General features: G+C 31.3%; 1 protein-coding gene across 1 annotated transcript; it reads left to right on the plus strand.

Moving 5' to 3' along the window:
- The first annotated feature begins 6284 nt into the window (after positions 1-6284).
- Positions 6285-49880, plus strand: LOC129222026 (solute carrier organic anion transporter family member 5A1-like). Its single transcript, XM_054856442.1, has 15 exons — positions 6285-6573; positions 10341-10482; positions 14790-14938; positions 17742-17901; positions 22351-22544; positions 24362-24546; positions 25329-25548; positions 26956-27120; positions 27898-27978; positions 28143-28260; positions 29399-29567; positions 32236-32423; positions 38982-39046; positions 47714-47837; positions 49442-49880. The coding sequence occupies exons 1-15, from the start codon at positions 6285-6287 to the stop codon at positions 49767-49769; spliced, it is 2577 nt and encodes an 858-aa protein (XP_054712417.1). The 3' UTR covers positions 49770-49880.
- The last annotated feature ends 22209 nt before the right edge of the window (positions 49881-72089 follow it).

A 72089-nucleotide genomic window follows, 5' to 3' on the forward strand; every position in this document is an offset into this window, starting at 1 on the left:
GGCGAAGAGGCATTGCTACTACAGATGGTGCTGCAAGGCACTTTTTTTTGTGATTGCAAGCAAAACTAAATGAGAGGGAACCACGTGTCCACTCACTGTCCAGTGGCACAGCCAGAAAATTCGTTTGGTGTTGGTATGATTAGTTCTAGTTTTTTTCTGTGTTCAAAAAAGGAAAACTTCTCTGTTTTAGAGGGGAATATGTGATAAAATCCTCCTCCAGGATATGCTACTGCATGTGTTGTATATGTTTACTGCTTGATGCAATCTTGTTCTTAGTACCTCGTAATCTAAAAGCAATGGAAAATGTGACCATGTGGAGTTATCATGTAAACTTTGTTCAAACTACAGAGGGAACAGTTTTTTTTTTTTTTTTTTGAACCTCAAATACCAAACCAAACTAATTCAAGAGGTAGTTGAATTGATAACCATCTTTTAAACTTGACCTCTTTCTACATGAAATATCAAAATGTTTGTTCTCCTCCCTGAGAACAATTAAATATTTCCTGCACACTGCCTAATTCATGTCTATAAACAAGAATCAAAGCAAAACTGAACCTGAAAACTGGAGTAAATATTTCATCATGCCATGTACTTTTCATAGAAAGCAATTTTTTCATAAATGAGAGTTAGTGATATTAAATGTAAGATGTTACCCCACCTAGATATAATTTTAGCAGGGTTCGTGATTTTTTTTTTAATTAAAAAAAAGGTTGGATTTTTTTTATTTAAATCGATTTTTTTTTATTTAAATCAGATTTTTTTTTAAAATCTTGAAAAATTTGTAGATATAAATTACTTTACATTTATGAACATTAATGTATTTCATACAATACATGAATTGGTTAAGCTTACTTTTAAAATTAATATAAGTTCTCTAACTATTCAATAAATATTTAAGATTTATAAATACGTTATAATGCTTAGATAAGATGTGATTTTGTTTTATGCTCTGCTTACAGATAATTTTTCTGCCATCATGTACATCTTTAGTGTAAAATAATATGTCAGGGTTTAAGCTGGGTTCAAAAGTTCTTTAGCATAAAAGCTAAAATTGAGGAAAAAATGTTAGCAAAATGCTAAAATGTTACACATTCTCATATATTTATGTATGCCTCAGTGTGTTTCATCTAAAGTTGAAAATAAAAATCACATTTCATCTGTGATATCTTTGAAAAAATAAGTACAACAGCGATTTTTTTAAAACATAAAAAAAGAAAACACGATTTTTGTTTAGAACGTTGTTGTCCCCTCCTCCTAATAAAGCAGTTATTGGGGGGAAATAGACTAACAGTTATTGAACTTAATTGTAGTTTAAACATCTTAGCTTAGATTTAAAAAAGATTAAGTTGATTATCGCCATGCATGCTTCCTCTCTAGGATAGTACATTTCTCCTTTTTTTTAAAAAAAAATAATTTATTTTTTATTTGAGCAAAAAAGCGAAAATGCATTGCTTTATTTTCGCAATTGATATAGTGTTTTCGCATTATGCGAAAAATGCAACCGTAGCGGAAACCCTGTAATATGTTGAACAATTATTTTTCTTAACTATACCAGTCATAGTGTGTAAGAAAAACAGCAAATTTTTATTTTGTTCTAAACTAATTTTGAAGTAAAAGCAATAATGCAAGAGTGAAAATCTGTTACACACACAAAAAGAGGGATCTATGTAGTTTTGCCTGTTGAAGTTTAGCTAGTATAATGCAGTGTAGTTAAATTTAGAGCAGCAATATATTCTAAAAATGCAAAATTAATTTATAAAAATAAAATTAACCAATTTTAATTGAAGGTTTTGTTAAAAAGATCACTTCATTTAAATCATAATTTTTATTATGATTTAAATTAATGAACCAGGAATTTTGGTAACTTAAAAGTTGAATTTAAGATATTAATCACACAAAAATGACTTAGTAGTACTTAAGATTTAAAAACTTTCACTTTATCTTTTGCACTGAAAATACCTTTTAAAATTTAATTTCAAGGTTTATTTGGTTTGTATATTTTCTTACTTATTTTTTCATTACTCCAAAAACAAGCTAGACTATTTTGTTTGCATGACATGTGAATATGATTCTTACCAATATTTTCTTCATTAAAATATAGTATATTACTTTTAATGTTATAGGGATTTTCAATTACACCCATTCTTTATTATAGAGAATTGTACCTGTGGCATTAACTTATGGTACCTATAACAAAAAAGTTAATGCTTCCATGAAGAAGTGCTATAGTTAGGAGTGGGGGGGGGGGGGGGGAGGGGGCAAGGGTGTTGCTCCAAAAATATTTTGTTTTTACTGTAAAAATAGGCCATATGTAATGTAAATTGGTTCCAAACCATCTTCTCTTGCTGATATCAAACACATGCAATTGTTTCTAACATTTTTTAATATTTTGTTTGCGTTCTAACCCTTTTGGTGTTTTAATTATTCTAACATTTTTAATGTTTGTTGTTAATGTTTCATGTTTGCTTAATGTAATTTTTGTCTTATAGGTTTTTGAATTTCTGCATGACTTGACTAATTAAGCATTCCCATCACCTAACATCATGTCATTTTTGCATGCAATTGAGATTGTAGCCGAAGAGATATCAATGGTATTCATTTTCTTTTATTTAAAATAACAATATGTTTATATGTAGTCCTTGTTTTCCTAATCTCTGTAACCAATAACCATTGACAAATAATTAAAACCTAACTGAAATTAGAAAATATTTGTTTTGTTTATTCCAGAACATCTTTTTAAGTTTAAATTCAATGTCATGCACGAGTTTCAAAACTAAGAATTGTATTAAATTTTGCAAGAAAATTTTCAAAATTCTGCAAATTGTAACTGAACATTTTCTTTCCTTCATTTTTCTTTAATAATTTTTTCTCATGAGCTCAAGAGAGGCAAATTTTGCCTTTAGGTGGCAGAAACTGATCAGGCTATGCTATCTTGATCAGATTCTTTAATTTATGTTGACTTAAATTAAGCTTTGGAATTAAACTTGACAGTAATAATCTTTGGCACGAAAAACCTGCCCTTAGATTTTCATTTCTTGCATTAGATTTTGCTGTGCACTGTGTGTTTTATATTATAATATGCAAAGGGATTTTAAACTAATTGCAAACAAATGAAAATAAGCTTTTTTTATGCATTTATTTATTCCTAATGCAATTTAATTTATTGATTTATGTGTTTTTTTTTTGGTGAGTACAGGGTTCGTACGCCCTTGAAAAACCTTGAAAAGTGCTTGAAAAAAAAAAGTTCATTTTCAAGTGCTTGAAAACCTTGAAAAAGTTTTAAAACCTTGAAAAAGTTTCTTAGTGCTTAAATTCTCTCAAAAATCAACGAATTATGCTTAGAATTTTTAAAAAAGTATTTCACCAATGCAATTTTCTGAACATGTGTTCAGTATGCAACGTCGCGAAAAATTGCTTCCGTGTTTGGGATTTCAATCCTTTTGCATCTTGTAAATATTTTGATGTTTTTTACAACCGAAAGATATTTTGACATATGGTACCTTAGATTAGTTTATTTTTTGTTTAATTTCATTAATTAACAAAGTAATTAATTTGGAAACCATGACAACATTGAACTTACTCGGGTTTCGTGGAAAATTGCTGTTGTGTTTGAAATTTCAATCTTTTTGCATCATGCAAATATTTACATATTTTGGCTAATCAAATGTTAGTTTCGCATATGCTACCTTAGATTAGTATATTTTTTGTTTAATTTTAATCAAAAACAAATAAATTTATTTCATGGGAAACATGCCACGTCGAACGAACTCAGACTTTGCGAAAAATTGCTTCTCGTGTTTGAAATTTCAATCTTTTTGCATCTTGCAAATATTTAAACATATTCACTAACCGGATGTTATTTTCATATTTGCTACCGAAGATTAGCATATTTTATGTTTAATTTCAGTAAAATATAAGTTTATTTTATGGGAAACATGACAACATTAAACTTAATTCGCGAAAATTTGCTTCCCTTGTTTGAGATCTCAATCCTTTTGCATTTTGTAAATATTTTTATATTTTTGGCAATTAGTAGTTATTTTGATACTGCTACATCAGATTAGCTTATTTTATTTTTTATTTTAATAACTAAAGAGTTAAAGAATTTATTATCTTAGTCTTGTTTAATTATTTGCTTATTTATTTTTGCAATTTTGAATGATTATCTTTACCTAATTTTTGGTCATAACAGATTTTTTTTAAAAAAATTTAAATTTCAGCAGTTGAGCATCTAACAAATTAACTTAAAGTTTGTATTTTAAATATAAAGTTGATTTATATAATTTTATTTATAAGTACATCATTTTTTTATGTCCGCTAAAATAAATAAGGTGTATAACAGGGGTGGTTGTGTTATGATTATTCACTTGAAATTCAATAGTGTTCGTTTTTATGCTTTTACCTCCCTATATCTCCAATTTTCCCCTTTTCCTCAAATGTTCAAAGTTACTACTTTATTAAGGTTGTGGGTACTTGGAGCTTACTGAAAGAGGCTTTAATCAGCAAAGGGGTAGATTGCTTAAGGAGGGTCATTCATCTTCATTTGGATCTAATAAATTGACCAGTACCAGCCTAGCTAGGCCCAGTGCCTGTTGCTGGTTATCAACAGGCCCTGGGCATGGTATTTCTATGCAGAATATTTTGACTTAATAAACTATTTTATGAATTGTATGCATAGCAAAAGTTATTGTTGTACATATGTATATTCAAGTAATAGGGGTCTTAGTTTTAAAAATTATTCCCCCCCCCCTCGCTCCATTTTGCTCTTTGAAACTTTCAGGTGATTTTTTATGAATTCACAAATCACAATTACACCTGAATATTATTGCCTTTCTAAATTTAAATTCTAATTTCAACAATAACCCTTTTTTTCCCCAACTACTTTTGTCATAATATATGTCAACTTCTTGTGAATCTTTTCAATTTCGAAATATGGCTCTATAAATCTCAACTTGCACATTTATTGTCTATTGCAAGCAAGGCCGGATTAAGGATTCGGAAGCCCATAGGCATTAGAAGTGATGGGGCCCCCTAGAGCCATGGCAAGGTCATAAAACGGGGGGAGAGGTATGGGGGGGATCTGCAGTGTCTAAATTTTTCACTCGCAAACGTGCACACGCATATACTTTTATTGCATAGAAACAGGGAAGGGGGAGGGGCCTTTTTTGAGGAAAATTTAACTTTTTTTAACGTATTTTCAACTAATATATTTCTCCGGGGCTCCTCAGAACCTCGGGGCCCCTAGGCTACTGCCTACTTTGCCTATTTAGTAATCCGGCCCTGATTGCAAGTTAATCAATGAAAGCTGAATAGACTCAAGTTTGCATTCAGAGTATTTATCACTGCTTAAGCTGCTTTTGTATATTTTGAGGTGAAGAGACTGGACTGTGGACTTTCATAAATTTTTCTTACTTCCTAATTTTTAAATTTACTCGAGGACAGTTGAAATGCCTTATTGGCTGAACAGCTAATAAATACATACGAATAATTGATTTGCATACTTATAAATGATTTGCAAACCTAATATTTTTAGAACTTAATAGTGCAAACTGAAATAACTTTCTGGGTAGTGTTTTTGTCCTAACCGCCCTTATATTGTACCACTGTATAGATATTGGAAATAAATGTTCGAACCGGGGGGGGGGGGGCGGGAGTGACTTCAAAAACTCATCTCTGGCAATGCCATTGAACTTGGGTATTTTAGTTTCTTCCCATAAAAGTTAAAAGCACTTGTGAAAGGTTTTTTTTTAAGTATTAATTTGCTGATACTAGAAAATCTACAAACCTCTGACTGCTGCAACCTTTGAAAAACCTCAAAATTAAACCTCTTGGTATACTTTTCAAACATTTTCAGAAAAACTTTCAACGCAGTAGATCTTTCATCAAAGCGTCTCTCGTTGTAGAAAAAGCAATTTTGTTTTCCTATACTTTTTTGTATTATTGCCTTATTTCAATGTGTTTGTAGTAAATGAAATCTGCATACAATATTTTTAGTACAAATTTATGATATTGCCTTGAAAACAAAATTTTTTACCTTGAAAAGTACTTGAAAAGTGCTTGAATTTTTTTCTGCCTAAAGGGTATGAACCCTGGAGTAACATTCAGAGATTTTTAATGTTAAAAAAATTCATCAAAAATAATGTAAATTAATACATATTTCTGTTTTAGATATGTCATAAAACACCTTCTTCAATGACTTGACAAAGCCTTTATGGGATTTTTCATTTCCTAAAAACTGCAATCCTTTTCAATCCTTATTATTTGGATTTCGTCTGTATGAAAGGATGACGTCAAGTTGCCTCGATTTAAGTATACCATCAACCTCAACTTGCAAAGATGATTTTGTATCCCAGTGGCGATGTCATAGAAGAACCAAGAGTGCTGGGAGCAATGCATCTAGGGACTTATCACTTTATACGTCAATGGGACTGTATGCCCACCATGGCATTTTTGCTCCTCAAGAGAATGTTACTTCTGAAAAAAATGTGGAAGTTTCCTTTAACTGCAAGTATGATTTGATTAAAATTGTTGAAAAAACTGATAGAGCTGCTCTACATTCACGTGATCAGCAAGGTTTGTATCTTATTATTGCTTTAAATCTATACTATAGTAATATAATTCGTAAAGAAAGTTTATGCTATAGTACTTTATTTGCGGTTATAAATTCCTTGTAGATTTGAAAAGAAAATTTTTCATTTAATTGAAATGTGAGGGTTGTACGTAAAATTAGGTTCAGTGTTCGTACAGGTCATGAAAATAATGGAAAGTCGTGGGAAAAAAAAGCAAATTTCAGACCTGGAAAAGTCATGGAAAATTTAAATTTTCATTCAAAGTCATGGAATATTATTTAAAGTCATAAAAAAATGTCCTGGGCAAAGAGAAAGTAGCATTTGCTAAAAGAGCATTAGAAATATTGAATGATTTAACAGTATTGCATATTAAAACTGAAAAATTGAAGGATCCCAAAAACAAATCTGAATTTTAAAATCCCATTACATCCACTTCTGTAGTAGTCGCTCGTCTTTTTAAGCGATGTAGTTTTACTGCTTGAACATCACTCATTTTGCATTTACCATTATTTTCAACACTTTTTATATATGTTATATTCTGTAGTAACGAACTTGCACATTCTTGATTTTGTCACGCCCATTTAAAAATGCGTTGTATTCACAAAAGCCACCAGTTTGTTTCCAACACTCGTAAAACCTTTATTATTAAATTTTTCAGAGTTTATCTCAATTTGTTGAAAATTTTAGAAAATGAAGGTCTTTAGTCAGGTGATAGGATACAGAAACAGAAGAATTCTAATACTCTAAAACAGTACTGCCCAACATACGGATTGCAAAACTAATCCATGCGACCCACTGCTATGTTCAATGTCAGGAACCAAACACTATGTTCTGGATTTTCTGAACCTATTAATTAGTTTGCATTTGAAAATGTATAAATAAGTAAACAAGTACATTTGAATCAGAAGATTTATTTGCTTCGAATGTTTTTCTTTCTTTTTTTCAAAAATTAATATCTGGTTTAGAAACATGAATTTACTGAGAGATTTGACTTTTCTTTAATGAACCATAGTACTGTCAAGTTATGTGCATGCTTAAATACACTGCTGATGCTAAAATGCAACTTTTGAAGCAAATTTATTGAAACTTTGTAGGCCTAATGTCTCATTCAACCTTTGTTCCATTCATTATTATTCTACCTGTTTTTAAAAAGATTATCTTATATCTTTAAACGAGCAATTCTTGTGGGTATGTATATATTTCGTATCTCGAAAACGGCTCTAATGATTTGGATGAAATTTTGGATTTAATTGTAGTTTTGCATTCTAAGTTCATCTACATCAGTGTTTTTCTGTAAAAACGCATTTTTTTACAAAAAACAGTTTTTTAATATAAAGCCTAATTAAGTTAAGCCTTGAAGTAAACTGAATTGACGCATCAGGCAGACAATTTGCAACCATAACAATGAAAATTTGTCTCTTCTCGCTTTAAAATTTTAGGGTTGCCAGGCTTGGCTGATATTGGCCACTTTGGCTAATTTCAAATACACTTGGCTGAAAACAAATTCAAAAGCATTATGTAAGTCGATGTAAGGCTTATTTATTTTTTAAGTGAAACTATTGATTGACCATCCTATTTTATTTTGTTTATTTATTTTCTTTTTACACTTCGAATAGTTTAACATGTTTTTTAAATCACGCATCTAAATTTTATTTCGAAGAAGCGTATGTCTTGAGATTGTTTATGTTTTGTTAAGTCAGTTATCATTTATTGGAATGGTTTGCAAAATCATCAGTTTTGATGGATATCATGCTGTATGTAGCATTTACTGGTGTAAAAACTAAAAGTACTTATTCAAAAAGAAAATCTCGATTGGGATAAAAATCGTGAAACGCATCATAGTATGAAAGGAAGTATTCGGTTAAAAATCGATTTCACCGTAGCAAAACTAAGGTCAAAATATTTTAATTACTGACAAGAAAATTGTACAGTGGAAACAAATGTAACAGATAGTTTAAAGCAGAATTTTGATTTAATTGCATTCAGAATCTTCTTTGTTTGGTACTTTAGTGTTATAAGAAGGTTGAGTGCTTAATATTTCGTTAACGTGAAGCTTTTCAAGTATATTTGGAAAATTATTGAACCTTAAAAGAACACGATTTGACAAAAAATAATTCTTTTAAAGCCGAGCGAGGCTCGGTCGTCCAGGTACTTAAACATTTAACCTTCGTTATAATTCACTATTTTTGCTTTACTTAAAGTTATATCAGGAAGACAAATAAGAATAGTTTAGATTTTTAGGTGCACACTGATATTTTTTCAATCACAAGTAAGTGCTTTAATGAGGTAGTGGCATTCACTTAAAAGTTTCACTAATGTTTATTTCCAAAATTTTTCAAGTTTGAAATTAAATACTAGTACTATTCTCTTCATGTAACAAGGTCATAGTTTTTTTTAGGAAGTCATGAAAAAGTTCTGGAAAAATCATGGAACTTTTTCATCCGAACAGAGTATGAACCCTGAAGGTTCCTAATGATTTTTCTCAATGAAAGACATGTTAATTGTCATGGAATAATTCATTGTTGGAAAGCTTAGACTTTCTCCTATTTTTTTTAAATGATACCCATTGAGATAAATACATTTTTGTATGTGGTGTACCATCTTCTTTATGATTTTTATTCATCTTCTGAATCGTTGAACTGTTCCACCGCACCACGAATGTAGCTTCTATCTGGTTCTCAAATGCATCCCACCCAGGTGTTTCTTCAACTGAGGACAGATGGAGCTCAGTCACTTAGGGTAGTCACTTGGGGCTATGCCTGGGGTGTAGGGCAGTTGTGTGTCAGTATCGCATCCAAATCTCTTGATGAGACACATTTCATGTATGCCTGTGTGTCTATCTTTGAATTTTCTGCATCATATGCTCATGTTTTGTACACTCATACACTTTTCTTCATAGACTTCACACAGTTGGTAATGAACGTCCATGGGGGCAGTAATTATGTATAGTTAGGAAGAACAAAATAACTGAAAAAAAAAATTCAAATTGTGTCACCAAAAGCTGGGGTGAGGGTATCACATACACTTTAGAAAGTGATCCTAATTTTCTTTAAGAAATAAAACAAAAGCTTTAGGAAGCTTTTTCTTTTTCATTGGAGAGAGTTAAAGAGAGGTGCCAGTGGCATCATATACACATTTGTTTATTTCTGTTACATCTCTGTCCTTCAAAAGCTAAATAGAAATAACATTAATGAGATAAAAATAAAAATTAGGCAACAAGGCAGGTAATATGAAAAGTGGGGGAAGGGGGGGGGTAGAGGGGATAACTATTTTCTACATTCCAATTTGAAAGTCCTTGAATTTAATTATTCTTACTAATGCCTTGTGAATATAAGATGTGGGGATTATTCTTCAATATTTCATTCAGTTTTACGCATCTTCTAAAGTATTTGTTTTTACTCTGTACATTCTATGATGTTTCCAGCAAGTTACTTTCATTTATTGTTCATAAATGTATTCATCATAGTTTCTTGTTAAAGGTATGCTTTAAAAAATTATTTTGAAAAATATATTTTTTCACCGATTAATGAGTAAAATTAAATTTGGCTGATTATAAATAATCTGCAAAGTGGCTGATTTTGGCCAATGAATCGGTACTGCCAGTTAATCGGTGCATCCCTAGTTCTGATGTTAACGAATCATATACATCTTTATTTTTGAGGAGTTAGTTGGGATGAGGAAATTGTGATGGCTATTTATTGCTATATAAGTGTTAACTTTGCATAAAATGAAAAGTTATATTCAAGTTTTTTTTTTTTGTTATCTTTTCAGAAGACCTTGATCTCCGGGAATGTGGTATACTGTCTTGCCGTCCACATTTCTTGCAGCGGTATGCTAGTATCCGAATATTTGTCTTCCTTTCTTGTGTTTTAGTTACTATACAGCAAGCTCTGTCTTCTGGTTATTTTAATAGGTATGATGTAGTTTTTAAAATAATTTTTTTCATGGTGCATTTACTTTTTTTAGATCTATATATATATAAAAATGGACTTTGGTAAATTTGTTCCCTAAGATCTCAGAAACTACCCGGCAGATTTGGCTGAAACTTTCACCGTTTGTTCTTTTTGGTACTGGGGAGGTTTGTAGACCAGTTCGATAAAAATCCGATTGATAGTTCCTTTCTTATTCTAATTTGTCCAAATTTTCGCATAAATGCCCCAATATGACGGTTAAAAAATACGTGCACATATTAAAATTATGTGTCCATCGAAAGCGCTTATTTTTCTACTGAAGATGGCATCTGTTAGAAAGTTTTAAGTTGTATGAAAAACGAGTTATCGGCTTTTTTTTGTTCCATGTTCGAAGGCTTTCCTCAACCCAATTCATTATTTAGTGTATCATCTCAACTCCCAGTCCATAGTTAGAATTGTTGAATGATTTTGTGTTTCGTCAGATTGTTTGAGGCTTTTCTCAAATCAAATCTTAAAGTAACGTTTTTTCCCCAAGATTGGCTAATAATAACTATAGATTTGGTTGATTGTTTTCCATTTAAACGGAACTTTAGTGTAATTAATGTTTTTTTTTTTTTATTTGTGCTGATTGGATTTTTTAATCATTATCCAATATAACAGCAGAAACCTCGCCAAAATTTATGCAGAAAGATTTCAGTAGCGGATGCATTTGGCAGTTTTTTCAACTGTCACGGTTTTTGAAGTCAAAGACTACGTAATAATGTTTGTCAGCTTTCACCATGTAAACGAAATATCGTCAATCAAATAATCTTTAAAAACTTTTTTTACTGTAAAATAATCCAGCAACTAAATTAGGCAAATCCATAAACAGCAAAAAAACTTTCATTAATGTGACTTTGTGCACAAATTCAAACCATCGCCAAATTTTATTACTCATTTTGGAAACATTACGGATGAAATTGTTTAGCGCCATTTTATGGTGACCAAAAGTATCTTAGCATATGGCGACAATATCTCTTTAACAAAAATTAGTAAGATACCGTTTTACAAAGTAAGGAGGGGGAGCATTATCCAAGGTATCCCAAAACGATTTCCGCAAATTCGGTAATATTTTAAATCGCACCTAAAACCCACAATAATTGAGACTTTCCAAAATAACTAAAGCAAGTTTAAGGGGATCACGGGCGCACGGCTACATTTTTTTAAACAGTTCGTTCTTCAAGAGACATACAGAGAAGGTAAGACTCAATGTAAAAAAAAAAAATAATAATAAGTATTAACTGATAAATCTTTTTAAACATGTGAAGTTTAATTTCATATTTCGGAAATTCTTTTCATGTTTTGGAAATTTGTATACGCTTAAATTTCGTGTTTTCGTTTCGAAATGAATACTATTTTGCTTTTTTTACTTACTGCTACTTTAGTTTTATGAGTAAGGAAGAAGCTAGATTTTAAGTCACGTCAAAAAGGTGTGTTTTAAGTTCTTTCACTTAAAACAGAAAACAAATGCAAGTAACGATTGTTTCTGATAATTATTGCTAACCCAGGCAACGCCGGGTATTTTAGCTAGTATATATATATATATAAAAAATGCTGCATTGACTTAATAGTTTTTTAATCTGAATTGGTTCAGTATTTATAAATAGTTATGCTCTTTTAAAACTAGTAAGTGTGTTATTTTTAGTAGGTGTCTTCAAATGTATGATCAAGTTTTGATTGTCAAGTTTAAAACTTTTCAGGTAGAAACTATCTCGTAACTAATGAATTGTATGCATCTTAAAGTTCTGACCTATCCCTGATTCTCTAAAAAAAATATTGAACTCATTAAAACGTACTAAACTGTCAGAAAATTGCTTGGTAGTTTTTAGTTTAATTCATGGTTAATATTGTCCATAATTGTTTTTGACACCCTCCCACCCCCTCAAAAAAAAAAAAAAATGTTTAAGTGAATAAAATGAAAGAAATAACTTCACATTTGTGTTCATGCATGCTTGATAATAAAATTGTTTTAACTAAAAAGTACTTTTTCTAGTTTTGAACTCTAAACAAAATTTGTTCCAGAGAATGAAGCAATGTACATAAATTTCAACAATGAAATATATTGTACAACAATAAGTATTCCAGAAAATGTATTAAATCCTGAGTTCAGTATCAAAACAAGCTCAATCCATCAATTTTGGGTAAATCATTCATTTCATAATTTTATTCTTCGTGGTGGATATCATCAATCGTCATGCATGCTATAAAACAATTCACAAGGCATGTTGTGCAATCAGGTTCAAAACTGCTGTCAAAATCTAGTTTTCTTTGAAAAACAGCTCAAACTGAATATATTTGTCTCTAAAATTTTCGAAAGTGGACTTTGTTGTTTTTGATATTAATTACCTGAAATATTCTTTGCTATGCTGAATTCATTTTGTATGATGACTAATTTTATTCCATAAGGTTGCACAAATTTATTGCAAAAACATGTTGTCGATAACCTGCTACATAATCCAATTTTCTTTTAGCCTGAAGTATAATAATGGTATAACTAATAAATTTGTTTCACAATTGAGGAAGTGAGAAGCAAAGGGATGAAATCTTCTTTTCTTTTTAGGATTAGGCTTTTTTTTTAATTGTACTCTTTTTTTTAGGAAAAATAGTTTATTATTATTTTTTAAAGATGGTTTGCATTTAAAGGGATCTTTTTTTTATTTCGTTGATTAATGAAAAATTACCTGATGGATTTCAATTGTCTTTTTTCTCTTTACTTACATAATTTTAGGTGTAATGTTCCTAGTGCCTTTTTTATTTCTTTCAAGGGATAATTATTAAATTGGTTAAATAGCAGTATTTAGACCTTTCATTAAGATATGGAGATAACACAAAGTACAGTTGGCTCTCTGTTTAACGACGCTCTATTTAACGACTTTCTCTATTTAACGACAGCTTTTCACGGTCCCAGATGGTCCACTGTAGTGTTAAAAGCATTCTATTTAAGGACGATTTTTTGCAGGGTTGGCAAAACCCGGGTTTTTTAAAAAAAAGCCCATGGACCCTGGGTTTTTTGGTTTTTTTTAAATAAAACCCAAAAAAACCCAACTAAAGCTGGGTTTTTTAAAAGAAATGTGGGTTTTTTTTGTCTTTTTTTTAGGGAAAATGGGGTGCTTGTAGCAAATTGTAGTGTAAGTATATGGACAAAGCACAAAAATTGTCTTGGGGTAAAAATACTGGAAAATTCAGCGTTTTCTGAAGAAAAGTAAAAAAGAGAACGAAACCCAAGAATGGTGAAGTTTAAGATTTTTTAGTTCCATGATTACCAACAGTTAGGGCAAAGTTACTTCTCTAGTGATAAAATCTATTGTTCGTTTTTAATTACTACATTTTTTTTTTGCATTTTACTTTATTGTATTTCATTTTGTTATGCAAACTACTGTAGAACGTCAATGTAGTTTAAATCCCTTTTTACTGAATTCAGCTTAATCAAGACATTTCTTCGAACTTTATGTTGACTGTTTCTATTTCTGTGTACAGAGTAAGAAATATTAAACTTTTTGTAAGATAATGAAAGTATTGTACATCCTATTCTGTTTTCTGTTTGACAGTTTGAAAAACCTGTTAATTTCTAAAACATATACGTTGTTTATTTGAGATTTGTGACATGTTGGTTTGCAGAAAATAATTCACATGAAAGACTTATAGCTAGCGTAGTTTTTTCTGTACAATCTACAAATATCGAGAAAATCAGATGTGACAGGACTTAGTCCAGAAAATTTGAGTTATTTATTGACCAGTTAAAGAAAAAGTTAAATATATTTATTTAAAATCTTTGAAGTATTTTTTTAATGCCGCTAAGAGTTGAGAAATACTAAAGTTTAAATTGTAAAAGTATTTAAATTAATTATTGTTTTAAAAAACTTCTCAGAAAATTTTAAAAAAACCCAAAAGTGGGTTAAATAATGGGTTTTTTTAAATAGGTTTTTTCAAAAAACCCATTGGGTCCAATCTGGCCAACCCTGATTTTTTGTGGTCCCTTGAAAGTCGTTAAACAGAGATCCAACTGTATATATGAACATTCTACGCACATTAAAGAATATTAAAAGTGTCCTGATTTTTTTTGGAATATTGTGTAATGATTTTTTTTTTCAAAGTCACTAAAAGGTCTGTAGTATATAAACATTAATGCACCAAAATTGCCATTTTGTTTCCTGATGCAAGAATTAAAAATACTTTACACAAAATTGGGTCACAAAAGTTGATTTTGAACTTCTTATATTGATATGTAAATGCCTAATGACTATAACATATTTTGAAATTATTATTTCAGTGTTATTACTACCATTGAAAAAAGGTTCGATATTCCAAGCCGGGTTTCTGGTGCTATCGCAAGCACATTTGAAATTGGTAATTTGCTTACAATAATATTTGTGAGCTATCTTGGCAGTCATCGACACATACCAGTGTGGATTGGAAAAGGTACATAAAATTTTCTTTTTTCCATTTGCTTTCATATTTATTTTTACTTCCAGAAATTTCTCATTCAAAGATATTTCCCATGCTTTCTATGTAATATACTCCCAAAATTACTTTAAAATTTCCTAAATAAAAATTCCTGTATCAGTTTTTAATGTCCTACTATTTATGTTTCCATATTTATTTTCCATAATTTGATTCTATGAGTTATGCATCTGTTAATATATTACTTCTTCCAATTACTGTTAAGCTTTTCATTAATGGATTTCTTGCTCATGAACATAAAGCATTATTAGTTATAAGCACTACATTTGCAGTTGACCTTTAATATACAAGTAAGGTGCTATACTATAAATATATGTGTTCCAATAAGTCATCAAAAAGTTCTTTAGTTCACTGCTTTGAAATCTGAAACTTCTATCATTTATTTGGCTTGATTGATTTTTTAGCCTACTTTCCCAGTAAAAGTCAGAGAAAGAAGAAAAAAGCATGAAAGAAGGCTTAATGCATCTTAAAAATATCCCAAAAAACAAAAAAAAAGTCAAAAATAAAAAATATAGTTAGATAAATATTGAAAAATTTAAAATTGGAAAGTAGGTTATTGAGATGGGGAAAAAAGTTTGTCGGTCTGTCTGTCTGTCCTCCCCTAATAACTTTTGAATGAATAGTCCGATTCAAACAAACTTTTTTTTGTTCAAAAGATCTCGGCGAGGACACCTCATTCCCATATTTCACCTTTTGATTTGAACTATTTTTTGTTCAATTTTGAACGGTTCAAAAAAACTTAACATTAGCGCCTACGGGGAAATTCAAGGCAATTCCGAACTGTGAGGCGAATTTGCTTCAAACAAACTTTGTAGGAAAAAACTTTTGATGAAAAACTTGTATATAAAATATCTTTTTGATTTGAACAATTTTCCGTTCAATTTTGAACAGTTCAAATCCCTTAACATTAGCGCCTACGGGGAAACTGAAAGTCAATGTAGATTCTGTACTTGAAGGCGGATTTACTTCAAACAAATTTTGTTGGAAATAGCTCTTGACGCCAAACTCCAGACTCCGACTTCAAGAATGTAGGGGGCACCTGACTCCGAATCCGACTCCTGTGCCCGACAATTAATCGGACTCCGACTCCCCGACTTCGACTCTGACTTCGTAGCTTTCGCAAAAATTTATACACGGAGGACACATGACTGACTCCGATTCTTGGACATTCGACTCCGACTCCTTTATCCTAAAATGAGATTGACTCTGACTCCGCAGCTATGGCTTTAACTATGAAATAATTATTGTTGATATGACTTGTTTTTATTTTCACACTAAAGTTTTAATTTAGGCATTCAGTTTTCGGCGAATAAACTCGAAGTCATTCATGTTTCTACATAAAGATATGCGCAGACGATTTTTATTTATTTTTTTTGACAATGAAAATTATTTCTTTAAGTTGACATTTTATTGTTTTTATTTATTTTGGTAATTGCATTAATTCATTTAAAAAATTATTTTTGGCAATAGGGGAAAAAAGAAACGATTTTTTTTTTTTGATATGATGTATTTATTTTAATAAACTTATTAATTTTGATTATTATTTTTTATTTTGAAAGCTGTTAAAGAATTTTTTTAATGGAAAAAAAGTGTATAGGCTGATTTGTTTAAAAGGTGCTGCTTTTTTTTTAAGATGAGTGAAGAATATTTTTTTCCTAGAAATCAGCTTAAAATATTAAAAAAATATTTTTGAAACAATTTGCGATTTTAGCTATTTTTGAGAATATTGATCAGGTACTAGAAAGTTTAGGCTCGTTTAGTTCTAGACAGAACTTCTTGTTAAATTATCTGGTTTGCTCATCAAAATTTTTATCCCGAAATGACAAGAAAACAATATTCTTATATTGTTTTGTCTAGAAATCTTTGTCAAAGTAATTTTATCAGCAACGCTAAGTGTAAACTTTTTTTCTTTGTATTTAAAATGTATGACACAGAATCCGATTCAGTATCGTAATTTTACTGGTGTGCTAAACTTTACTAGGTCAAATTCGAAGGCCTTTACTGTGTACAAGAAAGAAATTTGCAATTTTTTCCTGATAGATATTTATGTACTGCTACTTCAAAATGTTTTTTAAACAAATGGAAAATGCACTGAAGCCTTCTTAAATTTGTCTTTCAATATATGTGTTTTTCTAAAAATATAACCTAACAATCCAAATCCCCAAAACTTTGTGACTTTGATGGAGGGCATGACCACCTTGGATCCATGCTCAAAGACATAGCTGTATTAAAGATTTTATTCATTTTTGAATGGTTTATTCAATTGGAATAAATGCTTTGAAATTCAATTGATATGTTTCTTAAATTTAAATAAATGTATTTTGAACTCTAATGACTATGTTTTTTGAGCGGGAACAAGTATCAATTATTGTCAATGAAAAAAGATCCTTTGTAACTTATCCTTAGCTTAGCTTTGCAACAAAAAGTAATATAAGGCTGGGTCTTATTTTTAGGGAAACATGGCATAATTCTTCGTAGCAATGTATTCTTCGTAATTATTATCTCCTCCCCCCCCTATTCTTCTTGTATTGTGTTGGGCACCAAATGTTGAGAGTTTTACCAGCTTGAGACAAAATTTGAACTTACTCATTCAAACATGAAGCAACATTAAATCTAATTACTTGTTAATTTCAAACAAAATATTTTTACGCTGAAATAATCAGTTATGGTGTTGATAAAATACTCAAACAATCAGATAATAACTTGTTCAGGAAAAACGTTATTTATGAATCATTGATGTATATATTTTTTTAATTTGTAGGAATTATTGTTATGGGCATTGGATCCCTTGTATTTTGTATTCCTTACTTTTTGGAGCAACACTCTGCTACTGTTGCGCTTAGAAATCTCACTCATCCTATGGATGAAAATACATGTCATTTACCAACTGCCACCGTCCAGTCTCAAACAGCGCATGCAGGGTAATGTATGCTTTTGGAATATTTTTGCTATTTTAAAATTTGGTGCCTCCTTTTCTGTGTTTCAACTATTTTTTCTAATATGTGTTTCTGTAATGTATACATTTCTTCATTCAGGGTATTTCATTATTCCTTTAATAATTAAATCAAAGTTAATTCCTTTACTGTTTCTTTTTAAAAATTTTAATATTTATTTCTGTAAGTAATTAATGTACTTTAACCATGAAAAAGGCACAATATCACAATGCAGAATTCCTTTCTATAATTGAGACTTTCACAATAAGGTAACTTTTCTTCTAGTTTCTATGATGAGTAGTACGGAAAAGGTACCATTGGTAGAGCAAAGGTACACATAAGAAATTTGAAGTATTTTATACAATATCAAGATCTACCGCAAAATGCATTGAAGTTTTTGACCAAATTCTGTTTTAAGCTGTAAGTTACTGCCCTTAAACTGAGGCAGAACTGTGTGTTTATCAACAGCCTGGTTACCATATTCACAGACTGCGGTTTCGTCCTTGTTATGGAATCATCAGTCTGGATTAGTGATCAACCCAGCTGATGGCAGACGTCATCTCGCCCACAAGTGCTCACAAACTGGTGACTGAAGTAAATTTTGCTCACCAATATGAGTCCACAGCTCGTAAATTGAAGGCAAAGCTTGAATATTAAGCAGGGTGCCATGAACTAAAGTTTTTGGAAGGTGGAAATTATCAATTTGCCAAATGAAACTCCAAATTTTACCAAATGATAAAATATGAGCCTAGCATCATTATAAATTTTGTTGGAAATAGCAATATTGCAATGCTGTCTCAAAATTTGCTGAATCATCTGGCAATATTTGCCAAATAAGTAAATTTGGGGTGGTCACAATGACACCCTGTTGCCTTCCATGTGGACGCCCCGGTCAGGGTTTCCAGATTTAAGAACAGTAAATATGGGACAGGCTTCTAGGAGTGAAAAAAGGGGGGGGGGGATATTTTTGAGACGTTGCTGTAAATTCAATCTCAAAGCATTAAAACTCACAAAATGTTGCCTATCAAAGTATAAAAAATCATTTTCATTGCAAATGACGACGCATGCACAGATATATACAGATGGGGGACAAAATAATATGAACACCTATGAAAAAGTATGCTGTATTTCACACCTATAGTACAGCCACGCCACCTGCAACAGAAGTCTGCCACCTGGTGAGCGTGAAGAGGAACCTATCTGTCTCAACAGTAGTCACAAATGTTACGTGCTTGGTTCTAAATTTCTGTAATAAGTTGAGATGTCAGACCTTATAGAGTTCCAAAGAGGAATGATTGTTAGGGCGCGTTTAAGTGGAGCATTGGTTACGGAAACAGCAAAGCTTTTGTTGTGTGCAAGAGATACCTGTCAGAGGTTATGACAGCATACACGAAAGAAAGTAAGACGACGTCTTCAAAGCACCACAGTGGCCAAAAGTCAAAGCTTGCTGATAAGGATAGAAGAGCTTTGAAGCGCATAGTAGCCCGAAAGCGCAAGCAATCCTTATTCGAAATAACACCTGAAATGAGCAGCCATCTCCAGGACCCCGTTTCAACAAAAATTGTCAAAAGGGAACTTCATGCTGCGAACATTTATGGCAGAGTGGCAATTCGAAAACCCTTGGTGACAGCAACTAATGCTTTCAAGCAACGCTAATGGTGCAGAGACCACAAAGTTTGGTCCCCACAGATGTGGCAACAGGTAATATGGTCAGATGAATCATCATTTACCCTATTTCAGACTACCAGGCGCATTTATGTCTGGCGAACGCCCCCAGAAGCCTTTAATCCTGAATGCCTCTTGCCGACTGTGAAGCATGGGGGTGGCTCAATTATGGTATGGGGTGCGATATCTTGGCGTGGTCTTGGGCCACTTGTTATTCTGCATGGGCGTGTCAAATCTAATCACTATCTGAGCATTCTAGAGGATCATGTCCATCCGTTTGTCCAGACTGTGTTCCCTGGAGAGCGACGGCTTTTTCAAGTCGACAACGTCCCCATACACACTGCCAGATGTGTCCAAGAATGGTTCAAAGAGCATGACAGTGAAGTTGAACATCTCGCCTGGCCCCCTCAGTCTCCGGACTTAAATATTACTGAACATTTATGGGGATATTTAGAGTTCAAACTTCGTTCCCGATTTCCACCTCCATTCGGACTTTCGGAAATAGAGACAAGCTTAATATTCCTTTAAATGTTGTCCATGACCTTTATGCATCTATCCCCCGTCGCATTCAATCTGTTCTTCAGTCAAAGGGTGATCCAACCCCCTATTAATAAAGATTTTCCTTATTTCACAGATGTTCATATTATTTTGTCCCCCATCTGAATTTAAATATCAGTCAATGAGCAAAGAAGAAGCAACCGTTCAGCTCCTAATGGTCTAACAAAACAAAACATACGGTAAAAACAAAAACATAACAAACCAAATCAAAGCAAAAACAATTTTTGCATTTGCTGCCACATGATTTTCTTTTTACTCATTATTTCACATTTTTTTGTTTTACTTTATGTTTTCCCTTAGAATAATGTTCTGTAAGATATTGTTATCAGCTAGAGTATGGGACTTTAGCCATCCTGTACAGAAGTTCCCTGGAATGCAGGACAATTTTTCAAAATACTGGACTGTCCCTTGAAATCCGGGACATCTGGCAACCCTGCCCCTGGTATTAAGCAATAAGTTTAAAGTTAGGTCTTGTGTCATTCATTGTAAAAGTGAGGCATCTCCTTGTTTGATTTTACCATGCCATATTGTTTTAAGCCCTTTGCCAACTTTTCTTTATAAAAAAAATAAATAGAAGTATTCAGATACTATTTGTCATTAGATATTTATCTTTCAAAAATTTGAGTTGCTTCACCTTTATGCTAACAGATATAACTAAATGTGATACCGATTTGCTAACGAAAGAGCATTTAAAAAATATAGAGATACACCACTTTACAATGAATGACACACATGTATGACTTTACCGTTGACTACCATCACTGATGCAGATAGATTTTAGCTTGGAGGGGAGGGGTCTTAACAGTATCTTTGTGTACATAAACTACCATATTAGGATTGGCAATGTGTGTCAAAACCATGAACACTTGGTTTTATGCCCCACCCCTTACTGTGTAGCTGTTTGATATGAAAAATCAAATGTTCGATTATTTGATGCTTATCAGCCTTACCAAGAAAACATATGTTAGTATAATAATGAAAAACAGTTTAAAAAAGTTATCAAAAGAGCATAGTGAAATTTAATTTTTGATGAATAAATTATTGTTTGCCTTTGTCCCCCATTACAACATAAGGCAGTGATATTTTTTAAAAGTAGCCAAATGTAACTAGAAATGGGCACTTGAACAGACACAGTCACTGAAAGTTTGTTAACATCAAAGATATAGACAGTCTGAGAACCATTTTTAGAAATTTTCTTTTCTTCCTAATAAATTTGGTGACTTTTCTTAAAATTTCATCTCATTAAAGACCTTATATTTCGATAACGGGGGACAAGGACAAATGATTTTTCGCTCAAAAAAACATATTTCATTATGCTCTTTCAATTGCTACTTACATAAAAAGATTTTATTGTTACACTACCAGTGTGGTTCCTGGGTTAGATATGAGATGCCTAATATGAGGTCAAATCAAAAAGGCTTTGCGCCTATTTTTTTTAGCCAAAATATGGCTGTGAATACAAAGCAAACATATGCATTCCCAGCAGTCACAGTTCCTGGAACCGTACCAACTTTATCTGCTTTTTGCTCGGAAGAGCGGAGCTGCTATCAGTCATTTAAGATGACGGTTGTTCTTCAAACGTCCACAACTTATGAGGAGCAAAGTGTTATTTGTTTTGTGTGGAGAAAATGGACAAAAGCCCGTAGCAATTCAAAGGGGCAGTCTAGACCTTGCCCTAGTGATTTTTCACATTTTTGCTCCACTGAAGAAGTTTCTGGCAGGACAGATTCACGTGTGGCGAAGAAGCCAAGAACGTAATCTGACGGTGGTTCCACAGGCAGCCGGAAAATTTTACCACAGTGGGATCTCTAATTTAGTGCTGCGATGGGACAAAAGTCTGAACCGGTGTGGTGACTATGTAGAGAAATCATGTAAGGTATGGTGTACACTACGTATATTTGTAAATACCTGTATGTACCTGTTTTTGGCAAATAAAAAAAAAAGGGAAGAGACTTTTTGATTTGCCCTTGTAAAATATTTTTTCATTACAGTGAACTTGTAAGCTTTGCCGTAAAAGCAACCAAATGTGAGAAACTGAGCTTCACTGCTTTTTCATCTTTCGCTGCTTTTTTTTTTTTACCTGTTCTATTTTGTATACTGGTACACAATTTAGAACTTAAAAATTTCCAAAAACGTATGTTTTTTCTTTAAAATTTCAAAGATTATTTAATTGCATGCATTCTTTGAAAATAATTTGAATGTTTTTTTTTGCAGACACTTTATTAATCCTCCTTCTCATGAAAACGATCCAACAATTTGTAACGAAGGAAGATCTTCCAATACCTTGTATATTTTAATATTTATGGTAGCCCAGATATTAATTGGTAGTGGAGGCACTCCAATATTTACTCTGGGAACAACTTACATTGATGATCATGTAAAGAAAGAGAGCTCTTCAATGTATATTGGTAAGCAAACTTTATTTCAGCCATCCACAGCTTTTAGTATGTAGTATTTAGCTAATTTATGTCCTATCATCCCCTGCGAAAACTAATGCATGTAGTTCTGTCAAAAAAATTGAATCAATTTTGTTTTATTCCAATTTTCCGTAAAATATAATTTGAGAATATCTCATTGAAGAAATAACACTCTTTTTAAATTTTTGCAACATATTAAAGGCCTAAAAAACTGCATTTCCTCAAGGTCAAGCAGCTCTATCGAAAGCGCTGCTTTATAAGCATGCCACTTTGTTTTAAGGGGGTATTCTAGTCTAAAAATTCAAGAGTTACAGTTAATTTTGTTTCATACTCTTTTGCTGAAATGAGACTGCAAACTTTAAATGCATTTTTCTCGAAACCAGTTTTTTTGATATGGTTGACAAGATATCTGAAGTTCTAATGCACCGATTTACTTGAAATTTGGTACGCATTTTTTTAGTACTATCAAAATTGTCTCAACATAGGGGTTTTTGTATTTTTTATATTTTTATTATTTTTTTAAAAAATACCAAAGTTTAAAAAATGAGCCAAAAATTGATCTTGTTTTTTTTCCAAAATGACACCATTTTGTGAAAAAAATTTTATTTTCAAATTGGCTACGTCCAGACAATTCTACATATTTGTTTAATAAGAAGTAACCTTAACTATATGTTACCACCTGGAGGATTGGAATCATGTCCACCAGGAGACACCCCTTTTTTTAGAGTCCCCACTTTACCAGCCACCACCAACTTCAATTTTGATTTTTTTCCCAACTATTATGCATTTTTATACTTTTAAAGTATCAATAAAAAACTGATAAAAGTGGATCAAGAAAATAGCTACTGTTTCTTTTTCTATTATGCCCATCAAATCACCTTCAAATCAAGTCTCTAGACTAGAATACCCCCTTAAACAACTTTAGAATTCTAAAATACGGCTCATCCAATTAAGTGCATAAATTGTCGGTATTTGCCAAATCAAAATTATTTTGCTGTCAAAGGATGCTTTCTGCTGGACAGAAATGCATGAAATTTCTTTTTGAATTATAACTAGAACTTGGTCTGGTACAGGCTGTTTTGGTGTGTAGATTATGTTAAAAATGAGTTCATTGCTCTGCATGCTATGGATACAATATAATTCACAATTTAGTAGCAATCATGTTGGGAGCTCTATAAATAGCTAAAACACCTTAAAAGTGACAAAATGCACATTTTGTACAGGACTAATTGTTAATAGACTAGAAAGTATGGAACAAACTAGGATAGGGAAGGGGACAAAAGGTATGTACTTGGGTCTATGGTACATTAAATCAACAGCAACAATCTAACAGGCATTTGACACAATCTTCAACAATCTGAATTCTTATAAATATACATAAATGTAATATCAAAAATTTATTAAAGAAAATTGGTATGTGAGAACAAATAAATCCCAACTCTTGGCACATGTAACGCATGCATTTTTTTTCTTTCAGCAGACATATTTCTTCGTATGTAGAAGAATACTTGAAATATTTTATACATGATTTCAGTGTTCATTGAACATTGATGTTGCTTAGATTAACTCTCCTATCATGGGATTAACAAAAAGTTGGTCTTAGTTAGTACATAGTATCTTCAGTGGCATAAGATCTGCAAGAAGCGTTTATTCTGGAAGATAATTCTCTGAGATCCTCCCCCCTCCCCCAATCAAAACTAGTGTTAATGCTTAAATTTTTGACAGTAAATTAGTTATTTTATTCAAAAAACAGTGATGATACTATTGTTACACATTTTAAGTTTTTGTTACTGTATCCTTAATTTTAGGATGTATGTATAGTATGGTTGCCTTTGGTCTTGTGTGTGGTTTTTTACTTGGTGGTTATTTGCTCTCTTTCCATGAGAACTACTTTTTGTACAACACTGTGCCTCCTAATTTATATCCTGGTCATCCAAGATGGATAGGAGCTTGGTGGGCTGGATTTGTGATCTGTGGTGTCCTGCTCCTTTTGGTAATTTTTATTTATTTATCTGTTACTTTTTATGTTCAATGAATTTATATTGTGTATTTTAGGAGATACTAAATGTGATGTTAGAAATGTATGTTGTTAAATTAAGAGGGACTTCAACAAAGTGCTCCCATCAAAGGCCAAACTTCATAGAATGAAATTGAAAGTTAAATAAATTGCATATTTTCATGAATTTTATTGATGAAGGTTTGCAAAAAATAGATTGAATTAATATTTCAAGATTAAAATGTCCAAGGAAAAAAATATTTAACAATAAATAATCTCTTGCATGTAGATACTATCAATGTAGTTTCTTTAAACTATAGTTAAATACTGATTGCTTAAAATTTTCTACATTAACAATACACTGATAATATTTTTCAACAATGTCAAATACTTCCTGTTTCGTAACATGAATTTAGAATCTTGAGAATGAAGTGTTTTATATGAAGGTTATCTGGATACAGCTTTGCCTGACGAAGAAAGAAGTATTAAGCTAATATAACTGCTGCTATTAGTGATTACCTTTGTGAAATAAACATCAAACAATTCCAAATGTCTATTTTGACTCTATGTTGGAACACTTCATTAAAAGTTAATTTTTTTTTCTTAAAATCGCAGTTCATTCATGTTAAGGTTTGAAAAAGTTTTATTTTTCTTAACAGTATGTTCAGGAATTAATTGTGTACACTGAAGGCTTTTATTGATATAATGCTCGATAAACTCATATTTATGTTGTTGTTTTAGAAGCATGAATTCAAAATTGTGATTTTTGTTTCTGGTAGATATCTATTCCCTATTTTGCATTTCCCAAAGTCCTTTTAAGGGAAAAGCAACGATTGCGATGGGAAGAGAAAGGGGAATATTACAGTACAAGACGTCTCAAAAGTGAAAGCAACACTTTAGAAAGACAAAATGGGCAAGAAATCGTGACGTACTCTGGACAAAGTGACGGCCATTGTAATGTCAAAGAGAAATCGAAAGAATATGGAAAGGATATAAAAGGTACTCTGAGACATATGGACTTATTAAAGTATTAAATTTCATTATATTAATAGTATATTAACTCCTTGTAAATATTATTTACACTTTAATCTTAAAAGGCATCTTTAATCTTGAAAGGTATCTTAAATACTTTCATTCTTGTTAGAAGAAGGTCTTAATATTTATACCTCTCTATCAATAGCAGACAACGCCATCACCTACTTTGATGAAAATATTTAACAGTGCTTGTGTATTGTGTAAAGATAATTCATGCTGGTATATTAAATGCTCTTAGAAAACCTTTAAAAGAAATTTTCTTGTGAGGCGCAAATCAATTTGTCTTTCAGTGCAAAAGAGAATAAATAAACACCTTTTGCTTAAACTAAAAGCATTGTTTCTGTATGTTTGTGTAAATTTCTGCAGTGTTTAAATTTTAAATGAAATTTAAAACTGATTTAACTCCATTGTACATTTTGTGAAAAAAAAGGAAAAATCTAAATTTTTAAAAATAGTTAGATACATATTTTTTTCAAACTTTTTTCTGTTTAAAAGTTCTCTTTTTGTTTTGCAGTGATATTTTTCTATTTTTTCTTTTTTATAAGAGGCAACATTTGATTTGTATTTCAGATGCTACTGCTTTAGGACATTGTTAGCCATTTTGCGGAAATCGTGACAATGCCATGAATATTTATAGCACTTTCATTGTGTTTCCATAAGCAATTAGCAAAATTTAATGCATGATTTATTGATTACAATTATAGTAGTGTTCCAGATTGCATTTCTTATTCATTTAGTTTAAAAGTTTTATACGATTAAACCCTGCTATAACAACCTCTCAATGGACCGACTTAAGAGATTGCTTTAGCTGAGGGTTCGTTCATCTGATTTTTCAACAATGAAAAACTCGGAACTTGCAAAGATACTTTTATAATAAACCTCTGCATTATACACTGTTACCATTAGTAATTAGGTGAAATATTACCATTAACATATTGCACTCAATAATAAGCAATCCACGAAAATTTACCATTAAACAAAATTGTCCATAAGATGTTATTTTAAGTTATAAGCGTTTGAATTTTATTTGCATTTTGCCAATTTTTCAATCAACTATTGTAAACATACCCCCCACAACATGTTAATCTATAGTTTCAGCTTAAAAAAAATAATAATAATAAAACTTGTTTCAACCAAAATTTGGCTTGCAATGTCAGTAGAACATTGCCTCATTGTAGGACTCTTTGTTCATTGACATTGTAGGACATTGTATGACATTGTAGAATTGTTTGTCATCTTGTTTTCTAAAGTGAATTAAATATCATCATCATTGTTGATTTTTTCATCAAGCATGAACATAATTGGCATGGATGCCCTTTCTGGGCCCTGGCCTTTGTTGAACTTCTATAAAATGAATTATTTTTGTTCCAGATATTCCAAAATCCATGTGGCGTCTTCTAAGTAATCCAATATATGTTGTCACATGTCTTGGTTCATGCATGGAACTGTCAATTGTGAATGGATTTCTTGTCTTCCTTCCAAAATATTTGGAAACCCAGTTCAGCATTGGGAAATCTCAAGCAAGCATTTTTACTGGTAATCAACTTACATTTGTTATATTTTTATGAATATAACTAAAATTCAGCTACATGGCTGTCAAATAACGTAAAATATCTTGAATGCAATTTTTGCTCTTTTAACATCTGTACTCCACCAACTTACATTTGTTGTGTTTTTATGAATACAATTAAAGTTCAGCAATATGGCTGTCAGCTAATCTGAAATGTTTTGAATGCCATTTTTGCTCTTCTAACCACCTCTGCCCTGCCTGCAGTTTTTTACTTACAACTTTTTTAAGATGAACCTTTGAAATTTTTGTTGATAGAAATTATCAATAAAAATGTAAAATCAATTATGTTATGAGAGAGTAAAAAAAAAATACATTTAAAGTTTGTAAACAAATTTTGTTTTTAGTTTTAGATTCGTGATTTCTTTAACCACCTTAAGTAAAATTTGTACCTGTCCTCAATGGTTAATGATCTAACTGCCATATTTAATTTTTATTTTGACTCTAGAATAATATGAACTAAAACTGTTTCATTATTAACACTCCACTTTTTTATATATTTTAATGAGCATGTCTTTTGAATGAATGAATTCCCTACTGGAAATTTAATATTATATGTACTTTCTATCCAAGCCTTTAATGAAACATTTATTAAAGCTGAAAAATATTTTTCAGTGTGTCTAAAATTAATTTTTTTTTTTATTATTACTTATTCGCTCATCCTATTTTCTATTGCTTCGATTAAACATTTCTTCTTTCTTTATGGAATTTTCTTATTAAAGAAGTGCTGTTAATTCTTTTTAAAGGGGGAATTGCAATACCAGGAGCTTGTGTTGGAATTTTTATGGGTGGTTATTTATTAAAACGCTTCCAGTTGAAACCAAAAGGTATGATTTTAATTAATTTTATTTATTTATTTCATTTTTTTACAATGTAAATCAAAGATAGGTTTCAATCTTTCCACCATATCTTGAAACAAAATATTGGCAAATATTCTATTTTTTAAATGTAAAATAAATAATTGATTTTTGTTTTCCATGCAATATTTCAGGTGCAATACAATTTGTTTTGTTCTTCAATATTTTGTGTATGGGCTTGTACACACTTCTGTATTTCTTGGGATGTGACAATATTCGAATGGCTGGAGCTACTCTTCCATATTTTAATAAGTAAATGCCTATACTAATTTTCATTTTAAAAGTCCTTATTATTTTTAAAATTTTGTAAGTTATTTTTTCAGTAGCAATTGAAATGTCTATTTTAATTTTGAAATGTTTATTTGCAACTGGGAAAAAACTATTTTGTATCACATAAGGTCTTAGTTTGCTTCTGTTCCAAAAAATTTGTTATTTAATGGAAATAATTAAGCTAAAATGTAACTTTCATTACCATTGTTAAAAAATGATATTTAAGTAGGGAAATGAATGTTAGTAAACTTGAAACTAATACGTAATTTAAAAATAGCACATGCTATAGGCCAAACTGTTTATTATCCTGTCTCCTATCATTTATACTAACAAAATGTTTTTGTTCTTTTCTGGCAGTGGTATACACGTCTTATAGTTTAGAATTACCTAAATTGTTTTGCAGGAGTGATTGAATAATTTGTTAAACATTCATTTGAGCACAATTTTTGAGTCAAGTTTGCAGGGTAGCAAAGAGTAATGTAGTGACAGAGGGACAGTATGCACTTTGTTTTAAATTTTTTTCAAATTCAAGCGTAGCGTATTCTTACTCATTTTATTTCAATGTATTTTTAATTTCAATAAACCCTAAGTTTACATCAACAAGCATCCCCTCTCACCATAGCTTTTGATATTTTTTTGTTTTTAGCAATATTTTCCCAATACATTAGGCTTTCTCTCATATCTTTATTCATATCTCCCCCCATCTTTTTTCAGTCCCCCTGTTTTTTTCTCCAAAGATGGCCAAAATGGGTATTAAGTGTCCTTGATGAGATTTTTTTTGGGGTTAGAATCGGACTTTTCTCTCAATGGTGTTTGGAGTTAGTTTGGAGTAATTAGGTGGAAGATACCCACCCACACTTATTTTCTCTATCATTTTACTCTATTTTCATTTTTTCCCTTTTAATTTTTCTCAAGATAATTTTGTTTTGTTTTTGTTTTTTGAAGCATTTTTACAATACTAAAAGATTGCTGTTATGCTCTATTTGACTTAAACTGCAAAGTTGGTTAATTAGTACTCATTCTTAAAAATAAATTACCCAAAAAGTATTTTGATGGAACAGTAAAAATTATGTACACAATGTTTTCCCTTGAAATTGATTATACTATTTCTTGTCCACAGTACTTTGACTGCCGAGTTTGAGCCATTTCAAGTAAATTTGACTGCAGATTGCAATATGGGCTGCCGCTGTAGTCAAAATGAAATTGAACCTGTTTGTGGAAGCAATGGAATTACATATTTCTCTCCATGCCATGCTGGATGTAAAGCAGAAGTTGACCATAAAATTAATGTGAGTAACATATATTTTAGACAATGCACTGTGACAAAACATTTCACAAAAATTATTTTTATCTTGTGATTTCAAATAAAATTTTAAAATAGCTAATATCTAAGATTTTTTTTATCAGTACAAATCAAAAAAAATTGACGGTTCCCTACTGCACCTGAGTATAATGCAACAGTTTTTTTTTTTTTTTTGAAATTAGCTATTTTACTTAGTTTATTTTTTACACAAAGCATGATGTCTTCTTTCATAAACATTTTTGTTGAAATGTATACCTTTAAATGCATGCCTCTATAGAAATTATTTAAAGTTTGAAACGGCAAAAATTATTCCTCTGTTCTGTATTGTTGAAAGAAAAAAGATAACAGTAAAACAAAATCAAGGATATTAAAATATTTTTTAATTTACAAATTATTATAAATTTTGTTTTAAGACATGCCAAAAAAAAAAAAAAAAGCAAGCCACTAAAATTCAGTTTTTTCAGGGAGTAGAGCCATCCTATATTTCCTACAAATCCTATATTTTTACAAAAAGGGAAAAATATTGAAAGCTAAGATCCTATATTTTTGGTACCGCAGAAACTACTTTCTGAATTCAGCATATCCGTGCACCTGGAAAGTCATAGAAAATTATGGAAAGTCATGGATTTCGACCATGATCGATTTGGTCATGATTTTCAGCAAAAAACGTTCAAAAATCATGATAACACTGTTGTACATGAATTTTGGGTTCTAGAGCTACATACTTACCAAATTTTATGGGTTAGGCATAAAATTTACAAATTCCAGTCTTTTTTAAAAGTTTTAATGCATCAGTCAAGATTTTTTACTCATTTCAAAATCTGATGGCATTTGCTTCTGTAAAACTCGCTGGTTTCCTTTTAGTATGTTATTTTACCCTTTGAGCATTTACAATTTTGTGTTCCCACTATTTTTAGCCCATATTATATTAAAAATTGTGTAATTAAAGACTTCTTCATTCCTGCCATTTTGGCACGTCCACTCAAAATTTCAATCTATTTGCATCCGAGCGGATTCAAGCCAAGTCCGCAAGTAAAAACTATTTTTAAGTTTTACCAGTGTTTATCTTAAATTTATGATACAAAATAGTTCTGAAAATTCAAGTAAATAACACTTAAAAGCCAAAATTTAAATCTCTGGTAGAAAAGTGCCGGAAAATTGTCACTCATGAAAATGGATTGAGCATACTATGAATATTGAAAACCATTGTATTGTAATGCTTATCGTTATTTGTGCAATTTTTAATGTTGTTATAATGTATTTAATTAATTGCAATGTACAGCAAAAAAAGAAGAAAAAAAAATTAAAATGCTTCTGACACCATTCTGGCTTATTCTTATGCAAAATAACCGCATGAATCCAAGTAAACCACACATAACCCACTATTTTTTGGAGATAGCTCCCCTTCCCCTTTTTTCTTTTTCTTTTCTTTTCTTTTTCTTTTTTCTTTTTTTTTTTTTTGCATTTGACAATAAACATTTTGATTTAGAAGGGATTTTTGCATAAGGTGAATTTTCCACATGCAAACGAACAAGAGGGGCTGAAACTCTACAAAAATGTTGTATGCATACAATGTTATTACTCAGTCCAATATTCTATTTCATTAATAATGTCCATTTCGGTGAAAGTGCCATTTTTACTACATTACTTTCGTTGATGTTATGATTTTGCAAGTAAGATTTTAGGGAAAGTGATCGATATAAATGAAAGTAAAAGCGGCCTGTAATTGAAATAGAACCTTGAAATTGTCAACTAGAATGAGATAAAGAAATAAACATTTCGTAAATTAACTTTTAAAAATGTTTTTTTTTTTTAATTTCTTTTTTGGTTATTTTTTAGAATTTGCCAACAGGCTTCGCAGGCCTCTTTTGGCCCATGGATAGTAGGTTGTGCATCCGTGTTTTAAAGCAAATATTTAAAATACTACTTGCTTTCATTGATTATAAAGTTAAGTAATAACATTTATGCTCTACTAAGTGCCTTATTCCTTTCCAATTTGATTCTTTTTTATTGAAACCCAAGCAATTTGAGAAAATTTTCACGCCTAAAACACTGTATTCTTCAGTATGTCCCCCTCCCTGAAATAGTAATCTGTGTCTGCCCGTGCTGTAAATAATTCAGTAAATCAATTAATACAGGAAGTTTCTTTACAGATGGTATGCAATGTGCAACGCTTCCAAGATTTTGTTTTTTGCACAATGTGCATATATTTTTTGATATGGGGCTCATACAAGTGTGGCAGATACTCTGGTTTAATCTGAAAAATATTTGAAAATATTTTGTATAAAACTTCAGAAAGAGAAGATTGTTTTTGATGATTTAAAATCTTTTTTTAGATTGAATATCCCCCCCCCTCCCTCAAGTCCCCCTCTTTGCTTCACGTGCTCTTATTTTTGCACTTTTCACCTCTCTGGCACCCATTCCCCTGCAAATAAGAAAAAAATGCTATGAAACTGCCAAAAATTGAAAAAAAAAAGGGCGGATGGGGGAGCCACATATCTCCTAAAAGTGGTGGATGATGAGGAAAAATGGCCACATTTTTATTCAGTGGTTGAATTTTACTTAAGTTCAGCAAGATTAGTGTCTGAAGCATTTTTAATGCTACACAGTGTTATTATGCTTTCATTTGAAATGCTTTGTCTTTTCCCCTACAGAGTTATTCCAATTGTGCCTGTATATTAGCCAATACAAGTAGGAGTCATGATGTGCTTGCATTTCCACTTGCAACCAATGGTCCTTGTCCTAATGTTTGTGATGTTATAATACCATTCATGATCCTGCTTTTTGTTATGACCCTTGTGGTATCTATTACACATATGCCTCTTCTAATGATTACTCTCAGGTATTGCCTTTCTTTTAAAATATTTGAAGGTTATATTATTGTATAATAGTGGTTAGATGGGTATGTTGTTGCTGCATGTTTATTGCCCCAACATCAGTACGATTTAGCCATATCTTATATTATTTAAAAAAAATAATTTTCGGAACTCTTAGAATTTGAAATTTATTTGTACTGTAGTATCTCCAAATAGCAGACAGTCACAGGACCAGAAGTTGTGTCCATTATTGGGAGAGGGAGGTATCCTCTGCTAGGGAAGATTACTTTGAGAATTCTGTTTTTTTGAGCTTATAGCAATTAATTTAACAACAAGTTACTATATTATTTATTTTGTATTTTCCAACACTGGTTTGGGACAGGACAGGTGGTTTTTACCATCCAAGACTATTTTAAACTGTCCAAAACTATGCTAAAGCTTAAGTGTTGTAATCTAATCAATTTGTATTTACTGCAAATTTGTATTTACTTTGTAATGCATAAATATAGATATTAATGAGGTTTAATTAATGAGTATTTGATAATATTTTTCTCAAACGTCTATTAAAAAATATTTTACTTCAAAAAATTGCCAAAGACTATTACTTAAAAACTTCCTTATGTAACAGTTGATAGAGTTATGAAAGGAAATTCACAACACTACCAAGACAACTAATTTCCGTTCCATTTATAACTCAAAGGAATGTTATTAAATGTGCAATATTGAGATGCAAAACAAAATTTTAAATAAAGCTTAATTTTTTGATGGTTTTAAGCTTTACATGATGTTTTAACGAAAATTATTTTTTAAATCATAGATTAAAGATCAAGAAAATGATGATTAAAACACTTGTTATAAAACTTGTGCTACTCTTATTTTAGTTCATATTTCTAATACATTCTGTAACTATAAAAAAATTGTAATTTATTGCATTTAGCCAACTATTGCACTATATTTTGAACACTTTTTTCTGCACACATGCATAAATGTCGAAAAATTTGGTTTATGGAAAAAAAAAATCCTGCATAATAAAGAATTTAACTTCTACATAAGTAGATTAAAATCAGCTGCATAAATAAGTTATACATATATTTATACCTGAATGTTCACATTGAATAAATACATTAGATAGTAAAAAAAAAGGACACATTTTGTTCTGTTTTTGATATTTTCTCACATAATCTAGTTGCTCAAAAAGTAATTTTGAATACTTTCGGACACAAGGATTTTGAACAGGATGGTAAAAACCTTGCCAACCCTGCTTTCATTTGCACACATGCAAAAACATAGGGAAATTTGGTTACTATTCTCAAAAAAAAAAAAAAAAAAAAAACTAAACTCATGCATACAAATTGAAATTTTAATCAAGAATCCAACTTTTATGTAACTAGTTTAAAATTAGCTGCATGAATAAGTTGAATGTTCTCATTGAATAAATGTTCAATACATAACATTATTTTGATACATTTTATTCTGTTTTTGATGTTTTCTTAGAGAATACAATTTTTCTAAAAATATAATTTTGGACAGGACGGTAAAAACCTGTTTTTACTGTAGTGTCCAAAACCTTGCCAACCCTGGTGCACTATAATCATTGTGTTCTAAAAGTCTCATCCCAGTTGTGAAAAAAACCATACTTAATTTTGTATAACTAATCATTTTGTCTTGTATAAAAGAAGAGATAATGTACATTAGGCCATAATTAGTTTAAATAATTGAATTATTAGTTTAAGAAATTTTACCACTTTTTTATCATTGAAGATCAGTTTCCCAGTATAAATTGTTCCTGTTATTAGAAACTCTACACAGGGTTATTAGTCCACCTGCAACCCGCTATAGCGCGCAAACGAGAATCTTGCTTTGCATAAATTCAAACTCTGAGAGGAAAATGACCAACAGGAAAGAAATTGAAATTTTAAAGCCCTCTACCCTGTATCCAACTCATTTACCTCAAATTCAATTCAACTCTAAATCCACAGCCTTGTTGTTTGATGTTTAATAATGGTTGTTGCAATAATTTGTTTCTTCTTTCATTCTGAAGTTTTAATTAATCCTTTTTTTGGCAATGGGAAATTTAAAAAAATTCGAAAGGCTCTTTTTTTAACAGACATAAAGAAAAGTGCTGGTGATTTTATTATTGAGAAAAAATATTACTTAGAGAACATTTTATCATTCATTTATTTTCTACTAGTGGTACCTGCACGGCATTGCCCGTAGTAGAAAAATTAAAAGATCTTTTTGTTTGCCTGTATATTTACAAATAATGTATGGTGAATTTCTCGCCAATTGGCTTGCCCATGCTATGGTTCTACGTTATGATAACATGGTAATTTACTTGTCCATCTTATGATAATTTTGCTTGGGAAAATGTTCTTAAAATTGGAGTAGAAAAAGAACAAAATCAAATTTTCGAATAATCGCTTCGAGGTGCACACTAAGGTGAATCGAAAAAACAAAATTTTGAATCTTAATTTGGAATACCCCCCAAAAGCTGTGCATATGTAAGTACAATACACATGTAAAATATTATCAAGTTTGAATAACTCCTTGAGGGTCCCACCAAGGCTTGAATTTTTCCAAAAATAGGGAAAAAGATCAATTTTCCAAAATTTTTATGAAAATAATAAGGTTTGAAATTGTTGTTCGAATACCATTAAAATGTTTCCTTTTAACACTCTTTCCATGTATCTTCAAAATTATTTACCTTCTTTGTAATATTAAGTTCGCACATAAGTTTGTAAAATTTCGTGAAATGAACAAAAACTGTCTTTTTTCAAGCTTTTCTGCACATTGAAATATTTTTTTCTTTTAAAGTCTAGTATTTCTTTTTGCAATGACTGTGCAGAATGCAGTTTTAAATAGAAATGAAATTATACTTTATTACATTAATAGGCCAGAAACCTACGAAAAGGAACGTAATTGCTTCAAATTGGGTCAGTGGTAAATTTTCGCACCTGTCTAGCAATTTACCTATTGATCCTGAAAGTTCACATGGACCAGCAGTTTTACCACTAAGTAATGCAAACAGGTGACGCAAAGGCTGCTCGCATGCAGTTCGCAGATTAACCATGGGATAGGATGTCCATTTTATTCTGTATGGCCGCAATTTCAGCGTTCGTTTTTCCGGTATTCGCGGCAGTGCCATCATAGCCAAAAGCTAAAGTTCCTTAATGCTTAAACAATTTTCAGTGCAAAAATCACATTGCTGTCGCGACATGTTTTCCCGTTTCAGAAGTTGGCGTCACATGACCCAAATAAAGAGAATTGGGTTTTTAAACCATGAATTCCTTGCTTATGGTTCTTCTATGGTATCTGTCTCCAACCATTTCTTTTGTCATAGTTTTGTCGTTTCGGCTATCGAAAAATGTACTTTTCAAACCCTTTCACTTCTAGTTTACAGGTTTTGAAGAGAAGCACATACTTCGTCTGTGACCTGTGTGACACGTCTGTCGCTGTCTTCGATTTCTGTTCAGATTCCTATCAACAACTTTAGAGCTATAATTATTTGACACAGCACCAAAATCCTGTAATGTTGCTGAAGCAATAGCTGCAGCACATTGCACATCTGTCAGTCTGTCAGAAATGCTATACAGGTCACACTCTTGATAGAGTTGGCAGAGAAACCTTCATTAATACTGCTTTTGAAGTGACATCAACACCAAAAGATGTTGATAACTCTGATAACGGCAGTATAGCCGTTGCAAATTTTTCTTCTTCTAGAATTGAAACAAAACTTTGCTGTTCTTCATCAGTGTTATTACAGCATCTCGTTACTTAAGTAAAAATCTGAAAAAAATATTGATCCTGTCATTCAACCAAATGCCTATTTTTGCCACCTGGAAAATATTTTCTTAACAATGATCACTGATGAACGAAAGCGCTTTGTGAAGAATTTTGAAAGCCAGACAAGTGGCTTCTGTTCATAAAGAAATAAGAGAATAATTATATAATCCAAATATTAACTTAAATGCATCAGACAACTCTTATGTTATCAACCGGCAAAAATGTGCAATAACTGCCACCCCTCTCCTATTTTAGCTGGTATATCTAATGAAAGTCTTCAACAATAGATTGAAAACACCAACACCAATTTTGCATTCGTTTAGTTCCCCTGTCGCACTCAGGTGGTGGAATGCTGTGTTAACATGGTGACAGAAGCTTCTTTGTTTGTGATTAATCAATCGGCAAGAGATGGCTTCATACAAGCAAAAATGAAATCTCGAAATATCATGGTATTGTTTGAATCAAAAAAAGATTTCAAAGAGGTGTCATGAATGGATATGATGAACTAACTATTTTCTGTGACTTTAACTAACTAATACTTTTCAAGTAACTCATTTTGTGAAATGTTGATGCTTATATGTCAGAGCAACTGTGTGTGAATAAATATACATTCTTTGTAACCAATGCACTTCTCTCTATGTTTTTCTAGTTAATACAACTAAATCATTTTGATAGTTTACTTCAAATGTAAAATGAATGATACATTTATACTTAATACATGTGGCTCGGCAGATGGAAAAGGTAGAATGGAGCTCGAAATGCGGCCACCTCTTTTTAGTGGGTGCTGAGCTGTTAATGTAATAAAGTTTAAATTTTATTCCGTTTAAAACTGCATTCTGTACAGGCGTTGCAAAAAAGGAAACTGGACTTTAAAAGAAGAAATACTGCAATGTGCATAAAAGCTTAAAAAAGGTCAGTTTTTGGTTAATTTCGCAGAACTGTACAGCTTATGTGCGAACTTAATGCTGCAAAGACTGTAAATAATTATAAATATACATGAAAAGAGTGTTCAAAGGAAGCATTTTAACCACAGTAGAACAAAAATTTTAAACACTAGTATTTTCATAAAAGTTTTTGAAAATAGACCTTTTTTTCTTTTTTTGGAGAAATTCAAGACTTGGTAGGACCCTCAAAGAGTTGTTCAAACTTGATAATATTTTACATGTGAACTGTACTTACACATGCACAGCTTTTGGCAGGTATTCCAAATTAAGATTCAAAGTTTTGTTTTCTTCGATGCCCATGTTACGGTTTCACGTCATTTTAATTTTGTAATTTACGTCCATCATGTGATAATTTTGTTCTTAAAATTGGAATATAAAAAAAACCACATTGAATTTTCGAAAAATCGCTTCGAGGTGCACACTCCCATGCTACAAACTAACTTGGTGCCAAATTTCATGAAAATTGGCCGAACGGTCTAGGCGCTATGTGCGTCACAGAGATCCAAACACACAGAGAAACTTTCAACTTTATTATTAGTAAAGATGGTATATTTATTTATTTTTAGCAACCAGGAAAAAGTAAAATCCAAGACTTTATTTTTACTCAAAAGCTAGCAATTTTGTAAAATATAAAATATACTTTGTAGTGCTTTATTTTTTTTAATTTATTTTATTAGTTTTTTTTTTGAAAACAATTAAAAGAATTTTTTACAAAAAAACAGCATAAGCTGCATTGTTTAAAAGGTGCTATTACTTAATTTTTCATTTATTTATTATTCTCATATCTATTTCATCTGGTGAGAGATTCATATTTTGTTTTTAGAAATTAACTCAAAACCTTAGAAAGGTATATTTGGCATAATTTAGTCCTAGCTAATTATGATAATATTAATCAGATGAGAAAGTCAGTGTTGGTGTGCAGGAAAGCAGGCTCGTTTAGTTCTGAACAGAACTTCTAGTTCAGTTTTGGTCTCCTTATCTTAAGAAAGACATTAATGTATTGGAAAGGGTTCAAAGGCGAGCTACAAGGCTAATAAATGGACTTTCTCACTTAGACTATGATTCCAGGCTTAGAAGGTTAAAAATGTACAGTCTTGAGCAAAGAAGAGACCGAGGGGACATGATTCAGTTGTTTAAATTTATTAAAATGAAAGATGTCACGGAGCTGAAGTTTAGCATTGAAAACAGGACAAGGGGTCATTGTTTTAAGCTATTTAAATCTCAGGCTAACATGGATATTAGGAAAAATTATTATTATAGCAGGGTAGTGGAACCTTGGAACAGTTTATCGGAAGAGGTGGTAATGAGCAAGGGAGTAGATAGTTTTAAGAGGGCCATTGATCTTCACTGGGGATTGTAAATTGACTAGGACCAGTCTAGCTGGGCCCAGAGCCTGTTGCTGGTCGCCACTTTTGTATTTGTATATTAAACTGAATGGTCATTGACATTAACTGCCTTCAACCTGAAATGATTTGCACAACTGAAGCCAACTCCATTTTAAATAACTGGTGCTAGGTGTTTTATTATTATTATTATTTTTAATTCATTGAGTTTGACCTGCCCTGATTCTGATAACTTTTAAATAACTGGTGTTAGGATTTTTTTTTTTTTTTAATTCAATGAGTTTATTAACATGATCTGTGGCCTGCCCTAACTCTAATGACTTTTAAATACCTGGTGTTAGGATTTTTTTTTTTTAATTCAGTGTTTTTATTAACATGATCTGTTTCCTGTCCTGACTCTAATGTAAAAAATGATTGTCTTAGCCCATGCAGGCTACTGTAAAATGTTTGGAATAAGTTAAATTTATAAGAGTTCTGTTCTCACAGTACATAATTGCTTTTAATTAATTTTTAGGTCTGTTGATGAGGAAGAAAGAGCATTTGCCTTGGGAATGCAATTTGTTATTTTTCGACTATTTGGTATGCTATTTTTTATCTCTATATATTAAAAAAAATGTTATATTTAAGATCAATCCTATCCAGACAAAATTAATGACTAAGTATATTATTTGCTAGATTTTAAAAAATACTTCTGAAATATTTTCATGATTAATATAATGCTACTGTTGCATACAGATGTTTCTTTAATTTCATTCTATCAGTTGATTCTATACAGTAAACTCCCGATTATTTGCGGAAAATGGTGGCACAGTAATCGGGGATAAGCAAAAACCATGGATAATCCGACAGGGCTCGTATGGGTCATGGAAATCCTAGAAAGTCATGGAAAAAAATAAGCGAATTTCAGACTTGGAAAAGTCATGGAAAATTGAAATTTCCATTGAAAGTCATGGAAATTTATTTCAGGTCATGGAAAAATGTCCTGGACAGAGATAAAGTAACAGTAACTAAAAGAGCATTAGAAATCTTGAGTGATTTAACAGTATAGCACATAAAAGCTATTAAAAATGGCAAATTGAAAGATCCCAAAATCAAATCTGAATTTTGAAAAATCATTGTATCCACTTCTGTTGCAGCTGCTTGCCTTTTTCGCAATGTGATTTTACTATTTGGACATCTCTTATTTTTAATTACTGTTATTTTCAACACTTCTTATGTCTGTAGTAGCGAACTTTCACGTTCTTGGTTTTGCCACGCCCACTCAAAAAAGCAATTCAATTGCATTCGAGTTCGATGCCATCACTTGTAAGAACTTTCCCAAGTAGCATTGAATCTTGGCGCAATATTGTACTTGGTTGGCTGAATGTTGGCGTACGATTTACACCCAATATTGGCTGAAGCTCGTAGGGGATACATTTTAACAATATCGGCCAATATTGCTATTGCAATCTTGAGCCATTATTGCATGCCGATCTAATGCCAATATTGGCGTTGCGTTGGCTAAATAGTGGCTCACAATATTGGCTGAAGCACGGAGGGGATACATTTTGACAATATCGGCCAATATTGATATTGCAATCTTGAGCCATTATTGCATGCCGATCTAAGGCCAATATTGGCGTTACGTTGGCTAGATAGTGGCTCACAATATTGGCTGAAGCACGGAGGGGATACATTTTGACAATATTGGCCAATGTTGCAATCACACTCTTGAGCCATTATTGCATGCCGATTTTAAGCCAATATTGGTTAAATAGTGGCTTCCATTATTGTTATTGTTATATACACTGCTGTCTACATAAAATGCGACATCAAGAAGGGGCAGTCAGAATGATACAAAATTTTACACTTGATGGCAACATTGATTACAAAATGAAAATAAAATGAACATTTCTTACTAGAAAAATCCCAAATGAATGGAGGTTTAAGTACCCTGTTGAATCAACTCTAGCTTGAATGTACAACACTATACAGTCGAACATTGAGGTATACTAGTCTCATATGATGTAATAGGTCAATTCCTATCAGTTAATGTAAAGCACTACTAATTCAATCAAACTCATAGATTGTTCAATTTACCGCCAAGTCATTCCAGATATGCTCAATTTGTGACAAATCATGACATCACGCAGGTCAGAAAAGGTGATAATGTGCAAGAGGAACCCCCCCTCCCTGCTGTGTGTGACGGTGCATTGCCCTATTGAACAGGAGTCTCAACACATGACAAAAATATACCATTAGGTTGTGATAGTGCAGCGAGTCAATGTTAGAGGTGATCCTGTCCCACACACAATATAGCACCCCATAGCATCACTACAGCTGTCGATGTGGTGTGCTCCTAAAAAGCAGGCTTTATTAGGGTCGCATACACTTGGAGTAGGTTCGAGTTCAAATCGATTTGCTAGCAACCGAATGGTTCCTGATTGCTCTCATAGCGATGAATCCAGATCGAATTTCGCAAAAATAACATTTTTGTAAGGTTATGGAGAACACATTGTGAACTACCAAATAATGCTTTTGCTTTTCAGCGGCATACCCCACCCACAGCTGGGATGCCTCTATGGGTTGCAATCATGTACAAAACATAGTCACTTCTAATATTGATCCACAGCACTACAACAGGTCACCCTGCGGTCCCCATGGCACCAAACTGCATTAATATCATTATTCAGTCACATGTGTTGGCACTCATGGCGGGGCTCCCAGGAAGACACTTCTTGATCACACACAGCAAGGGTGTGAGGGTGTGAGGGGACTTCCTTTTCCACTTTCTATGTCCAGTGCGTCACCCTGCTTTGTCACAAATTGAGCATATCTGGGATCACTTGAGATGGTAAATTGCGTAGACTATGAGCTTGATGGAATTAGGTGCACATTTATAGTACCTGTGTAGTAGGATATCCTACAAGACTGATATGCTTCAATGTTTGACTGTATTACCTCGTACATTCACGCAATAGGTAGCTCGACAGGAGACTTAAACCTCCATTCATTTGGGATTTTTCCAGTAATTAATGATCAATTTGTTCTCATTTTGTAATCACTTTCTGATAGTAAGGTTGCCATCATGTGTATAAAATTTCATTTCACTCTGACTACTATCTTTCTTGGTGTTGCATTTCGTGTGGCCAGCAGTGGCAGGCCGTAACAGCAGGTAGCTGTTACAGTTTAACCAGGACTGAAATTGTTAGGATTCCAACAATTTCAACGAAAAGGAAGAAGGAATTAAAAGTCGCTTTCCTGGAAGCTTCGACCACGTAAACACTGAAGATGACTGCCACAGATGCAGTTGAAACGTTTGTGGTAACAACACTCAGACCACAGCAGAACAGCCCAAAATCTCACAGCATCATCAATTTAATTCATACTAAAAGTGCCTAGTTATTAAATGTTGGTCAGAAAAAAAGAGAATTTCTTATGACTGTGCACCAATTAATGTATATTTTATTTTTGAATCATATAACTGTAAAAGTAGCTAACAGGAGAAAAATGAAACAGTCAATGCTAACTCCATAAAAATTGATGAAAATGTAAAATGAAATATAATAAAAAGAAAACTTAATTTTAATTCTACATTTTGTAATAATAACATAAGAAAATAAAGAGTGATTTGAGGAAGCATTTACTATTTTAAAGACTTTAATTTGTGCTAATTGAAAATATCGGATATTTCCGAATTCTGCTCAAAACTTACTAACATTGCTAAATATTAGTTACAAAAGTTAATGAGCAGAATTCAGATTAGAGTTAATTCTCCCTCGACGAACAAATAGAAAATTTGTACACATTTGGTTTCATTGCAATTCTACGGTTGCACAGAAAGTAAATGTAATTGAAGTACAGTGCAAAAGTTGCTCAAAATCTTTGCTTGATTGTTTTCATTGTCATTCAAATTAATAATAAACTTTTCAATTTGAAATAACTGATTAGTAAAGTTATTTTGCAATATTGAACAATTAATGGTAGGAATTTTTCTTCTTATTTAAAAAAATTAAATATGAACATCATTTTTAAGTACCTTTTTCTTTGACCCGGATAGTTCAGAAATAGCAACTTAATTTTGCAAGAATTAACTCCTTCAGTAAAATGTTTGACCATGTTTATGTAAACAAAGTAAGTAGATCTTTAAAATTTCTTTATCAAATACTCCAGCATATGTCTAATATTTTCACATAAACAAAAAGTATTCAATAATGAACTAATAATTATTGTCAAAGAAAAATAATAAGATCTATTTCACAAAATTGGCATTCATTATAATAAATGTGGAAACAAACTACACTCAAACCTAGTTTTGTGTGGTGGATAGGGACCGCATAAAAAAATTCACTCAAAACTTCACTATTAGCTACAGAAAAATGCTTTCGTAAAACAGTCTCACTTGAAAATAACCCAAAACTTACGAAACAACTGTAGGAATTTCTTCTTTAAACAAATTCAAGACACTTTTCACTTCAGAGTTCCCCGTACCTACCACTTTTTGTGGCTTAACCAGTTAGATGGGACCCTGAAGACAGCTCTGCTTTTGCAACTACTTTGAATCTCGCCAACCATTTATATCTGCTTTTAAAATATACATCAGAGAACGATTCATCACTTAAAAATACTACCGAGCACTTGTTTTATAGACAAGTTAGTCAATTGAGTCACAATTTGATTGAAATTTTCATGTACCACAAAGAAAGGATCCCACAGAAACAGGTTTGAGTGTACTGCAAATAAAGTTTTTAAGTTTTTCTTTTTTAAAATGGATGTAATGTAGGTGACAATGAACAAAGAATAATCTGAAAATCATTTATTATTGATGCAAATGTAGGTTGCACTTATTGCAATGAAATAATGGACAAGCAGTTAGCTGTCTAGTACATATGTTTGAAAACTAAAACACATAAAAAAATACTTCCACTTACCATAATGAAAGGAAAATTTAAAAAGTTGAAAATGATTATTAAACCCTTTGCATTTTGGCTTAACTTTTGACATCACTTTTTAGCTCTGTATTGTCTTAGTTTTTATAAAAAATAAAAACATTTATTTTTATTTATAAACAAATAAATATTCCAAACATAATGCAAAAGAACTTACGGCTTACTTTACATGTTTTTCCCCTCACCTTTAAATTTCCAAATTCTTCAACATTATTAAATTTTAATCTATTTGATATCACTTTTAATAGACGAAAGAGTATGAACACTAATTTTTTTTGTGCAAAAGAGATGATGTGGAACAATTTATAATTTGTTTTAAGGTTGAAAAGGAACATTCACTAGAACACTTTGATACAAGCAACGGTATAAATAGAATTATTTGTAAAGCAAATGGACAATTCCACAGTGTTGGACCTAGAATTTGCACAACATTTATCAATAAAAGTTCAGATTTTCTAGACAAACAGAGCTATTTTTTTTTTTTTTTTGCTCAATACTTATGCATGTAGAAACAATTAAAAAACCTACGAAATTTCTAGAAAAAAGTTCTAACTTGAAATATGAAAAACATCATGGTGTTGAACATACATTCAAGAGATTCTTGACATGTCACGTCAAAAATAAGGGTTTGGCACAAAAAATTCAACACTGGTGTAAAATCAGAGTTAATCAAAGCATCTTGGTTTTATTCGACTTTGGATACATTTCTTGTACTTTATCAGATAGAACTTCAATTATTTCCGTAACAATGGTTGACGCTAAATAGTTTACACTACCTTTACTGCCATTTAATCGTACATGCTCAGCTGAAAATAGACCATGGAACTTAATTCTCATTCCGTAATGAGCCAAAAGTCTTATGATCATCAAAACGCAAATCTGTGTAGAGAAATGAACTTGGTAGCATAAAACTAGTCCGTAAAATCTTCTTTCAGATTTTGCATTCAGACTTCTAAAAGTTTACTAGATTATTGTCAATAAGTTTAGGTGTTATAGAGCACTGTGAAAAGGAATGCAGTTTTCCAGTAGAAATTTGAATTTTCACGGAAAGTTTGTCTCATGATACATTCTCACTTTAGAATCATGAAAATAAAACTCCTGGAATCTTTATATATTGATCCAGTGTTTTCAAAGTCAAATATGATCCAGAATTTACTCCAGTTTCAAATGTTAGTTCAGAATTCTCAATGTTTGACGCAATTTAGAATGTCACTGTTCGATTATGATTTCGAGTTTTGAAAACACAATGTCGATCCAAAATTTTCACTGCTTCACATCGTTTCAGCAATTTCTTCAATGTTGGATATCTATCCAGGATTTTATTCAGTATTTAATATTTCTTCAAAAAATTTTTTGCCTTATTTCATTACTTTTATTTTGGAAGACAAAGTTCATCACTGCAAAAGACAGCTTTCTCATTGAGTTGCTCCAATAACGCTTTTCTCTTTCGCTTTTTAAAATTTTAGAGTGGATTAGACATAGTTAAAAAAATTCACTGATGAAAATGATAAAATATCATTTAAGAAATGAAGGCAACAATAAAATTTTGAGGAAAATATCTCCGATATTCGGACAAAAGCATTTACCATGTGCAGCGGCGAGGAAGAGCAACAAAACACAAAATGTGCAGAGCAGACAAAGTTGAAGTTTCTTTTTCGCCGGGTTTTAAAAAATTACAAAAGCGTTTAAAGTGAACTCAAATAGCTCCAACTTTTGAGGACTCTCTCTACGTTCAAAATTTGTCTTAGCATTTTAAAACAGTTTGTGGAGTTTCAGGTAATCAGACTCAGTGTTTAATTGCTCACTTAGGAAAATGAATCATTTTTCAGATTTGTTTCAAAATCGGTTGAACATCAAAGAGCCATCTTCCGCCCAATATTGGCTTTCCATAATTCGACCAATTTTTCGCCAATATTGTCTCACAGCCTAAATACAATAATGGTTGCGCATTGTTGAGCCAATATTGGGACAAGATTGTGTGCCAATCTAAGTACAATATTGTTAATGCAATGAGACGCCAATATTGGCACAAGATTATCTGCCAATCTAAGAACAATATTGTTAATACAATGGGAAGCCAATATTGGCTTAATATTGCAAAAATCGTGCCAATATTGGCCAAGACATTGCCAACGTGAACAATCTCACGCCAATATTGAGCCAAGATAAAATGCTACTTGGGTTGTTATTAAATTTATCAGAGTTTATCTTAATTTGTTGAAGGTTTTAGATCTTTAGTCAGGCGATAGAATACAGAAAAAGGGGAATTCTAATACTCTAAAACAGTAGTGTCGAATATACGTCCGGCTAAACTAATCCATGCGACACACTGCTACGTTCAATGCTAGAAATCACACATGTTCTGGAATTTCTGAATCTATTAATTCATATGCATTTGAAAATGTGCAAATAAGTAAACAAAACAAGTACTTTTGAATCAGAAGATTGATTCATTACTGTATGGTTTTTTCAAAAAAATGTCTGGTTTAGAAACATAAAGAGCTAAACTATGTGACTTTACTTTAAAGAACCAAAATACTGTCAAGTTAGGTGGAGGATGAAATGCACTGTTGACACTGAAAGTCAACTTTTGAAGCAAAGTTATTGAAACTTAGTGCTGACTCATTCAACCTTTCTCTCATTCATTATCATTCTGCCCTTTTATAAAAATAATTAGACATTTAAGCATCATAATTTTTGTTTCACTGCATTTTTACTTTACTTAAATTTAAATGATGAAGATAAATAAGAATAGTTAAGTTTTTTAAGTGTACACTTATATGTTTTACATTAAGAGTAAGTGCTTCAATGAGACTGTGTCATTCATGTAGACGTTTTGCTAAAGCTCATTTCCAAAAATTAGCAAATTTGAGATTAAATAGTGCTAATTCTTTTCCTGAACAAGGTCATGAAAATTTTTATTGAAGTCATGAAAAAGTCATGAAATTTTTTCATCCAAATAGAGTATGAACCCTGATCTGAATAATAGGTAAAAAACAATACTTAGTGTAAACAATAGCTAAAAAATATTAATAACACTTACACATACATTTAAATTATAACTAAAAAATTGCTATAGTGCATCTACTAACATTGAATGTAAAAAAATATGTGTAAAACCTAAAAGTGAACAATAACACAATCATAAGTTAAAAAAACAAATTGTGAAAAGACCCACAGATAAGCCAACCGCTGATAATAGGGAGTTTACTGTATTTGTCATGTATCTAAATCATATCTAATAAATCTGTTAATTTAAAATTATATTTTGAATAAATATCATCATATTAAAAGTTTTAGTTTATGAGCTACATTAGTAGGAAGTTTCTTGTTCTTGTGTAAGTTTCTTTGAAAAAGGTTGCTGACTGAAAAGTACGTTATTTTCCACTAGTGGTACCCGCAGGGCTTTGGCCGTAATAGAAAATTAAAAGGTCTTTTGGTTCGCCTGTATATTTACAAATAATGTATGGTGAATTCTCTCGGCAATTGACTTGTACCCATGTTACGGTTCCACGTTATGATAATTTCGTAATTTATTTGTCTATCTTATGATAAGTTTGTTCTTAAAATTGGAATAGAAAAAGAACCTTCCTTATCAAATTTTCAAAAAATCGCTTCCAGGTGCACACCCCCATGCTACAAACTTTTTCCCAGGTTTCATGAAAATCGGGCGAACGGTCTAGGCGCTATGACCATCACAGAGATCCTGACAGACAGAGATCCGGACAGAGAGACTTTCAGCTTTATTATTAGTAAAGATTATTATTATAAAGATTGAGACAAGATAGTGTATTCTTATTTCATTTTAATGTACAATTACAAAAGAGTGATGTCTTTATATTTTTTTCCTGTCAGAAAGAAACAGTTTTGTCTTTTTTACGTATAATTTGTAGCAAAAATTTTATTTTACATATTTAAGATATCTTAAGCTTATGTTTAACATTGTATTTAGTTTTACTCGAAAACATTCATTTATTTCCAAATTTTGATAAGTGTATTCAATATTAAATGATTTATGAAACTGAAAAAAAAGAAAAAAGGCCATTTAACAATGAGATGATTTTGAATCATATTCCCATTCGCATCTGCCATTGGGCCTACTTGGCTTGTACAAGCTTTTTTAGAATTAGTGTAAGCAAAAGCCTCTCACAGCTTTAATCAATGTTATGTGCTAGCTATTGTTCAAATTATTTTTTCTTAATCCTTCTCAAATGCTTAAAATCGGATATAGCATTACAACACAAAATTTGATTAACATAACTATATACTAGTATCTTCTGATGAAAAGTGATCTAATTGTACTTTCTTCACATTTCAGGTTACATACCATCTCCTATAATGTTTGGAAATGTCATTGATTCTACATGTATATTGTGGAAAGCTCATTGTGGTCGACCTGGAGGCTTTTGCCTCATGTATAATATTGAGCACTTCAGACTTAAGTAAGTGCACTACTAAAAGCTTTTTAAGAAACTGAAAATAATTAATCTGTAAAATGAAAGCAAAATATATCTGAGAATATACTGCCGTGTGCAGGTAAAGGGCAGTAACTGCAAATTTTTCATTTTTTTTGCATTTTCGTCATCAATTGTACTTTATCTTTATTGTACAAGCTCGCCTTTTTGGTTTTCTCTGAAAAAATGGCGTGAAAAAAGTCTTAATTCCAATATTTTCCTATTTTTAGTATTGAATTCACCACACATTTTTCCAAATATCTTGAAAACTCATTTCTGCAGATACTGCCGTTTATCTGCACACGGCAAAATAATGTACAAGTGAATGCTTCATTTTTTTTTTTTTTTAATTTTATTGCAATGCATTTTGCTATTTCTTTTGTATGAATTTATGTGTTGTTTGATATGGGTTTTAATTATTAAAAGTAGTTCTTAAATAGCACCCCTGCTTAGATAAAAATGTAAAGCAGTCTGCAGACTCAAATAAATTCTTTAAAATTTGCTTTAGGAAAATGTTGTGTGCCTCCCCTCTTATATTTTCACCAACAGCGAAAATGTAAAATAATGTGTAAGTGAAGTGTCATTATGAAACTAGCTTGGTGGCTACTAATCCATGGTGGCATCATGATGACTGATAAATAGGTCACTTTCCTATGCTACAAAAACTGTTGCCACACAATGAATACAATCAAGATATGCTACAAAAAAAAAAAAAAAAAAACCTAGATCAGAACTTTGTTAAAAAAGATTGCAACTTTCTGCAGTTTTTGAAAAATTTCTGGAAATGGCATATGCGTGCTCGTTTATATTTTCCAGGCCTGATAGCAACTAGCATTCAGATTTTTCTTTCTTTCTTTCTTTTTTGTACAGTATAAGAACCCAAATCTGGAACACTTGGGAAAGCGACTTTTCCAGATTTTGGACTCTGACTCAAAAAATGGCAAAACTCTCCTGTCGTGCAGTTTTGTCACATTTTTTCTAGTGTTGATTATGTTTGCGCTTTTATTTTTTTATCAATCTGAATGAAAGTATACTGCAACAGGCTGAAACAAAAGTTTGAAATAATTTGCAGCAGTATATAGTTGGCGGATGTTACCTTTTATTGTTATGCAATGTGCTGATCTAAACAAAAAATAGCTTATGCTTTAATTAAAAGGAATTATCGTTAACGGAAAGTGAATTTTGAAAGATTGTTGCTCAATTCCAGCAGAACACATATTTACGCATAAAACGTTGCATCGAATAAATGTTTTTAAAAAAATGAAAATACTGTATTTTCTACAAGTGATTACCAAACGTTAACAATTTTTAACTCTTAAAACTGAGGAGAATTTTTTTTTTTAAAGTATGAAAATTAAAAAGTTCTGTATTTTGGATCTTCCTGTTTTTGCGATTCCAAAATTGGGATCTCATACTGTTTTTTGTTTGCGCAAGATAAGTATCATAACTTTATGACTTTTATTTCTCTATAAGTGTTTTGTTTTTCTTTTTCTTATGATTGCACATATAAACTCATAAAATCTACGTTTCTGTTTGCTGATTCTTACTTTTGCTGTTATTATCTCCAAATTAAAATTTGAAAACATTTATAGGTATATTGGTGTATGTTCTGGCTTAAAAGTCGCATCAGGACTTTTGTTTTTCTTGGACTGGATGTTGATATCATGGAAGCACAAGAAAGATATTGAGCAACCACCAACCCTCACTGTTGGTGAAATTGTGTCTTCCATTATATCCTTAGACCGACTGTCAACTTTAGGCTGGGGAGGTGATGTACTTCTTGATGCCACAAAGGATTGTCCTGAGGATATTCAGCCATTGGAGATGGATGAAGAAAATCATTATCCTAATGTCCCAAGGACAGTCAAAAGATTAATAAAACGTGACAGTTCTTCAAGCAATGCAATGAACTCACATTAGCTAATATTCTAAACAGTACTGTTATGATATAGGGGATATGGTAATGCTAAAAGTCCACAATGGGACTCAATGGCTACTTGACTTATAAAAGGTTGGCACTCACAAACTACAAAAGCCCGTCATTCAGATTTTTTGTACATATAATCTTTATACACTTATTTATTTATTATTTGTCAGGTTAAAATTTTCTCTTTTTTTTCCTTTTTTTTGGTGATGTGAAGTTTGAGTTTAAGGGTTTCCTATGTTGTTAAAGAAATAGTTTAAAAAATTAATTGCTTAGATTGGTCATATGTATACATTTCATTTGCTGTGATTTGTGAGTGCTTTTGAAGCTTGAAGCACAATTAGACATTCAATGCATTTCGTTAGTAAAAATTGAAAATTAACAAATGCACATCTCTTCATATGAATACTAAAATTTTGGTACAAATTTGATATTATAATCTCGCATATAGAAAATACACTTAAAAGCATAAATTGCTAAACTATGCTGTTATTCATTACTTAGATATGCCCACTTTAATACAAATTCACAATTCTGCAATTACTTCTTCTATACTTCCTTTCAAAAAAAATATTCTATTAGAGGCTTCTAGCTTAACTGTTGATATTTATAGACTAAAAATTATTACCAAAAATTTAACCCAATGTTTCAAAAAAATAATAATAAATTAGGAAGTTTTGAGGAAATTATAAATAAATAGAAAGAGCTATTTCCTTTTTTGTATTCCAAATTTATGACATGTCAACTATATTAATTAGAATGTGCATATTATGAATTTTTTGATTGTGTGAATTTGTTTTTGCTGCAATAGTACTTGTTTGATAATACTATGGGGTTCATTCTAGGTATGAGCTATGTCTCCTCATAGGAAAAAAAAAGATAATGAGGGGGGAAAAAACATTTTTTTTTTTTAATTTCAATTTTGTTCTTTGATTTCACTTTTGAATGAAAGTTTCCCTAAAATTTACTACTTTGAAGATGATAAAATCCTTGCACCTTTTATGTTTTAACATTAATTAAAATATAGTTTTAAAAGTAATAACCTCCATTTTTGTCTGAAAGTAAAAATAAAGTGTATTTGTGTTAATGCCTCCAAGAAGAGTGCTACCAGGTTAGATTGAAACGCAAATGGATAGGAAGAGCATTACGCATAATTGGTTAAATTTTGAATGTAATCAATAGTGGTTCTGTATAATTCCTCATAATAGAAGTTCAATATCGTTGTGCATTTAAAATTTCTTCTAAACTCTGAAAGAAATATTATAATTTGTGTTTATGCACATATATATAATTTTCTTTTAGAGTATTCAGGGTTGCCCACCTGGGGGGGGGGGGGGTCATGGCGCAGACTGCGTTATTGAAATTTTTAGGGGAAGTTGTTTTAAGGGATATTCTCCTTTTTTTGGGGGGGAGGGGGGAGCTTTGGGGGGGGACACCCTTGGAGCATTAAACTAAATAAAGTGTCCTTTTATTGATGATGTGCCTTTAATGTTCAACTTATATTATTTAAACCCTAGAATGAACCCTTTCTTTAACTTGAAGGATAACAATGGTAAATTTATATAGTCATAATAAGTATTAGTTTCCTTGGCATTTTCATATCCCTTTAAAAATACTGCTGGTTAGAAACAGGCTGATTTCAGCTGTAAATTGTACTGCATCCGAGTTTTACAAAGTTTTTGTGCCTCATGAAGTAATTATATTTATTTTTGATGTGATAGTCCATCCACATGCACCTTTTTTTTTTTTTTTTTTTTTTTTTTTTTTTTTTTTTTTGCAACTTTGGTGTGTAAAATGTTTTAAGAAATTGTGTTCATTTTTTTTTGTTTTGTATTTTAATTTTGTAAATATCTTTGTACAGTATTATTACTTCACAAGAAGAAAAAAGGAGAAATCATTCAAAAAAATGTTAAGTTACTTTAATGATGCATTATTGTATACCCTTATTTCAGATTTTCAATTATTTAGAAATAGGTACTACTCTTTTAAGAATTCAAATGACATGTTTAGCTTTAACAATATCAAATGTTTCATTATTTGTATATAAATATGTGGTGATAAAATTATTTTTGTAATAGATTTTATTTTATTTTGTTTTCTGACTTTTATACCTAAATTGTTCAAAAAAATTTCCGAACAAATCAATTTTTAAGGAAAGGTCTTATGATTTTTAACAATTAAACAAATCCTTACTGTGGAACTATTTAAAATCTATTTTTAAAAGCCTAAGCAATTTTAATTTTCATGAATCTGTTAAACTACTAAAAGCCTGGCTTAGACTTTTCATTCGGGGGCATTTATTGGTATTATAATAACATTCAAAAATGTCAAACAAAAGGTTGCCACTGAACATGTTGCATGTAAGTCATGCTAATTTAGGCCACAATATTTAACATCCACGTTGGAATTTCAACCTTTCAAGCTAAAAACAATAGGGTGATTAAAACTAATTCTTACATTTAAAATTTAAAAAATAGAAAATACTAGTGTTTTTATTGCAGTAAGTTCAGCTTAGAGCATAATTTGAATTGTGTTTTAACAAAAAAATGTTTATTAGGTGCTTGACATTTTGTAAAGCTTTTTTTAAACACTATTTCATAAAGTCAAAAAATATTCTAACAAAAATGTATTGTTTTGTTAAAATATTAATTTGAAGCATTGTCTTTCTTCATATATTACTGTCATTAATAGCTCTGAATGATAAAAATTCTCAATGCTATAATTATTATGCTGTCTTCATTCCTTTAATTAGGGGACCAAATTTTTCTTCTCTTTTTAGATTTCTATATGGTAAAATTTAGAAAATAGAATGCAAATAAGTTAAATTTAAAATTTGTTTTACTTTATTATTAGCAACATATTTAAAATTAATTTTTGGAAGATTTTGTTCTGTATTTCTTACCTGAAAGTCTTTATGATTTTTTCGACTGCAGTTTTATCATTATTCCAACCCCCCCCCCCCCCCACCCAATTTTTTTTAAGTAAAAGTTTTTTTTTTTTTTTAATATAAAATTGGCAAAGTTATGTTTAGTTAAGGAAAATTATTTTAACTGTTTTTAAGGTTTCATAAAAAATGCCCACTATTAAATGTGAAGGTTTGCCGAAGTACTTTTTTCATTAATATAAATTTAAGGAATAATGTTATTGTTTCTTTTTTAAAAGAAAATTTGTTTTTTGAGCTCTCTTAAATCTTCTATCATACAAATTATTGTGCATGCATTATAAATTAGAGCAACAAATGCATGATAATATGGATCAATATTATTTGATTAAATATTCAAACAGTATTTAGAATTTTGCGTCAAAATTTTGCTTACATTAATTGCATGTTTGATACATCAAGTTTGTTAACAACAAAAATATAAGATGTAATAAGCATTTGTGTAAGTCATTTCAAAATTATTTTTAGAATTTCAGATGTTTCATTATGGCATTTATCACATTTAAAAAGTTTCATTCCTTGGTGTTGTATCTTATAATTTTTCCACCACCAAAAAATTAAACTTTCGGATTCAGTAAACTTTTTTCTTTTCAATTTTTTTTCTTCTTTTCTCTGCTTAATTTGTGTGTTGAACTTACAATGGCACATTATATATAAATACCATGATTTTTTTTTTTTTTTTTTTTTTTGAGTGATGTAGTATTTATATTTATTTACCTTTTTGATTATGACTTTTTGAGGCATCAGGTTATGTATTGTAAAGACTTTTAGATGTAGCATGTTTAAATATTCCAATTATTATATTTGATGTGGTATGAACAAAGTTTTAAAAAATTCAACTAATGTCGAAGTAAAATGAATAAATGTAGAAAAAGTACTTACAGACAAAATGACTGATGATGACAATCAAATGTTATGCATTAAATTGTTTAAGAGTCATTTTTTTTTAAGCTGGACAAAGTGAATGGGAGCCTGATAGTTGACACCTTCGATTTTCCTGAAATTTTCAGAATATGTTGCTAGTATTGTGATAAGACAAAGTGTAGCTTCTTTCTTCTCAAATTTGACTTGTTGGCAATTCAGTGGAGGTCAAAGTTTAAGGACGTGAGAAAAAAGAGCTTAATATATGATTCCTTTGCTTCAAAACCAATGAGTGTACCAAGCCAATTTTTTTTTTTTGTGGATACTACTTGATACTAGGTACATGCCAGCAGAAATATTTTGGTCGCTCATTCATGGCTTTGAGGGCAAAGGTCAATTGAAAATGCTATTTTTTTTACTTTTTTTGCCTTGTTTGGGCCCGGATATCTGCTAAAGCCGTGAGTAACCCTCGGAAATAAGTATATACCTAACTACTCACCACAGTATAGTACTAAGAAAAACATGAAATATCATGGGTTACTCTTTGCTTTAGTAGTTAAACGGTCTCAAAGTCGATAATTTTTTAAAAAATAGCCAAGTTTAGACGTCAATAACTCTGATCGCGACGCATCAACAACTTTGGGACACAGCTTTAGTTATAGTCCAAGTGGTCTATTTTAAGGTTCAGGTTAGAAACCCATGGCAATTAATAAACTTTTTTAGTTATACGGCCTCAAAGTTGAAAATTTGAGCTATAATTTCTTTTTTTTTTTTTTTTCAATTACTCTATGATTGGTGAGTTAGTAACTTAGAAAAACATCTGTAATTACATTCAAAGTGATATAGTTTTAGACTCAGGCCAGAAAACTTTGGGATCTAATCATCTTGCTTAATTAAACGGTCTCACAAAAATGATAATTTTAACATAAAGTGTCAAGTTTCAACTAAGCTAATCCACGAAAACAAGACTTTCAGACACAGCTGTAATTGTGCTCCAAGTGATGTAGTTTTAGAATCTGCTTCATACCCATGACACTTTTAAAATTTCAAAAAAATATATTTTTAATTCGAACTTTTACTTGTTCAATATAGTTAATAGCACGTGTTGAGTTTTCTCCCTTTTCAAAATGTATTTCTGATTTTTTTTAAAAGTTTCGTACTTTATTTTATAGATGGCTTCATTAAATTATATGTAAAACCTATAAAACCGGATAGTAGTGGCTGATGTAGCCATTTTACACAAACAACACTGAACCGAAGCTTTGAAAGGCGGAGCATTCAAAACAAAATCTATCAACAACCAGCTTTTTTTAAATTTTTAGCAGAGAGAATGTTGGCCAGATATTGTGTAAAGGTAAGGTACTGCTTTTTTTTAATGTTAAACAACTATTTTTTCATTTAAGTAGTTTACAAGTACTAGTGTTCAAATAGTTGTACTATTTTAATGAGACATAACACGTGGTTTAGTAACAAACTGTATATAGTTTAACAAAATATGTTCAATTGAAAGTAAGGTAGACAAAAATTGATTCAAGTTTCAAAAAATAATCAATATAATTTTTTTCTCGTTAGTCAAATAAAATATTTTCTGAAAATTGTGGGCAAAGAATCAAGGTAGAAAATGTTTGAGACCTATTTTTGTGTTGATTTACTTTTTTTCTTTTTTAACAAAAAAAAAAACCACTGTATTAGTGGACCGCTATTGTTCAGGTGTGATATTTTACTTTACCCCTAAGTTGCATATGAGAAGTACAAAAAATATGCTTAGTGCACCAAACAAGGCCATCCTAAGTTCGTGACCTCATTTATGATTGACTACTCCAACTTTTGCACATTCATTAGATAACATATTTCCATGGAAAAAATATAATTTTCAATTATGTTTTCCTACACTGTTCTAAAAAAGAAAGGCAAATTGGCTAAACTAGGAACATTGGTCTCCAACTCTGAAAAAAAAACCTCCGAAAAGAAACCATTCTCTGTTGCCAATAGGATAGCATATTAAAAACACATTTGACACGTTCAATAAACTTGTAAAAAAAATCAAATTTCCTTCAGCGGAAAGGTGAAAGTACAATTGTCACATTTAAGACACTGATAAATTGGCATTTTATGATTTTTGGTCACTCAGCACAGTTCGTAGACATATGTTTAGCGTAGGCAAGACAGGATCATATCCTCCACCCCATCACCCGGTGTCCTAGTGAGGACACTGGGCTGATAAGGCTAACCATGACCTTAATGGGCAAAAATATGCTTTTCTAGGTTAAAAAATCAAAGGAAAAAGCAACGGTTCACAGCGGCATTTATGTTTTTTTAATTCTTCAACTACATAGATTGGGCTTCAAGAAAAATAAAGAACTATTTTTAAATACTTATAAACGACAGTTAACCATAACGAAACAAAATTTAAAATCACGCTGTCTTGACGTCATCTACATCAACTACATCACTTAGGGTATGATTACAACTGTTTCTCGAAGTTACTAACTCATCAGTCATAGAGTAATTGAAAAAAAAACTTGAAATTATAGATCAAATTTTCAACTTTGAGACCGTGTAACTAAAAAAGTTTATTAGTTGCCATGGGTTTCTAACCTGGACCTTAAAATAGACCACTTCGACTATAACTACAGCTGTGTCCCAAAGTTGTTGATGCGTCGCGATCAGAGTTATTGACATCTAAACTTGGCTATTTTTAAAAAATCATCGACTTTGAGACCGTTTAACTGCTAAAGCAAAGAGTAACCCATGCTATTTCATGTTTTTCTTAGTACTATACTGTGGTGAGTAGTTAGGTATATACTTATTTTCGAGGGTTACTCACGGCTTTAGCAGATATCCGGGCCCAAACAGGGCAAAAAAAGTTTAAAAAATAGCATTTTCAATTGACCTTTGCCCTCAAAGCCATGAATGAGAGACCAAAATATTTCGGCTAGCATGTACCTAGTATCAAGTAGTATCCACATAAAAAAAATTGGCTTGCTACACCCATTGGTTTTGAAGCAAAGCAATCATATATTAAGCTCTTTTTTCTCACGTTCTTAAACTTTGACCTCTACTCAAGGGCAAACAAATCAGTTTTTTAAAAAAATAAACTTCACTTTTTCTTATCATAGTACCACTAACACATCCTGAAATTTTTACGAAAATCGAAGACATCAACTATCAAAAGTGTCCAAGCTTAAAAAAAATGACTCTTAAAATGTGTGCAACACAATGTATATTCCCTCCTTTTCATATAATATTAAATATTTGTTGTTTAAAATCCTTTCTTTTCATAAACTATCTGGAATTAAATGGTACTTATTAATGTGTTGCTTTTTTTTAGTATGGAAAAAAATTGTATTTTTAATGCAATTTATGAAATATCAATTTGTAAAATACTTAAGGTGCAATTGTGAGTTTAGATAATATGTGATAATTGTAAAATATGTACATATATATATAAAACATGTTGATTTTGAGAAGTATTTCTTTAATGTGGGTGATATTTTTAATTTCTTCTTTCCTTCTCGTATGGTTTTATTAGTGTGTTAACAGTATTCTTATTAAAATACCTCTGATATTTAATTTTTGTAATTTTTTAAACTTTTATATAGTTTTTCCAAACAGAAGATCTAAAACAATTTATCTTTTGAAAGTTGTGACTAATATTTCTAAGGTTCAATAGCACTGAAATATGTTTTAGTTAATGATTTTTTTTTCCATCTTTTCTTTTCTTTTTTCTTTAAAAAAGTGTAAGTCATGTCTTATGTTTCCTTTTGCAGTCCATGTTAATAACAAAAATAATTGTGATTTTAGATTATGTGTCTCATAAATGCTTTATTACTGTGGGAAATCCATGGATATGTTTTTAATGAACTTTTTGTACTACAATTTGATACGTTGAAATGCATATTTGGCTGCAGTGGTGCATCCAAGGGATGGCTGATAAGATTAAAACAATGCTGCAAATAATGGAACAATTTAAATGTGATTGACAGTAAAAAATGACTGTATGAGTTTAAATTCATTTGCCTTGTTATTCTTAAGAATGAAGAATATAGCTTTTCTTCCAACTACTAATCGAAACTAAAAAGTGTTCATGTAATGTTAATATAGCAGCCCCCTCTCGCTTTTGGAGTATGGATTCACCATTGTTTTTTTGGTCAACGTTTTTTAGTGTTTCAAGAATGTCTGCATAAAATTTTATCTGGAATCTCTACTTTTACTTGAAACAGAATCTCAATTTCAAAGTCGATCAGTTGATATTTTGTGATGAACAGCTTTAAGAAGGGATATTATCGCCTTATTAGTTAGTATGTGAAACTATTCATGTGACTTATGAGTATAGAATCAGTATTCTTAATCTTATATTTGTGATGCAGTCACTAGGAAGAAACTATTGAATATATTTTGAGAAATAGAGTAATGTTTTTTTATGTAGTTGCCTGCTTGCTACTAACAGCTATCAAATTTTAGGATTTAGTTGTGTTGTACCTGAAGTATAAATCGAAAGACAGTCACTGATTTGTTTGTTCTCTTTTTTTTAAGAAGAAATCTGATCTATTTTCATTTTAAGCACACTAGTTTGCATTTATATACAGTCGAATCTTGATAACTTGAAGTTTATAGCTCGAATGTTCCTTTATCTCGAAGCTCTCATAGGGTCCCAAACTCTTGAGACTGCTGTAGAAACTTCCCATAATGCAAACTACCAATAACTCGAACGTTTTAGTTGATCCCTTGGGACTTCGAGTTATTGAGATTTGATTGTATTTCTGAAAAAAATTGGTTTTGATGTTGCATTTATTTTTTGAAAATTTGGTATATGTTTGGTTTTATTTAAATAGAACTAGATTTGTGCAATTCTCTCTCCCCTTTTTATTCTTTTAATGAAATAATCTCAGCTTTATAAAATCTTTTTTATGAAACCATTGAAATATTCTTCATATTTTCTTAATCTGATGAATGCATGAATTTAATAATTGTTCTTTTAATTCTCATTATTTATTTTATAGATAATCATAGTTTAATCAGGTACTGCATAAACATATTACTGCTATCCTTTTATCCTGTAAAATGCTGTCATAAAGATGATTGTTGAAAGAAATGTCAAACTTATTTTATAAAATGAAAATTTTTGAATCAATATTAAACTTTTGAGTTTAAAATAAATATCTGCTCGGCATTAACATCGTACCTACTAGTCAATGAAAAAATGCCACATATTTTGAGTTCTAAATTTTATTAAATTTGTTAGAATTTTATTTAGTTTTAAAAGGAATAACATTTTTTACAGAATGTTTGAATTTATTTTAACATTCGGTTGTGCCAAACCAGATTCAAAGTTGTAAATTTTGTCCATTTGTATTTATTTGGATTTTTTTTTTTTTCACTTTTGTTATTTCAAAGTTATGCCATTCATCATTGATTATTGAATGTTTAGTTTGGTTGAATTTTCTTTTTAGTTTAATTTTTCTCTAAATGTTCTTATCACACTATTTTTTTTTTTTTTTGTGCAGATTTTTTTTTTATGTGCATTTTTGGATTTCATTCAGATGAGAAAATAGAATTAGGGAATCAAATTAAAATGTTTAAAACTTACATTAGCTTTTTTTATTTTAATTCTTTTTTTCTTTTATTTATACACCAGGGTTCACACAGTCTTTTAAAATCCTTATAAATTCCTTGCATTTTATTGTACCTACTTGATTTTCTGGCAGGTCTAAGAAAAATATTTTTAGTGATTGATTTTTCTGATGGGTTCTGGAAAAAAAGGGTAAAACTAGTTACACGTTTCATACTTGTGAACTTTTATGTACATGTATGCACTGAAATCCTTTATATCCCTCATTCCCAATTAAAAATGTTTTTTTTTTTTTTTTTTTTTTCATTTTGAAGTCCAATATAACTTTATTTATTTCAAATGGCAGAGCATTTGACAAATTGGCAAAATACAAACAGAATCTTTGTAAAACTTGCCTGTTTTTATTCAGTAAATTACCGCCCATTATCCAGGGCTAAAGCAGAAATACATGAAATACACCCCCAGCTCAGTCCTTTCCAGCTGAGGACTGCAGTTTTGTGCTTATTAGCACTCATCAACCCGGCATAAGAAAGTGACTGAGCTGGAGATGTAAAACCTGTTAAGGAAGCCAAGAGTGCCAAACAAACTGGTAGCTAATATAAAATTAGCGCAAACCAGATGAGTGACCGAAACAATGGTTCGGTTCAACTGTTTGTTTAGCACTCTTGACTTCCTTAAGAGGTTTTCCATTTCCAGCTCAGTCACTTTCCTATGCTGGGCTGATGAGTGCTAATAAGCACGAAACTGCAGTCCTCGACTGGAAATGACTGAGCTGGCAGTGTATTTCATGTATTGCCTGTTTTTATTTCATACATAATTTTACTCCCTGGAAGCATTAATTTTGTGTTTACTGTTATTTATAGTTACTTTTATATCTCATATTCTGTAGTAGAGGACTTGAATGCTTGTCATTTTGCCATGCCCACTGCAATATTTCAATCCAGTGTTTATCTTAGAAAATCTTTGTAATTGGCACCATTTATGTATTTTTTTTCCCTAGTGATTTCTTTAAGAAAATATTTTAACGAAAATCATTGAAAACGTAAGTTACAAAAATTTAGTGTTATTAATTATGGAAAGTATAAAATAGAATTTGATTCAATTGGATAAATATCCTTTTTTTTTGCATTGAAGGGAAATTTGACATTTATAAATTTGAAGATGGGTTTCATTTTAAAAAGGATTACAAAATAATAAACAACTACTTTACATGCTTTCTATCGGGTTTTTCAGGTTTGTCAGGAATATGGTAATTTATACACCTTTGTATTAGAAAAAAATCTTGTAACAATTTTTAAGTAGTATTATTCTTTTTAAAACATTTCAAAATTATGAATCAAAATTGAAAATAAGTGCTCTTTATTAACGAAGAAAACTCTCCCTCAGTGGGCTGTGGTAAAATTAGGAAATTTTAACAGCAGGCCCATCATTTAGGGGAGTCAATCCCCTCCCCTCTCTCCACACATACACACATTGGATTTAGGAAATCAATGTATTTATGTGTAAGTGGACGTGGCTTTTTGCTGTTGTTTTGATTTACATTGAGTGTACACTCTTTACCTTACCTCCTTCTGGGAAAATTTACCTGGTAAACAGATCTATGGCCAAAAAGCTTGGGGAGCACTACTCTATGATGCAAAAATGACCCCTAGAAGGGGTTTCAACCTAATTTGAATTTTTGATCTGAAATCCTATTTTTTTTTAAATTTTACTTTGCTTATGACTTTAAAAAATTGTTAATTTTTAAATATTTTTTTAGTTGAAATATTTTGCAAATTTAGTTTGCAAAAGAATTTTTTTCTACCGTGTTGCACTAATTATATTTATTATAGAGATCTAAACAAGATTCCAAATTCAGTATTACATTCTCAATATTATATTTATTAGAAGGTGATTGTGTAAAAATGTTTTATTGCAACCCGTAAAGCATTAGTTGTTGTTTTTTTTGTTTTTGTTAGTACATGTTTGCTTTTAAGTAACCTTTTCAATTCCCTTTTTTCCTATTAACAATTAAAAGTTATGAATCACCGGAATTAACGTATTTGTTTAATTTTTTTTTTTTTTTCATTCCACACAGTTTAGTCTTCTGCACCTTTTTAATATTTGATAATTCAATACTTCTACTGTATTCTGGTATTTATGTCATTTTTTAACACTTAAACTGACAAAATATAAGTGTTAAACAGATGACAAATTCATCATAAAGCTGTTTTTTTAAATTTATTTTTTAAACATTATTTTATTTTATTATTCTTTTACCGATAAAAAAATTACTGGAAAAGATTTGTTAAGCTTGACATTTCTGATGACTATTCATTGTAACTATTGTAGAGTATACTAACTATTTTGTTTGGCTGTATGTTAGATATTTATTACTGTTGCTGGGAGAATGTTGATTGTACTTAAGAGTTAGAATTGATTAGAATTTAAATATAATATATATAAATAAAAATGAATTATATATACACGAACACATGTATGAATCTATTTTAGATGCACGACAAAAGCAGGAAGAATGTTTGCTGCGAATAAATTATTCTGTAGTTGAGTGATGCATTGCACTAATGTCTTTATTCAATAAAGATTTGGGTGCATTTTTGTGGTATTTTTTGTCTTTTTCTTGAAAGCTCTTTAAAAACCTGGAATCATATATGCAATAGTCTCGAAAATCCGATGTAATTGATACTCACATCACGTCGGATTACTGAAAACTCGGATTATCCGAAAAGTTCTTCCAGATTAAAAATTTACTATTCTCATGACATAAGGAAGACCTTTTACTTTCATGTATCATAAAGGAAAAGTATTGTCTTCACGAAAAATTTACCACTAATTTGAACATAAACTTCCTTTTTAATTATGTACTTATAAACAAATTTTGACTTTAGTTTTTCAAGATGACCACCGTATTTGTGTGCAAATTTGTATGCAACCAAAACATGCTGCACATGACTGTACCAGAATCCGTTTCGACTAGGGGCCTTAGTTTCGTCATGACGTCTGTATCTATGCGTGTATGTGTATGTTTATCTTGGATAATACAAAAACGGTTTGTTGTAGAAGGTTTGAATTTCGTATATGGAACTCATGTAGCATGAAGTTGTGCACGTTCTTCTTTGATTGCAATTTAATGTTCCAAAAGAAATGTCAATACGTTTTTTGTGGCAAATCTAAGTCAATTTTATGTATAAAGTTATTATTTCCAAGACCTTAATTAATATCTACTTAAAATATATGTGACACCTTAAATTAAGAGGAACCTCAAACTTTCGAGACTTTAGTGTACAGTCGGACCCAATTTAACAAATTTTGTGATTTAGCTAATTTTTCTTTTTCCACAAGTAAAATGAAGGCGAAAACCTCTATTTAATGAAAACTAAAGCCTAAATTAATGAGTTATTTTAACAGCCGATTTTTTAAAATTATTATTAATTTATTAATTTGAGTTTGGAAATACTGGATTGTTTTCTAAATGATAAAGCCATCTTGGCCAAAGCCGAAAAAGACTTTTAGAATCAGCAATATTTGATGGGGGGGGGGGGGGGGAGGACCAATGAATAATGATTATGATGCAGAAAGCAAAGATGAAACTCCCATTAAAACTTATTTTTTTGTAACGCTTTACATGGCCTGGAAACTAAAATCATATCTCATGCATTGGCTGTAAATGACAGTATTTTTTTCTCCCCATAGAGTTGAAAGAGAACTATTTTGAGTGAATTATCAAGGAAATTGTCAAACACCTATTACTCAGTACTTTAAAATTGTGAATGATGTAATGTCAAATTAATAAGTCACGGAATACTGAATAAAAAGTGTACACTTTCTAATAATGGGAAGCTTTTCGCTCACCAAGCAACCATCTCACTTTGAAAAGCTTCCTGCCAAACAAGATAAACAATTTAAAGGATCTATCCATATTTCTGACGAGTGGAAGGTTGGAGGAGATTCTAACGGAAGTAGGTGTGATGAAAGAGGAGAACAGGGAGGATGATAGTTTGGCAGATACTTGGCGGGTAAACTAGATATCATGACTTTTTAAGTCTGAGGGTTTTGGGGTTTAGGATGAAGGCGTTGTGGGGAAGAGTTAAAGGTTTTCTTGGCGGGGAAATTTTTACAACAGGGTTGTTTTTGCTGAGATAACATTTTACTAGATAAATATTTAGATTTTTAACATTTCCATTTTTCAAAAAGTTTTTTGGCATTAATGTCTCACAAATATTAAAAACAGATTCTTTGCTTGCGTTTTAATTTGTTTTATGCATAGCCCTCTGATTGATCTGTTCATTATTATGTAAAAAATGCAAGTATGACGCGTTCACGCGTATGATGCACTGAGTTATAACTAACTTGATTTTCCAGTGTGTATAGGGAGAGGGGGGCAGGAAACTTTCGCCCCGGGCGAAATCATCTCTTCAAAAGACCCTGAAAGTGGGGAGGGGTGGTAAAGGAACCAGTGTTTCTTTCAGACTTTTTGCTTAGGGGGGGCACTTTGAAAGTTTGGGGGGCAGGGGCGTATTTAAGGGGGCGAGGCAGTTCGGAGGGATCAAGGGCGTATTTATGGAGTGGGGCATGACCCCCCCCCCCCCCCCGCATGAATGTCGAAATTTGTTTCGTCAGATTGTCTTACAATTCCTAAAACTGACAATAACATGTAATAAAATAAAAATTGCAAACAGTGAAGAAAAATAACTCTCGCCAAGTTTCACAGGAAAAAAAAGACAAGGAAAATGATTCGAGCCCGGATTATGTGCATTAAAAATCATGAAGAAATGCATGCATATTTCTACATTAAAAATACTCAAAATATTTACTAAGAGCTAAAAAAAAAAATGCGCTGAGAACGAAAAAAATATTTGCTCTTTTTTTTAAACTTGCGTGAAGAAGTGAAAAAAAATATTAAAAACACAATAATATGCATTTTTTTTAAATACCGTTTATATGCACTAAACGTTAAAAGGGGCCAAAATTAGCGATTACATATGCACATATGCAAAAGACGGTTTTGTAATATGTGCAAAAAATAAATAACTAATTAAATAAATAAATGAAACTAAGTAAAAATAAAACTAAGAAAAAAAACTTAGTGTTTTTAAAAAATGAAATGAAATGATGATCCGTTTTTTTATATTGAAAAAACGGATAATATTACTAAATTTGAACATAAGTTATTAATTGTCAAACAAGCACTAATGAAAAACTTTCAAAGAGTTATTTCTTTTACTTAAAATTTAAAAAAATGTTAGGAGGGTAATGTAATGGGACCTCAAACTAGTTTCAATTTAGGATTTCGATTGAATCGTAAACAGAGGCGTATGTAAGGACTATTAATTATTAAGTAGATAGAGATATCTACTTTAAAAAACATATCATGTATGGAAGTTTATTTATTTATTTTTTTAAACAACTTCATTAAAATTAGCTTTGATAAAGCTGTCAAACTAAGAAAACTTGAACAATGACTTCCGGTCACCCTAGTAAATTAAATATGGAATTCATTCTTGCATACTATTTTTAAAACGAACAATACAGTATTATCACGAGTGATTATTGTAAATAAATTTTTTAACTAAGGGAAAAAAATACATTAATAAACAAAAGTTTCCCTCAAAATATTTTGTTTTTGACTCCAAAGATGATCGCTAAAGACAGTGAAGACTTCTGTAGGAAGACTTTAAACAATTTCACACGTTTGTTAGCTTCTAGTTCTAGAATGATTACGAAATAAATATGTTTTTCAAAGAAAATCTGCCTAGATTTTCAAAAGCTTTCTAATAGGCTAAAAATCGTGTCGGCCTAAAAGACTGGGGTCACATAAAGGGGGGGGGGGGTAGTAAAATATGCTAAATTTTCGGACATTTCTTTCGAAAAGAAGGCGTTAATGATACTGTTATTTTTCATTTAAAAGAGGAACGAATATAGGCTATACAGGCATTTCCGACCCGCCAAAGACAGCCCAATATCCCTTCGTCTCCTTACAATGATCCTTATCCAAGAAACATTTCCTAGGAGATGTACCATGACTCCATGAGTGCCTACAGAATGGAGAAGGTTCCGAAACGAACCTCACCAATGTATTGTGTGAGTTAACAACTAGATAAATAAATAGATAACATAAGTTCCAACCACCTCATACCTACAACAACAGAAATATGCAGACAACAAACGAAAGAGGTAATAACAAGAAGTTCTGTCTAGAACTAGACGAGCCTACTTTCCCGTATACCCATACTACTTTCTAGTACCTGATCAATATTCTCAAAAATAGCTAAAATCGCAAATGTTTTTAAACATATTCTTAAAATACTTTAAGCTGATTTCTTGGAATAAAATATTTCTCACTCATCTAAAAAAAATTAAAAAAAAAACAAAAAAAAAAAAAACGAACAAATGAAATAGCAGCAACTTTAAAACAAAGCAGCTAATACACTTATTTCCATTAAAAAAATCTTTAACAGCTTTCAAAACGAAGAAATAATAATTAAAATTAATAAGCCCATTAAAATATCAAATCATCATATCAAAAAAAAAATTTGTTTCTTTTCCCCTGTTGCCAAAAAAACAAATTTTAAATGAATTAATGCACTTACCAAAATAAAAAAAAAAACAATAAAATGTCAACTTAAAGAAATAATTTTCATTGTCAAAAAAAAAAAAAAAAAACTTGAATTTTGACATTTTGAATTCAAATTATGTTTCTCGCAATCACGAGTGTGTGTATGTAGGCGTGTGTGTTTATGTGTGGGGGTATGTGTTTGTGTGTACGGGTTATGTGTATGTGTGTAGGCATGTGTGTTTGTGTCTGTGGGGGGGGATGTGTATGTGTGTGTAGGCATGAATGTGTGGGTAGTTGTGTGTGTATGTGTGGGTGTCTGTATGTGTGCGTGTGTGTATGTATTTGTATGTGTAGGTGTATGTGTGTGTTTATGTGTGTGTAGTTGTGTATGTATGCACGTGTGTGTAGGACATGGATGCAACCTGGAGACGGCTTTCGCTAGAGGTGGTGTAGCATCGTGAGGAGCCCGTCGACGGTGATGGTGCGGAGGGTGGCGGTGGGAAAAATAAAAGAACGTCAAAAATAGTCAAGTGAGAACAATAAGCAATCGTGATTGCTCAAAAAAAAAAAAAATGAAAACAAAAAATCGTCTGCGCATTTCTTCATGTAGAAACATAAATGACTTCGAGTTTATTCGTCGAAAATTGAATACCTTAATTAAAATTTTAGCGTAAAAATAAAAACAAGTCAAATCAACAATAATTATTTCACAGTCAAAACCATAGCTGCGGAGTCGGAGTCAATTTCATTTTGGGGTAAAGGAGTCGGAGTCGAATATCTAAGAATCGGAGTCAGTCATTTGTCCTCCGTGTATAAATTTTTGCCAAAGCTACGAAGTCGAAGTCGGGGAGTCGGAGTGAGTACAATGAATTGTCGGGTAAAGGAGTCAGAGTCTGGAGTTTGCCGTCAAGAGCTATTTCCAACAAAATTTGTTTGAAGTAAATTTGCCTTCAAGTACGGAATCTACATTGACTTTCAGTTTCCCCGTAGGCGCTAATGTTAAGTTTTTTTGAACTGTTCAAAATTGAACAAAAAATAGTTCAAATCAAAAAGTGAAGTATGGGAATGAGGTGTCCTCGCCGAGATCTTTCGAACAAAAAAAGTTTGTTCGAATCGGACTATTCATTCAAAAGTTATTAGGGGGGACAGACCGACAGACATACATTTTTTCCCATCTCAATACCCTACTTTCCAATTTTTAATTTTTCGATATTTATTTAATTATTTTATTTATTTTTGACTTTTTTTTTTTTTTTTCGCGATATTTTTAAGATGCATTAAGCCTTCTCTCATGCTTTTTTCTTCTTTTTCTGCCTTTTACTGGGAAAGTAGGCTAAAAAGGGGGGAAACACGTATCTTGTTCGTTAATTAATTGCACGTATATTTCCAGGGGAAAAAAATATGCTTTTAGCAAGTTTGTTGACAGCAAAGGACTTTCCATTGACAGTGACAAAATGGAGACCACAGAGGCAGATACCCCCCCCCCCCTCCCCTGGAATGATAAAGTTCCGAATTTTCTATAATTTCCGTTTTTTTAAATCTTTACATAGTAGAACAAGTGTCTTCGAATTTTTTCCCCAGGAGGGGGCAATTGGCCTCCTTCGGAGGGGGCACTGCCCCCTCCCCCCGGAGAGATGCCTGAAAGAATCACCCTACAGGAACGTATAAAAAGGTGAGTATAAGAAAGCAGTCGTCCCCTCCTCGAAAATTTTCTGGACCCGCCCTTGCAGTATTGGGCAAGGAACATTAAATGCAGAATTTTATCAAGTTTTTTCGATTTTCTGAAAAGTGTCATTGTTTTCCTCAGGGAGCAATATTAAGAATTTAAAGTACCAAACATATAAGTGGAATTTTTTTAGATTAGATTATGTTTTTCGTTTCTATTTTTTCTGCTTTATTTATTTGTATTACAATTTTGCAACAGTATCTTTTATTTTTTAAAGTTGCAGTTGAGCTCATTTCTTACTTTTTAGACAATTTCTTTTTGATGATTGCTTCACGTTTCATGGCATGAATTTCAAAATATTGCGATTCACTAGTGTTATTTTTTTTAAATGAAATTTGGCATGAATAAAACATTAGAAAGGACAGACTAAAATTTATGCAAAATTACAGCATTTAGAATCTTATAGTGATCATCTACCTGCAATGTAGATGATTACTTCGATGATAACTCCGAATTTCACTCCTTATGGAGTGAAATCTCCCATATTGAAATGCACACAAAACTTGAAAACAACACCCAATAGGTCACCATCTTTGAATGTTAATCTGAAAATTAGTTCTTGGTGAGATTTCTGTTGGGATGATGGTTGTTGTTTGCTTAGTGTCCATTTGACAACTTATGTCCCTTCAAAATATATCCTCAAAATACATGACATACATCTTTGTAAAATGCTTAACAACTAAAACTTTAATTCATCAAAAACAAACTCATATTTTTTTATGTTTTTTGTTCTTTTTTTTCTTCTTAATTTTAGCTCCTGCGTTTGATAAACTAACTGAGAATTGAAGTTAAATCCAAATCACAGAGCGCAATAGCATGCAATATTCTCCTTAATTATTAGTGACCACCGTTTATATGAATCACGTTTGTACGAACCAGTTTTGATTCCATAAAGCGGCTTATTCAATAAAGCTGGATTATGTTCTGTTTTTGACATGGATTTGATTCATTAAAGCGGCTGATTCAATTTACCGCTGAATCAACTAACCAGCGCCCACTATTTTATTGAGTGAAATATTATTAATTCATTGGTCGTAAATGTGATATGATGAACTGCGGTTGCTCATCACATCTGCTGATGAAACTTTTGCAACAAATTTTTCAGGCTGTTTCGACCGCAAGTTGCAATCATGTTTCGTGAAGAACATAAAAGAAACATGCTCAAGGTTGACCGCAAACAGCGATTCATAACTCAAATACGTATAATTTTTTGCTGTTTGGTGCAAATTATCTGCAACATTTCCGGTGTTCTTATGCGTTGTCGGAAACAAATATAACCTTGAATGTTTAAAAACTGGGCTTAACGTAAGATGTTTATATTCTAACGACCTTCAAAAGTAAAGTGAAATACTTTATCAAATTATTTTCTTTTTCTTCGTATAAAAACATTGTTAAAAATAAATCAAATATGAAAATCAGTTCGAAATTTGCTTTGTTGAAAATTCACGGTTTTTGAATTAAAAATGAAAAAGGTTTGTACCGAAACTAGTGATTAGAATTTCAAAATTTTGCTCAATACTTCAAAAAATGCAGGGAATTGGAATAAATTTATTCCTTAACGTTCCAAAATACAGAACTCTTCAGAAACAAACAGAAACTCACCCCAAAACCTTAAAATTTAAGAAATTTTTTCAAAATTATAAAAAGGAATGAATGGATAAATTTAAACTGCTGTAAAAACAAACAGAAAAAACGAAACTTGGAGGAATAAACCAGCAAATTACTGACTGGGAGTTAAATCATTAATCTAATTAATCCTATTCATCAGTTCATGAAACACTTCCCAATTTTGATCTGAAGGGGAAGAATTTTTTGAAATAATTTTACCTTTTTTAGAAGTTACTTCAGCTGTTAGAAATAGTATTCGTTTGGAATTTAAATAATGTTGATTGAGCAAGCTGGTTTACCCCCGTTTTGCTGACATATAACCCCTTTCCCCATCCCGTCCGCTAAGCATACCTAAAGGTAAGATTGAAATTGAAACACAAAGGATGGGGGGGGAGGGGGGAGATAAAATTTCGTGTCGGTGAAAAGTAGGGGACACTGCAATACTAGAGTATATTAATTGCTTATTTTACTGAGCATGAATTCAGAAAGACAATGTTCAAAATAGCTCAACTCTCCCAGAAATGCATCCACAACTACATAGTTGAAAACTTAAAAATTGGAAGAAAAAAAAATCTAAAAGCAAATTTTAAAAAAAATGGAAATAAAGCGCATTGAAAGTAATTCGAATCAAATTCAAGTTGTTAAGAAAAAACAAAAATCTAAAGTAATAATTATAATAATATAATAAAATAAAAAATCAAATAACAAGAAAAGAGAATAAACCAAACATAATTAAAGCGTACGTCAAACTTGTAAAAAGTATGAGACGATGCAAACTAAATCATCAACTCAGATTGTGAGCATGTTATTGTAACAAGACGTATTCTGAATTCTTCAAATTAAGTTTCCTTTTGAATTAGTATAGGGTAACGACCCCAGTAATTGGCACTTTAAGAGTTTGTCCTTAAACTTACCTCTGGTTTTCAGTACTTAGAAAAAAAATACTCTCTTGCAAATATTTTTGTCTCAAAGAGTGCACATCTGTGCATCTATTTGGTTCACTAAAATCAAAAATATTTGAATCAATACTTTCATAAAAATCTTACTAATATTATATATGCGAAAGTTTGTATGGATGTATGGATGTATGGATGGATGTATGGATGTTTGTTACTCTTTCACGCAAAAACTACTGAACGGATTTTGATGAAACTTTACAATAATATAGCTTATGCATCAGAATAACACATAGGGTAGTTTTCGTCCCGTTATGGGGGGCAAAACCTCCTTAGGGGGGCAATAAAATACAATTTTTGTATAAATTCTCTAATATTGGGATGAAAAAATGCTTGCACATATTTACATTATATGTCCATCGAAAGCTCTGATTTTTCTGCTGAAGATGGCACCTGTTCGAAATTTCTAAGTAGAATAAAAAACGAGTTATGAGCTTTTTAGATCCATGTTCGAAGGCTTTCCTCAACTCAATACAGTATTTAGTGTATCATCTCAACTCCCTGTCGATAGCGACAATTGTTGTATTGTTGACTTTCTTTGCTTTTCTCGATTGTTCAAGGCTTTTCTCAAGTCAAATCTTGAAGTAAGATTTTTGCACAAGATTGGCAAATAATACATGATTTGGCTGATGATTTTCCATTTAAACGGAACTTTAATGTAATTAATGGTTTTTATTATTATTTATGCTGATTGAACACTTACTCATTATCCAAACAACCAGCAGATCGCCAACATTTTTGCAGAAAGATTTCCGTAGCTGATGCATTTGGCAGTTTTTTCAACGTTGCTGTTTTTGAAGCCGAAGACTACGTCATAATGTTTCTCAGCTTTCACCATGTAAACAAAACATCGCCAATCAAAGAATTTTCAAAAGACTTTTTTTTACTGTGTTAAATAATCCAGCAACTAAATTAGGAAAATCCATAAACAGCACAAAAACTTCCATTAATTTTCCTTTTTGCACAATTTCAAACAATCACCAAATTTTATTACTTATTTTGGTAACATTTCGGATGAAACTGTTTAGCGCCATTTTTATTCCAGGCCCCACAATGTATGCCCGTAAAAATTTTTAGGTCCAGAGATTTTCTCTTTAGAATCTTGATCTGTAGGTGTTCTAATGTGAGAATATCTTGGGTAGACTTGTTGAATCCTGCGCAAAATAATTTTACAGGCCATCAAAGATAGCGGCCATTTTGGTTCACTTGCTAATTACTTTTTTCGCAACGTGCGTACCTATAAATTTAATTTTAGTTTTGAACTGAGATTTTGGAGGCTTAGAAAGTCAGTTAATGCAATATTTATGTCATAAAAGCCGCTCTGGCTATTTCCACATTTTTTACGTGAGATATCTCTGACGTTTTTTGTTTAACATTCTAATTACTAAAAAGTGTACAAAAATTAATAGCTCCTAATGAAACCAAACGATTTTAAAGTGTAAAATCTTTTGTGTGAATCAATATCTCTCAAGGTCTCTAGTGCAGCCAGCAATACCTTCTTTAGGAGGTTTTTTGATGGACAAACCTTCTAAATGGGTTTTTTCGATCAAAAATATCTTCTGAAGAGGCTTTTTCGATCAAAAACACCTTCTGGAGCAGTTTTTTAATCAAAAATACCTTCTGAGGGGGTATTTTTTATGGAAAAACCTTCTGGATGGCTTTTTTTTTTTTTTGATCAAAAATATCTTCTGAATTTTTTTTTTTTTTTTTTTTTTTTTGAACATCCGTTTTTTCAAAACATCCCTTTCGTATGCATAAGCTACTGTATTTGAATTTGCATTCATGTTAAAAACAACGGCTCTGGGGGGAGTTTTTACCCCGCTCCCTTGCTGCGCCACTGTTCATGGTTATTTATCGCCTGCTATCAAAGTAATTGTTTTCGAGTACAAATATTCCACAGTTACAAGAAAACTTTTTGTTTTACGTTTTTCTGCGACAATAACTATTTAAGCAATGGCTGGTATTTCTAAACTGAGTTCAGAAAGTTTTGGTGTGCAATTGAAGACATACAGTTTTGACAAACGAAAATGTAATGTCAAAAGGAATCAAGAGAAAAATTATGTTCCCTGGACAAAAACGAGGTCGTAAAGCTGCTG

The sequence above is a fragment of the Uloborus diversus genome, chromosome 5 (genome assembly GCF_026930045.1).
Source record: "Uloborus diversus isolate 005 chromosome 5, Udiv.v.3.1, whole genome shotgun sequence".
NCBI lineage: Eukaryota > Metazoa > Arthropoda > Arachnida > Araneae > Uloboridae > Uloborus > Uloborus diversus.

Coding starts and splice junctions, on each gene's coding strand:
- LOC129222026 (XM_054856442.1), top strand. CDS start 6,285: ATGACGTCAAGTTGCCTCGATTTAAGTATACCATCAACCTCAACTTGC. Junction 27,121..27,897: donor TCAAGCAAGCATTTTTACTG/GTAATCAACTTA, acceptor TTCTTTTTAAAG/GGGGAATTGCAATACCAGGA. Junction 32,424..38,981: donor CTTCTAATGATTACTCTCAG/GTATTGCCTTTC, acceptor ATTAATTTTTAG/GTCTGTTGATGAGGAAGAAA.